At 48.1% G+C, this 60,948-nt stretch overlaps 1 protein-coding gene across 4 annotated transcripts; it reads right to left on the reverse strand.

Moving 5' to 3' along the window:
- Positions 1-25,247: 25,247 nt before the first annotated feature.
- On the reverse strand, positions 25,248-60,042 carry CD101 (CD101 molecule). 4 transcript variants are annotated; one of them, XM_030580793.1, is made up of 9 exons: positions 59,930-60,042; positions 57,505-57,729; positions 55,592-56,005; positions 46,446-46,832; positions 44,002-44,382; positions 41,977-42,393; positions 31,015-31,428; positions 30,049-30,441; positions 25,248-27,956 (listed from the first exon to the last, which is right to left on the reverse strand). In XM_030580793.1, exons 1-9 carry the CDS (start codon positions 59,973-59,975, stop codon positions 27,697-27,699), a joined length of 2,937 nt encoding a protein of 978 aa, XP_030436653.1. In that variant the 5' UTR covers positions 59,976-60,042; the 3' UTR covers positions 25,248-27,696. The 4 variants fall into 4 exon arrangements, with proteins under 4 accessions (XP_030436653.1, XP_030436644.1, XP_030436635.1 ...); XM_030580784.1 differs by having other exon boundaries at positions 57,505-57,882; XM_030580775.1 differs by having other exon boundaries at positions 57,505-57,885.
- Positions 60,043-60,948: the final 906 nt, after the last annotated feature.

Consider the following 60,948-nt stretch of genomic DNA (forward strand, 5'->3'; position numbering starts at 1 on the left):
AATCAGCTCTGTCTTTAAACAGTGGAGAGGGACAGGTCCCCACCCTCTCTCGATGCCCTCAATCAGCACAGGCTAAGTACAGTTCTACTGCCCTTTACTTATACAATAAGAACTACATTTCATTCCCCTCCCCGCCCCACACACACAAGTGGTTTGTAACCGAACCCCAGCCAAAATCTATCACTTGGACAACACAGCTCTGTTTGCTGGATACCTAGGTAGATTAGGTGTGAATGTAAATACAGTCTGGTCCTGAAGCCTTTCCCGCCAGCCCCCAGCTCATAACTAGCTGTCAGGGACAGCTCATTTAGACTTTGCTTACAAATCATCATTTAAAATTATTAGGTTGGCCAACATCACCTAAATGAATGCACTGATGTTGTCATAAAGAAATTAGCTGTATAAGGAAGCAAGGAAGCTAGTCTATGTTCATACTTTTCAAATCTATTATACTTTTTCAGATACACATATTTTGTCATATACTGTATATGCTTTTAAAGGGTATATTAATGTTTCAATTTCAATTCAAATTTCCAAACAGTCACTAAATTTGCATGTAACTAGTTCACAAAACTGGGGGGTTGGGGAGGTGTTGGGAAAATTCAGCAGGGGTGCAGGGAAATCACTGGCTCCAGCCAAACAAAAAAACTCCTGTGTTCAGCAAACAGATGTCCAAATACACCTCAAGGGCTTTTCACAACTAAATTAATCACCCTCCTTGGGCTATAACTCACTAGTCATGGCCCTAGCATGACCTTTCTCTCAGACAGTTCCTTGCTGTTTGACCATTTCCCCTCCAAGTTTTTGCCCTTGGTTGTGGGGGTTTCCACGCCACCCGTCAGTGGTGCGCTATAGTGAAGCCCATTCCTTCCCTCTGCTACAGGCCCAGGGACCTGAAACAGCAAAGCAACTGCCCAGTCCAAACTCTAAGCCACTTTGCTTCCCTTTTCCTCAGGGCCACTTCTTCTGCCATAGAGCCAAGCCCCTGCCAGACTCCTTCCCCAGCACCTAATCAGTAGGGAACAAGGGTGGTCTTGGTATAGACCCCTGGTCACAGCCATTGAGAAAATGGCTTGGCTTTTGTCCTGGATCTCACTTCCCAATAGGCCTTGCTTTCAGCCTACCAAGGGGAAATCAGGCACAGGTGAGAGCTAGGGCCTGAGCTCATCTCAAAGGCCCAGTTCATGCTGTGACACTGACCCTTGTCACATGTGGGCAAAACTCCCTCTGTATGTTGTTATCATCTATCAAAACCCTGTTCAACTGCCACATTTTTAAATCTCCTGTCTCTCCTCATTCCTCATGGATGATCACCAAGATTACAGGTCTGTAGAGAGATGCTGTCTCCTTTAGAACTGTCCTTTGCCTGTCTGATCCATTCTGTGGGAGATCAGAGATGGAAAAGATCTCTCAGGACATCTGGCTCATTGGCTTCATTCAAAAAGAACATTTCATTTTTGTATGGTCCCTTTCCTGCCTCACAAGAGCTTTGCACACCATATGTACATCATCTCTAACACGGAGGGTAGCACCTAGCTGGTGCATGACATAATGTGGGAAAATAAATTTTGACCAAGGACACTGGATATTCTTCCAACAGGGGCTGGGGAACCTCAGGCCATGGCTACACTGTTCTGCAGTCCGCATTATGGGTGTCAAGTATCAGAGAGGTAGCCGTGTTAGTCTGGATCTGTAAAAGCAGCAAAGAGTCCTGTGGCACCTTATAGACTAAGACAAACCCAAGAAAGAAACCAACAGGACTCCACTGGCCATCATACTGTCCCCAGCTAAAACCCCTCCAACGCATCATCAGGGATCTACAACCCATCCCGGACAATGATCCCACACGTTCACAGGCCTTTGGTGGCAGGCCAGTCCTCACCCAGGCAGAAGACAATCTGCCAACCTGAAGCATATTCTCACCAGTAACTGCACACCGCACCATAGTAACTCTAGCTCAGGAACCAATCCATGCAACAAACCTCGATGCCAACTATGCTCTCATATCTACACCAGCGATACCATCACAAGACCTAACCAGATCAGCCACACCATCACCGGTTCATTCACCTGCACATCCACCAATGTAATATACGCTATCATATGCCAGCAATGCCCCTCTGCTATGTACATCGGCCAGACTGGACAGTCCCTACGGAAAGGATAAATGGACACAAATCAGATATTAGGAATGATAATATATAAAAACCTGTAGGAGAACACTTCAACCTCCCTGGCCACACAATAGCAGATCTTAAGGTGGGCATCCTGCAGCAGAAACACTTCAGGACCAGACTTCAAAGAGAAACTGCTGAGCTTCAGTTCATCTGCAAATTTGACACCATCAGCTCAGGATTAAACAAAGACTGTGAATGGCTTGCCAATTACAAAACCAGTTTCTCTTCCCTTGGTTTTCACACTTCAACTGCTAGAAGAGGGCCTCATCCTCCCTGATTGAACTAACCTCGTTATCTCTAGCCTGCTTCTTGCTTGCATATATATACCTGCCCCTGGAAATTTCCACTACATGCATCTGACGAAGTGGGTATTCACTCACGAAAGCTCATGATCCAAAACGTCTGTTAGTCTATAAGGTGCCACAGGACTCTTTGCTACTATGGGTGTGTTAATGACAGAGTGCCCCAAAGTATTGTGCTGTCACTACCTGATGTGGGTGTTGCTGGCACAAAGTAAAAGGTAACTAGTTCAGGTTAGTGTAGACCTCTTTCGTTCAGGACTACATTAATAGGAACTAGTTACCTTGTAGTTCGCACCAGCAACATCCACAGAGGACAGTTGCAACGCAACACTTCGGCACTCTGCACTTGGCACCCCCGTAGTCTGCAGTGCAGTGTAGACACACCCCTAGTATCCACTCAGAGCAGACAAGAACTTGCCCTATAGTATAATAGTCCCCAGTGTTTCAATGCAAATGTAAATGTCTCAACTGATGGGATTTGACATTTCCAGCCACGACAGCTGAAATTCCTGCTGCTCCCACTCACGGGCTCCATTATTAATGTTCTGTGATCATGTATGACTCTCAAGCCCATGTGGCTTTGATGCCCACAAGAATGGCTGCAGAGTACAGTGGTCATTTTTGTTGGAGTTGAGGGTGCTCAGCGACTTCCAGGATTAAAAACATGAAATCCAGGCTCAATATTTCCATAGAGACCTGAGCTTTGGTAGCAGTCCAACAAACTAGAGGTGCTACTTGCTCAATGAGCTCACAAAAGTCTTGGAACTTCCCAGCAAAGTAGACATGCTGAGCTGTTGACCTCACAGAGCCCTGCCCTTTGACATTAGCCCAGCACCTAGATTTGCTCAATATTTGTTATGAGTTGCTGGTGGTAAAGCAGAGGGAGACCCATCCTTTCCTCGGCCCCTCCCTCAGAACTCCCCCTCCACCTGCCTCTATTGGCTGCAGAAGTCAAGGCCCATCACACAGGGCCCATCACACAAGAGCAGCAGGAGATGGTACCAGGCTGGGGAATTTATGGTACTCCATTGTCTTCTCACAGGTCAGTGGAGCTGCACTGGCACCTGATGAGAGAAGAGCCGTCCAAGCTCAGAGGCCCCCTTTCTGCTGTTTGTCTTCTGCAGGAAGATTTGCCCACCTGCTGATTCCCCTCTTCTTCAGAGAGGGAAAGCAGAACTTGCATCTTTCCCTCCCCAGAATGGCCCAATCAGTTCCCTTTTTCCTCTTGGCACACCACTGGGTGAGGAGGGTGTTTGGGAGCACAGAGGATATTCCCTTCCACAGCATCTCATTCTACACAGGCACATGCACTTACTTGTGCTTGGTTGGCTATGGGCCTGACAGTGGATCTGGACTCCTATGAGATACAGGGGACAGATTGGGAGGGAGGGAATGAATGTGCCATGTTGCATTGTCCTGCATGAAGGGATGTCCCATCACCACATGACTTCACTGCCCATAACAGCATCCAGCCATTGGACTTGGCATGAGTCCTGGCCTGTTTCAGCCTACATAAACCACTGCTGACCTACCCAGGGTGCAGGAGTAGACAATAAGTCATCCTTCACCCCAGCACAGCCAGTGCACGGAGGAGGTGGCAGCAAAACAGCCCCATCAGCCAGCATTAGCAAAGGTGTAGTAAACAGCCCCCATATGCAAAAATAGAGGCTTAAGCAACCAGGGAACTCAGAACATTTGGGGGTTAGTTCTGAAAAGTATCCAAAAGTTTAGGGCTGATCCAAATTGTCCCAATCTACAGGTCCTACAACCCTCCAGCAGGTCTGTGTGGTCCATGACTGGGGTTCACCAGGAAGTGATGCGCTGTGCAGCATTTTCTGGAGACAGGGCTGTCCTAAGCACATTTGGAAATAGCCTCCATCTGCTGTTTTGCATCCAGCCTCAAGCCAGAGAGTACTTCAAGGACTCTCCAATCCAAACTCCCTGAAAATTCAAGGGGTGCAGATCTGAAGGTTTTTATTCCCAGGGCCAAATCTCCCCTTAGTGTTTGTACAGGGACAAATCACACTGACAGCCCTCAGCAAATCGTAACAATTGACATGGAGCTGGGAAGGTCTGATCCAGATCTCACTTGCCCCAATGGTGGGGGAGTGTCAAAATCAGGTTTTTGGTGGAGATCCATCTCTAAATACTAACAAAAAAAGACCAGAGTGTCTTATCAGCTTGCTAGCAAGGCACAAAGGAAATGCTACATGGATAAAATATGAATCCCCTTCATTGCCAGAAGTAAATTCAATTCTGGAAATAAATGATGTTTTTAACACTTAACATCTCATACTTGCTTGGTTACAGACTGCTGTTTTCCTCATTTAATAGGATTTTACCGGTGCTACCTACCTCATCAATATTTCACTCCATTTAAGCTGGGATTCCTAGACAATCCATCCCACTTCCACATACGGTAAGTCATTTTATCACAGACAACTCTGCATTTTCCCTCATGCTCTCCAGTGCGAACAACACTTTTAATCTGATCCCATAATATCAATTATCAGAGCAACACTTTACGGCAGAAATAGATGCCGCATTTCAAACAGTTAGCGGGAAACAGAACTAATTACAGAAAAATGGCTAAAAATAAGAGATCTCAGACTGTTAAAAATAGTTTTTCCTTATAGTGACTTAAATTTCTTATGCAAATAATAGGCCCTGTAAATTCAGGACGGAAATCTACCTGGCTAGGAAACCATAAAATGATATCTGAGAATATATAGCCTACATAAAATCTTACACACAATCTCTTGAATCATGCCTACTTAGAGAAAGGACCCTGCCCCCTCAGAATTTCAGAGTACAGGTTGTTTCTTCCAGATGTGGCTAAGGCTCTAAGTGTAGATTACAATGATGGGCACTAATATCTGCCAGATATTTGGGGCCAGATTTTTATCCCCTTATTCATACTGAGTAGCGGACTTGGAAATAACCTTCATCCGCCATTTAGGATCTCATCCAAAATCACAGAGAGCACTTCTGCTCTGTGCCTTCCAATCTGAACACCCTGAAAATTCCAAATCTCATATCTTTTTTCATGTCGAGCTACATGAATAGTGCCCCTGATTTTAGTTCATCCACTTATCAGCATGAGTAAGGGGATGAGAAGCTGGCCTTTGTCGAGTACTGTAATACTCACTGATAGAACTCTAAGGAGTTATTGGGACACTGCAAGTAACAACTTCAGTACACACCAGTAAGCTTCAGATTTACTACAAAAAACCCTTTTCTGATCATACAAGACAACACCACTAAAATAAAGATATAGCACCACCTGTTGGTGGAGTTGCTGCCTACACTGATCATTATAACTCCCACCCCTCTAGTTAAATAAGAATTTAAAACAATAATGAACGTTTTAATATTGTTGCAACTTCTAGGAATCTAGGTAATCTGCCATCCACACAGGTTTCCATTTTGGTCTGCTTACTTGAGTCCTATATTCAATCATGGAGCTATCACTTATAGTTGGATCTAGATTATCAGTATATACAGGTTTCTTGTCCTCCAGGTTAGGCCAATCCAATTCTGTTGAAGACTGCAGTGGGTTGAGGTGCCAATGACACCCCAGCAATTCTTCATCTACAACTGGTATCCCACCATGAGCCAGAGGATTCTGCTCGGCTACCTCCAAATCCTCTTCTGCATCCCTCTGGGATGTCTGTTAAGCATCCTCTGTGGTTGCCCTCCCATTTCTTTCAGTGGATCTGTGCACTTGTTCTCAATGCACCAGAAAGGGAGGAGCTCTTGCTTTTTATATGAGCAAGGATACATTGTTTCTTTTCTAAACTCTTTTGTAAGGTCCCCTCCAAAAAGGAGTAAGTTTGGGATTTTGTTTTTTTTAACCAGGCTGCTTTTTCCAGTTACGTAGCCACATCTTATTTCCTTCCTGGATGGGCACATAATTCTTGTTTTTCCTGGCATCCTATGCCTGGCATACTTGCTTCCAGCTCACTCTTACTCGACCCTTTGGAATGATCTCCCCAGGTCACTGATGTAAGACTCCACTCATTACCCACCTATGTAGGTACAGGAGGCCTAGTTGGGTCTTGCTTCCTGAAGATCAAGTCACAGAGAAGCATGGGTTTGCAGAGTCCAAAAATAATCTCACAGGGAAAGTAATGGAAGGCTGAGTGCCAGCTGGTGTATATGCAAAAATTACAACAAAAAATGTAGTCATAGCTGTGACATTCCCCTCTGGTGTTATCCGAACTGGTGATCTGCTAGGTCACTCCAATCCTTGACTCTGGGAGCCAGCTTTACCTTGCTCTGCTGTGAGAACCCCCTTCCTGGGCTGTTCATGCTCAGCCTCTGGCATGTAAGCTGCTCCCAGCTGCTTGCAGGTGAATGACACTAGCCAATATCTTTGATCCCAGATATAACCCTAGGAACCTCCGTCTTGCAGTGTCCAGTTATGCTGCAAGCTTATATGAGTTCATCGATTTAACAAAGAAATTGATATGTACCAGTCTTTTTCTCCCAAGGGGAGCCTCTGACATGCTTCAGATCAAACACACTGCTTCAGGTAGAATAAACAAACAGATTTATTAACTATAAAGATAGATTTTAAGTGATTATAAATCAAAGCATAACAAGTCAGAGTGATTACCAAAAGAGAAGAAAATATAAACACGCAGTCTAAACTCTCAACTCTATTAGACCGGGCAGCAACTAGATTAAGCAGTTTTTCTCACCCCACTGGATATTGCAGTCCTTAATATACAAGTTTGTTCCTTAAATCTGGGTCAGTCTCCTGTGCTGGAGTCTTGTTTTCTTGTCAGTGTCTTGGTTGCTTGCAGCAGAGGTGGGGACAGGAGAAGGGCCCAGTATGTCTCCACTCTGCCTGTTTTATACTCTCAGTCCATGTGCTTGGGGAGCACAAGTCCAGGCATGTCTAGTGGGCATTGCTGAGTCTCTCTAAGCAAGGCTGAGCAATTCCCCTGGTGGGGCCTCATGTAGGTGAATCATTGCATTGTATCTCCCTGGCTGGACAATGGCTGTTGATGGGTTGTTTGACACCCTGTCCAGGCGTTGGTTACTTTCCTTGCTGTTGCCTCTGGGAAGCTAATATCTGGCTGATTCTCCAACTTACAGCATGCTTTGGTGACCATCATACAACACAATTCTCATAACTTCATATGCATTAATGATATACATATATGGATAGAGAAATCACTTTCAGCAGATCATAACCTTTCCTCTGATTCCTTATAAGGCATGCTTTATATGTGAGATCATAAGAAAAGAAGGAATATGGGGGTTACAGTACAGTACACTCCCCCAAGGGATAGAATGTCACAATAGCACAGTTTTGTTGGTCTTTGCTGACTAAGGGCTTGGCTACGCTTGCACTGCTCCACCAGTGCAGCTCCACCACTATAGCACTGACTTGTCTACGCTACACAGTTTTGTTGACAAAAGTCAGCTTTTGTCAACAGAACAGTGGAGGTGTACACACTACAATGCTCCTCCCACCTGTGCAACTCCCCTGCTACACTGACATAATAGAACCACCTCAACGAGAGACATAAGGCTTATGTCAGCGCAGTTAACTCCTTATATCGGCTGTTGGCTGTCATTCTTGTCAATTTCATGGCTCCAGTGAAGATGGCTCCTGAGCTGGGCTGCTGTCCAGTCTCTGCTCCAGGCTGGGCTCTTGCCCAGGCTCCCGGCTGGGAGCCCTGCCCCCTCTGCCCCTGGTGTCGCCGCTCCCCACTTCCCACCGGGGGCACGGCAGCCAACCGGACTCTGGGCTCAGATCTCACTGCTGAAGGTGAGAAGCCCTGGGTGGCTGTCCTCTGCTGGGAACGTGGAGGCAAGAAAGCCTGGGGGGGGTGGGGACAGTAGAGCTCCCAGTGGGGAGCTGCTTGGAGTTGAGAGCCCTGGTTCTCAGCTCCCCACACTGCCCCTCTTCAGTTGCTGGAAGTACTCCTGGTGAGTGGTGTGGATATCAGCCACCGCAGTAATTAATGTGGTGGCTGTAAGGCCTGGTCTACACTACGCATTTAAACCGATTTTAGCAGCGTTAAACTGATTTAACGCTGCAGCCGTCCACTCAACGAGGCCCTTTATATCGATATAAAGGGCTCTTTAAACCAGTTTCTGTACTCCTCCCCGACGAGAGTAGTGCCGAAATCGGTATTATCATATCGGATTAGGGTTAGTGTGGCCACAAATTGATGGTATTAGCCTCCGGGCGGTATCCCGCAGTGCACCATTGTGACTGCTCTGGACAGCAATCCAAACTCGGATGCACTGGCTAGGTAAACAGGAAAAGCCCCACGAACTTTTGAATTTCATTTCCTGTTTGCCCAGCGTGGAGCTCTGATCAGCATGGGTGGTGATGCAGTTCCAAATCCAAAAAGAGCTCTAACATGGGCCGTACGGGAGATAGTGGATCCGATCAGTGTATGGGGAGACAAATCTGTTCTATCACAGCTCCATTACAGAAGACGAAATGAGAAAGCATTTGAAAAAATCTCCAGGCTATGATAAACAGAGGCCACAGCACAGTGCTGTGTGCCAAGCGTAACGGAATGCCAAAGAATCAAATGGACGCTCATGGAGGGAGGGAGGGGGTACTGAGGACTCCAGCTATCCCACAGTCCCCGCAGTCTCCGAAAAGTATTTGCATTCTTGACTAAGCTCCCAATGCCTGTAGGGTCAAACACATTGTCCAGGGTGTTTCAGGGTATATCTTGTCAATTTACCCTCCCTCCCCCGCCATGGAAGAAAAGGGAAAAAAATCGTTTCTTGACTTTTTTATATGTCACCCTATGTCTGCTGCATGCTGCTGGTAGACGCGGTGCTGCGGCAATGAATAGCAGCATCCTCTCCCCTCCCCTCCCCTCCCCTCCCCGGTGGCAGACGATACCACACAAAAGGACTGATAGCTGTCCTCATCATCCTGTGAGTGCTCCTGGCTGGCCTCAGATGAGGTCGCATGGGGGCGCCTCGGTAAAAATAAGAATGACTCCCGGTCATTCCCAGTAGATAGTACAGAACAGCTGGTAACCATCCTCATCATAGCAATTGGGGGCTGAGCTCCATCAGCCCCCTCCCCTTTCATGTCTAAAGAAAAGATTCTGTACTGCCTGGACTATCATAGCAGCGGGATGCTGGACTCCTCTCCGTCCCACCGTTTAATGTCCTGTCCGGACTATCATAGCAGCTGGAGGCTGCCTCCCCCTCATTTTATCTCACTAAAAACTCAGTGTTTCTTATTCCTGCATTCTTTATTACTTCATCACACAAAGGGGGGGACACTGCCACGGTAGCCCAGGAAGGTTGGGGGAGGAGGGAAGCAACAGGTGGGGTTGTTGCAGGGGCACTCCCTAGAATGGCGTGCAGCTCATCATTTCTGTGGGATCTGACACAGAGCGGCTGTGCTCTCTGGTTCTCTGATACACTGGTTCTCTAGTACACTTGCCCCATATTCTAGGCAAGACTGACTCAATTTTTAGATAAACCATAAAGGAGGGATTGACTCGGGGAGTCATTCCCATTTTTGTCTTTGCGCCCCAGACTGACCTCAGCAAAGGCCAGCCAGGAGCACCCCTGACAGCAGCAGATGGTACAGTACGACTGATAACCGTCATCTCATCGCCAATTTACAATGGCACAGCAGACAGTACAGAACGACTGGTAACCGTCTCTGCTACCTTGCAATGGCAAATGAATGCTGCTGTGTAGCACTGCAGTACCGCCTCTGTCAGCAGCATCCAGTACACATACGGTGACAGTGACAAAAGGCAAAAAGGGCTCCATGGTTGCCATGCTATGGCGTCTGCCAGGCCAATCCAGGGAAAAAGGACGCGAAATGATTGTCTGCCGTTGCTTTCACAGAGGAAGGAATGAGTGACGACATCTACCCAGAATCACCCGCGACACTGTTTTTGCACCATCATGCATTGGGATCTCAACCCAGAATTCCAGTGGGCGGGGGAGACTGCGGGAACTATGGGATAGCTACAGGATAGCTACCCACAGTGCAACGCTTCAGAAATCGACGTTAGCCTCGGTACATGGATGCACACCACCAAATTATTGTGCTTTGTGTGGCCATGTGCACTCAACTTTATACAATCTGTTTTACAAAACCAGTTTATGTAAAATCGGAATAATCCTGTAGTGTAGACATACCCTAAGTCAACCTAACGTAGACATAGCCTGAGTGAAGACTCTACCTATGCCGATGGCTGTATGCTGATGTAAGTTAGGTTGACATAATTTTGTAGCTAGACATGGCCTTGGACTCTAAAGATGGAACCCCGCCCCTTTTAAAAACATAGCTACCAACAACTGACGCTATTTACATCTATTCATTCCAAAAGTGAGAGTCCAGGGAATGGGAGCAAGATGGTGCTGAAGTATTTTGAAGGCAGGAAAACAGGAGTCTAGAGACTGCTGTAGAGCAGGATCTTTTATAAACTTGAGTCCCAGAACACTGAAATCCTAACTAGGCCAACGCTTTACTACTGGTCATGGCTCTGTGGCTCCCACGCCTGGTATGAGACTGCTACAATGGAGATCTGCAGAGGCAATTCGGGGTGAAGGAAAGTTCTAAGTGCTGAGTGACTGTCTGCAGGGTTGGTGAGCAGATGTATCAGTTTATTAAGGTAAGTTGCTCTTATAAACCAAACAGCAAGTTACTAGCAATCTCATTTTAAAAGATGATATAGCTTAAGTGCACTGTTTTACTGTCCTGCAATTTAATACTGGCCACTAGACAATGTCACTGTTTCCGTAAGCGTCATGCATAAAAAAAGATTGTCTATGAGACAAAGGAACTCAGAGGTAGGAAATAGCTGGGATCAAGGGTAGCTGGATCCTGCATACATATAACCTTTTTCTACTCTTAGTATATCAAATGAAAATAAAACTCTGAGTCAGACCTTATTTGCCCTATTCATTCAGCTCTATATAAACCACAACAGAGGGAAAAAAACAGGTCCAACTAGCTGAAACAAAACAATTATATACAGGCACATAGTCATAATAAAAGCAATTAGCATGCAAGATATTAAGAACCTATCCCATCTTAAAAAGTCTGTGGGCCATAAATAGAGATGCACAAAGGATAGATTAAGAGCAAATCTCAACCTCTTCTGCCATCAATTCTCAAGTTAATTATCTGATAATTACCACAGTGTACATTTGCAAAATAAACACCCCGTGTAAATTTAAATCTGCATGTAAATAGAGTAAGAGTTAATTAACGCAATGATCAAATACTCAATGATGTGAGCACTCCAGTGACTCTAGTCCCCATTAAAGGGGAGAGTCTATTAGAACTTTGTGCTCAACTCCCTGATTGAACCACTCAGGCCTGTAGGGTTAGCAGCAAAGCACCAAGTAGCACCACAATGAACAGGGCGGCAAGTTGATCAGTGATCAGAATTCTCAAGCAATTTTAGGCCCGGATTCAGCAAAGCATTTAAAATCAGGCTTGGGTCTATCCCTATTTAGCAAAGCACTTTACACCTAGGCCTGGTCTACACTACGAGTTTATGTTGAATTTAGCAGCGTTAAATCGAATTAACCCTGCACCCGTCCACACAACAAAGCCATTTTTGTCGACATAAAGGGCTCTTAAAATGGATTTCTGTACTCCTCCAGGATGAGGGGATTAGAGCTGAAATCGACATCACTGGGTCAAATTAGGGTTAGCATGGATGCAATTCAACGGTATTGGCCTCCGGGAGCTATCCCACAAAGCACCATTGTGACCATTCTGGACAGCACTCTGAACTCAGATGCACTGGCCAGGTAGACAGGAAAAGCCCGGCGAACTTTTACATTTCATTTCCCATTTGGCCAGTTTAGCAAGCTGATCAGCACAGGTGACCATGCAGAGCTCATCAGCACAGGTGACCATGCAGTCCCAGAATCGAAAAAAAGCTCCAGCATGGACTGTATGGGAGGCACTGGATCTGATCACTTTATAGGGAGATGAATCTGTGCTATCAGAACTCCATTTCAAAAGAAGAAATGTCAAAATATTTGAAAAAAATCTCCAAGGCCATAATGGACAGAGGCCACAACAGGGACTCAACACAGTGCTGCGTGAAACTTAAGGAGCTGAAACAAGCGTACCAGAAAACCAAAGAATCAAATGGATGCTCTGGGAGAGAGCCGCAGACATGCCACTTCTACGCTGAGCTGCACGCAATTCTTTGGGGGCAGGGGGTTGCCACCATTCCCCCACTGCTGTTCGTGGACTCCAATGATGGGGTATTCTTGTCAACATGCCTGATGATTTTGCAGACAGGAAAGATGAGGAGAGCAAATAGCACATCGTTCTCCCCAACAGCCAGGATTTTTTTCTCACTCTGACTGAAATACCCTCCCAACCCTCCCAAGGCAGTATCCCGGACCATGAAGCCATAGAAGGGACTTCTGGTGAGTGTGCCTTTGTAAATATAAAACAGTTTAAAAGCAAGTGTTTTTAATGATTAATTTGCCCCGAGGGCTTGGGATGCATTTGTGACCAGTACAGCTACTGGAAAAGTCTGTTAACATGTCTGGGGATGGAGCGGAAATCCTCCAGGGACATCTCCATAAAGCTCTCTTGGATGTACTCCAAAAGTCTTTGCAGAAGATTTCTGGGGAGAGAAGCCTTATTCTGTCCTCCATGGTAGGACACTTTACCACGCCAGGCCAGTAGCAAGTAATCTGGTATCATCGCATGACAAAGCCTGGCAGCGTATAGTGACGGTGTTTGCTGGCATTCAAGCAACATCCGTTCTTTATCTCGCTGTGTTATCCTCAGGAGAGTGATATCGTTCATGGTAACCTGGTTGAAATACGGGAATTTAATTAAGGGGACATTCATAGGTGGCTGTTCCTAATGGGCTGTTTTCCTGTGGCTGAAAAGAAATCCTCCCCGCAGTTAGCCAAGCAGAGTGTGTGTGTGTGTGGAGGGGGGGCACTGGCACTGAGCTGTTTGCGTTTGGCTGTCAGGGATCTTCCCTGATATCAACCACGCGGTTGGCGGAGGGTTAAAGAGATCATCCCAGAGAAAAGGATGAGGGGAGAGGGCTTCACGCTGAGCTGTTTGTGTTTGGCTAGCAGGGATCTTCCCTGATACCAACCACGCGGTTGGCGGAGGGTTAAAGAGATCATCCCAGAGAAAAGGATGAGGGGAGAGGGCTTCACGCTGAGCTGTTTGTGTTTGGCTAGCAGGGATCTTCCCTGATACCAGCCACGTGGTGCGGTGGAGGCAAGGTTAAAGTGATCATCCCAAAGAAAAGGAAGGGGGGGGTTAGTTTGGTTTCTGCTGCTGCACATTAACACACAAAACCGCAGCCCTAAATGGACAACTCAATGGGCTTTGCTCAGTATGGGAAAGGAGGACGCTGCTGTTATGAAGGTTGCAGAAGCCTAAAGACTATGGCTTATCATGGCTGCCTGCAAGCCAAATTCTGCTGCCCAGCCCCGTGTCTGTGATCTCTAACACTAAAGCTGCAGGTACTCAACATAAGATGCAAAAAATGACCTTGTACCAAAATCACATGTGCTATGTAATGTGGATAGTGGTGTTCACCATGAAAGAGTGTATACCCATTGTTCTATAAAATGTATCTTTTTAAATATTTCTTTCCCTTTTTTCCTCCTGCAGCTGCAAATGTTTCAAGTCTCCCTCCTCCATCCCAAAGGCTATTTCAGATAAGGCGGCGAAAAAAAGCACACACGATGAAATGTTCTTTGAGCTCATGCAGGCATCCTGCAGTGAAAGAGCTCAGCAGAATGTGTGGAGGGAAACAATAGCACGGTACAGGAAAGCGGCCAGTGAACGTGAGGCGAGGTGGTGGCAGGAGCATCAAAGGAGGCAGGATGCAATGCTGGGGCTAGTGTGGGAACAAACGGACATGCTTCGGTTTCTGGTGGAGGTTCAGGAATGTCTGCAGGATTAGAGACTGCTGCTGCAGCCCCTGTTTAACCACCCTCCCTCCTCCCCAAGTTCCATAGCCAGCTCCTCACCCAGACGCCTAAGAACGCAGGGTGGGGGGAGCTCCAGGCACCCAACCACTCCACCCCCGTGGACTGCCCAAGCAACAGAAGGCTGTCATTCAACAAGTTTTGAAGTCGCCTTTTTCTTCCCTCTTCCCCTCCTCCCACACCCAACTTGGGCTGATTGTATATTAAAGCAATTAGTTACCAGGATAAGCCACTTCTTCCTAAATTCATTTTAGATCCAGCAGAGAGAGATTCCATTTGGTTCTCCCTGCTATGGCAGAGCTTTTTTTTTCTGCATCTTCTTTTAAGGTCTTCCGTAGAGAGGGGGAGGGATTCCTAGGTTCTTTGTCTAACTCTGCCACTGACTCATGGGTCTTTGGCAAGTCATGGTGTCTCAATCTCCCCATCTGAAAAATGGGGATAATATTCATCTGCCCCATCAGTGTACTGGGAAACTAAATAGCAGGTTGCAAAGCACCTTGAGATCCTAAAATGGAAGGTACTATAGAAAAGTGAAATATAATTCTCTCAGACCTTAATCTTGCCTAGTGATCTACAAACTATGATTCCTTACTTTCTGCAAATAGGTCTCATATTCAAATGAAACCTTTTAGAAAGGGAGACAGAGGGAGCTGATATACCACTGCCTTACACGGTGTGTAGTTATTTATGCCAGTACAAATCCAGTGCAAAGTAGATGTAAAACGCTACCCTGACCTTGCACAACAGCTCACAGGTCTATTCAAGACATTGCGTACTGCTGTAAAAAGGAACTGTAGCCTGATTCTAGCTCAGAGCCCCTAACAATGCAGAGTGTGATGTAAATACTTAGCTAGGCTGTCTAATACCCTACAATTCTGTCTTCATACAACTTGGACCTTTGCCTAAACAAACAACGCAAAAAGGTTTCACCCACCCATCCTACAACATGTGGCTGAAACTTATCATGCCCTCAGAGCCCTGCATTTTGGTCTCTGTCTGGCTAGACATGCCAAACCCAGTCTGATGCAGCAGCAAAAATGACTCAGTAGCCACTGAATACCCCCTGAAGCCTGGGTAATCTGCTGTAATGCACACAGGCTTCCAGCAACCAGACACAGCTGCTTTCACCTTGTTCACATTTGAGTCCTAAGTCCCTGTTACCCTGCAGAAGTCTAATGAAGTGATTTAATTATAGTAAGACTGCACCACCTGGCCTTTGCTGCCTAGACTTTGACATATGGGATCTCCTAGCATTGCGACAATTTCAATCAAAATAGTATAAATTGAACAGAAGGCACAAGGCTGCTGCTTGGTGAATGCCCTAGTATTGAGGGCAAGGGACAAGGCAGCAGCCAGACTGCCCACTCTCACTGTCGCCGGAGCATTACTCTGCACCTTTCTTACTACGCTTAACAATCTAAGATCCATCCATTGGCAGAAGCTGACTCCACAGCATGTCCTTACTAATATTAGGAAAAGCATCTTGAAGGTTTTGAAAAACCAGTCCTACATCCCAGGTGCCCAATGTCCTTATCAGCTAGAAACAGAAGGCGAAAGCGTTCTTGGTGGGTGAACAACACATCTGGCAGACATGGCATCTCAGTCTCAGGATAGGCAGTGCTGAGTGCTCAGTGCCATAGGGCACTTGTCTTTGGGGAAAGTCCAGGGCAGCCCTAAGTACCAGGACTATGGAGGCAAGGACTTGATTCACGAGGTGGCTGGCATTGCCTGCAATCCCCATGGTTGTTCCCTGAAACAAGAGGGAAATCTTGTTTCTCAGCCGGGACTGAATCCCCAGCCAGTCTCCTGCCAGCTATCCAACTGCACTGCAGGCAGGTTGAAATAGTGCTAAGCAGCATTCATGCTCTGAGCCAGAAAAGCTGCATTGCCTCCCTCTGCTAACATATTGCAGCACAAACTGGTATCTGCATAATCAAGGATAAGGCAACAGGACCGTAAGCTCTGAGATTCGCCTCCGGCACAATGGGATTGACTTGGTGCACAGGAGTGGTGAGGGAGGATGTGTGTGACACAGCCCATGCTGATGCCAATTGGAGCTACCCTGCAGAGTTCCCATCATTTCAGACCTTCAGTCATTCCTCTCTGGATTTCCTGCCTCTCATAACGTTATCTGACTGAAGTGTATATCTCACTTCATTAAGTCCATAAGCCAGTGGCTGGATGGTATCTGACTGACAACCGTTTGCAATTTAAAATGGACATTTGCCTCAGATCAAAGCAGCAGAAGCAGGAACAGCAATTAGAATCTCACAATCTCTGTTGCTCCAGTTTCATTGCCACATAGTGTCTCACTCATTGCCAGAGAAATGAGAAGTCTTACAGTTCAGCCTGGCGCTGCCTTTTATCCCGTGGCCACTACATGTGGCATTCTTGCCATGTTCCACACTGATTGGTCATGGCCCTTCTCTTTCAAATTCGACAGCATGCCTCTTGTTGGCATTACCACCATGTAAGGAGGACACAAAGAGCTGGTGCCCCCGGTATCTTTCCATACCGCTCTTGGTATTCACGGATTCGTTCCCATGAGCTTTTAAAGAAATAATACAACTCTCCCCCGCCTGTCAGTTTTCATGCTCTCTTGACACCTGTGGAAACAGCAGTGCTCACTCTGTCTGCAGAACTGGTACAGAAAAGACAATGCTGGCCCCATTCATCCACAGGACTCAATCCTGACCTGTGAATTCAGGCTACCTGGTCCATTCAGTCTCCCTAGTCCTGCAGAGAGAGTGCTGACAAGAGTTATAGCTTAGCCTCAGATATGGTGCTGGTGTATTTTCTTGTTATAAGAAATCCTGCCCACTAAGAATTGGACAGAACCCCACCAAATTAATTTCACAGTCCACTGAACAGCCATTCGATAATAACTTTTGGTCACTCACTGCCACCCTGGGCCACATCCAAAACTCTGAATACTTGGCATTCTCTTCTGCCCTCCAGACCTGTGTACATTTGTGTTGAGTAAAATGGAAGCAGAGAAGCATTTCTTTCCTTCATAGTTTACAATTGATATGGGATTGCTGTTTTCCATTTGCATAATTCTGAACTGAATTTGGTGTTCATGAAATTGAGAGGCTAACAAAACTCTGGCAAGATCACACACATAGCTCCACACACACATAGCCTCACACACATAGCTCTATCAATGCACCGTTATCCTGAACTGCAACACATGCTGCCAAAAGCTGGGATTGGGCGACACTTGCTGATTGTCTGGTTCTGTTCATTCCCTCTGAAACACCTGGACAGGATACTGGGCTAGATGGACCATTGGTCTGACCCAGTATGGCCGCTCTTATGTTCTTATGCGATCCCAGGCCTTGGCCCTCACTCCAGCTGTACCAGTGCCTCTCAGTAACTCCCACTAATTCAGGCCTGAGAATAATCATCACCCAGCTTTGTCAAATGGACATCAGTCCAACCTCACAGTATTCTCTGCTGTTCGAGTCCTTTTGAATTGTGCAAGCCAAAATACTGGGTTAGCTGGGCAATATTTTCAAATGAAGAGATTAGGGCCTGAGCACTAAACTCACTTCATGTGAGCTGAGGTCTCCAGGAGTGAAAGGAGAATATATAAGGCCCTTTGTGCCAGCAGCCCCTCTCCAAAAGACTTCTCCTTTTGGAGCGTCTCTGTCACAAAACCTGCTCCTGTCAGGTTACAGAAGTAACAAGCACATTGCCAGTTATGAACACACACTTGCATTACTTTCAATGAGGTTGCAAATGGAGATGAATGTTTTGCAATTGTTTGCACTGCTTGCCAGCACTCTCATCATCCCAGGGCTTTTGGGAAGGAGCTGGTTGTATCTGGAAAGGACCTTTCCCTCTGCAGTCATTTATAAATGTGTACATCTCCCTCACAATGTAAATGACAAGGTGTCAAGCAACCATCTAAGTTGTGCAAAGTATAAACAGATGCTCGTTGTCAAACTTCTCATTTGTGGTTTTGAGTTCCCTGTTTGGATTGCAGAAGCTTGTGCTGCCTGGCCTCAGAGTGGCTTTCCTGTTTGCACTTCTAGCTGGGAACCTTTGGGAGACTGACACCTCTGAAGTGGTGGATTTTAGAATGTATTCAGTTAGAGTAGGGGTGGGCAAACTTTTTGACCTGAGGGCTACATCTGGCTTTGGAAATTGCATGGAGGGCCATGAATTCTCACAAAGTTAAGGGATGTTACCGAGGTGTGGCAAGAGGACTCATGGAGTGTGGCGCAGGGGTGGTGCCCTATAAGGATGTTACCAAGGTGGGGGGGAGGGGGACTCATGGGGTGTGGCCCAGGGGGAGGGGTGGCTTTACGGGAGTGGTACTGGGGACTCCTAGGGGTCCTGCTGGTACCAGGCACCACCATGGACAGAGGCACCCTAGCTGGGAGGGATATGGCCCCTTGGCAGTTTCGAGATTCTCGAGGGTGGGGCCGTAGGAGACCTGGAGGGTCCAGGCCATGGTGATGGGCTGATAAGGAATGATGCATGTCTCTCAGAGGAGTGGGGCCTCAGGGATTGGTCGATTAAGTTTGCGGTTCCTAATTGAACTCTATTAGGGGCAGTATCCTGCAATTCTGCTGCCTTGATCATTGGTTCGTTTGGGCGGAGGCTGGCTCTTCGGGGATTGGGTGCGGTGCTGGGTAGGGGCAGGGTTCCAACCCAGAAACAGCACAGTGAAGTCTTGGTAAGTGGTGCTAGTCATGCCTGTGCAGTATGGCTCTGCGTGTGGGAAGATGGTGCTCATCTAGGAAGTGTGAGCCAGGGGCTGGGGAGCACTGGGCAAGCTCCTGACCCCGCTCCTTGGTGGGAGTTTGAGGGCTGGATTAAAAGGTGTGATGGGCCGGATGCACATCCCTGAGTTAGAGGGCATTAGTCTAGAGATGCGGGGAGGCACCATAGGGTGGGGCAGAGTGAGAGCCTTTTCTGGTTTAGCTCCACCACCTTTCCAATGCCGGACATCTTCCCAACCACAACTAGTGGCAATGGCTCCTAACTCTGTTTACTTAAGAATCTGAACACTCCTGATGACAGCTTTAAGTTATCTGCCCAGCTGCTGTGGAACCAATGCCTGGTCGTTCAATAGGCCATGTCCTGATCTCACCAAGGTCAATGAGAGTTTTGCTACTGAGTTCAGTGAGACCAGCTAACGCAATGGCACAGTTTAGGAAAGCAGCAAGCTGGTCTCTGCTATCTAAAAGTTTGAGACTTATTGTGCTAACCCACTCACACTGCTGCTTGCTGATACTCAGGATGGTGCAAGGCAGGACAAAGGTCATTGGAAAACTGTCATTTCCAAGCTGGCATGTAAGGAAAGATCAAATCATGTTCTCACTACCCTGGATGGACATGAATGTCAAACATCAGAAACGCATAACTTCTTTGACTCTGCCAATCTGCTCGCCCTGATCTATTGGGAACACAGGAGACTAGCAGCAGATCAAAATGCACCCATGATTTGGGCACTTCCAAATCCTGCCTCCTGTGAACCTGGAGAGCAACTAGTACCAGCAGCAGGATTTTCTGTTAGACCAATAGGAACCGGTATACTTGCACCAGGGCTGCTTTCAGTGAGGGTCTGGAGAACTATCAGCTGGAAAGGAGCCTAGGTCTCTGGTTAAGAGGGGGTGCTCAGCAGCCTCGGAGGGGAAGATAGGAGAGCTTGCTGTGGAGAGGGAAGGTAAGCACCTGTGGATTAGTATTCTCAGGACTGTAAAAGAAAATCAAATCAAAGGGGTAGGAAACAAAAACGCCCCTTTCCCTCAGTTTTCCAGAGACCAACGCCAATGTGTATTGAAGCATCACAATGCTCCCATCAGGATTCCTTTGCCGTGTACACCTGCCTTTTAGTCATCGCAGAGAGACAGGTTTGCAGGGAGCGACCCAGAGCTCTATGTTACCAGTTTCCACAAATAACTTCTCTCTGCTCAGGAGCACTTCTCAGCCCTCTCTGCTGAGGTGCAACATTATCACCACTTCATTTGTTTGAAGGCATTTCTAGCCAATAGGAATAAAGTGCCTGGGCTGCAGTTAGCCCCCTGTGCACTATGTGAGATTATTTATTGGAAAAAGACACACTGCCAACATCATCATGGACAGCTTGGGAGCCTGAGCACAGCCACAAGGCAGTTATTTGCAGCTCATCTAGCCCTCTTAGGCTCTCACACTTGTGGCTGTGGCCTGTTCATTACTAGATACTTGAGCCCCACAGACATGGTCTCCTGACCTCCGTGTCGTTGATGCTTCATCTGACCAGCAGTGGGAGGTGAGCCAGGAAAGAATTGACAATGGCTATGTGGGTGGTGAGCTAGGAACTCCTGCGTGTTGTCAAAAACTAGGGTACTTTCCTGTCACTGCATCTTCTCCCCTCCTACCCTGTTTGTGTCCACTGGTTACATCTTGTCATACCCTAGATTGTGAGCTTGCAGAGGCTGGGACTGTCCTGTTACTGCATGTGCATACAGTGCCCAGTGCAATGGTGCTCTGATCAGAGGAAAAACAAGAACATCAGCCGGGTTGGTAGGGCAAAGTGACAGAGAGTTGAAATAAGTTCTTTCTAATTCTCCTCCAGCAGCAGGGAGGAAGGGAGCAGCCTTTGCGAGGGGTTGAGGCATTGGTGGCCAAAAGAGTGTTGGAGTCTCAGGAAAGAATCTACTTGCCTTGGTGCTCCAAGGTCTAATAAACAGAAGGACTCACTGAACGACAGACCAGTGGGGGCAGAGGAAACCAAGCCCAGGATGTTGAAAGTCTGAGTAAGACCAAAGCAGACTCCAAACCATGCCCCTGTTTGTGACACTTCAGCTGCAGTTTAAAACATTTCATCACAGGAACGAAAACGAACCCTATTTCAAAATACCCAGAGAGCTGATGGGAAGGAACCAAGAGACCATACTTGGCCTAGGAGCTGAGACAGGCCCAGAGAGACACACTGCAAGGTGGGCAATAGGCAAACCCCTGGGACATTTCTGATAAGTACCTGAAGGTTCAGCAGTGTTGTATCAAGCAGGCAAGGTACTAACAAGCTTCGACAAGACATTATTTACAGTGGAAACCCCTTTACCAAGCTACTACTGCACCCTCTGTAACTCTCACTCTGCCTCCTCAACTCCTCCCCCTCCTTCTTGTTTCCTTTCCGACTCCCAACAGCCAGTGCTCCCAGTTCTAATAATTACAAGCAACATCTGAAAACCACAAGCAGCTTTTCCAACAGCCCTGGGTCTGGCACTATCATGGAAGCATGCTGGTGACATTTTCACTGTTTCCTGAACGTGGCAGCAGTGCTGGTGCTCAGGGTCGGATTAACCTTTTATGGGCCTGGTGCCAAACATATTTGTGGGCCCCCATGGAGGCAATGGAGCATGGCACATGGAGGTCAGTCCCCAGAGTGAAGGGCCAGCCAGAGGCAGTGCGGCCTGGCATGACAGGGGCAGCCCCACTTTTCCCAATGCCAAGGCACTATTTACAAACTGGCAGTTGCCAGACACACAATGGCCTGCCCGGCCCTGTGCTACCAGCATGCCCCTTTCCCTCAGGGGCAGACCCATGCCATACCACATAGCTCCCTCTCCACTTAACACCCCTCAATTCCCTATGTCCAGAGCCCCCCCAGACCTACCCACAAATGCACAGCTCCCTGCACAACACCACCCCGCCCACAGCCCCACCACAACTGCCCAGCACCCCCCACAAAACCCCCACTGCCTAGTGACCCAACACACAGATCTTCCCTGCCCCTTCATGGCCCAGCCCCCTGCCCTAACCTCCAAGAGACCCACTCCCCTACACTCTGCCTCGTGGCCGCACTCACCAGCCTTCTGGGAGGCAACTGTCTGCCGGGGTGAGCCAGCAGCACATCCAGAGCTGGCCCCAGGGCGGGGAATTGCTCCAGCCCCTTGGGAGTGGCGTGATAAACCAGACCAGGTCCTGCCCTGGCCAGGCTCTCTCAAGACACCCTTTCCTGGATGGGCCCAGCCAAGCCCCCACCATTGTCTTCTTGTCCCACCTCTGCCACCTCACTGAGACTGGCCAGGCTTCTGCACCAGTCCCAGGCAGCTCAGCTCCGGGGAGATGGGTGGGGACCCACAGGACATAGGAAGCAGAGACTGCTCAAAGCCAGAGTTGCACTGGGGTCCAGCCAGAGGGCTGAGAGGAGCAGGGTTGGGGCCAAGGGGCAGATAGGAGCCCTCTGCCAGCCAGCAGACAGGTCAAGAGGAGCAAGTGGTGGGCAGGGGGAGACAGCGCAGTCTCGGGTCGCAGTGCAAGCGGAGCAGGCCGGGGCCCCTACTGAACATGGGCCCAGCTCCATGGAGCCACTGGAGCCATTGTAAACCTGTCACTGCCGGTGCTAGCCCATTGGGGCCCTAAGCAGGAACATTTTGCACTCCCCCCCTCAACACAGGAAAGTTCTTATAATAAAAAGTGAATGGGGGGGTGGGGCTTGAGCTGCTGTAGGCCCTAAGCAATTGCTTAAAAATGATGCCTAGTGCCAGCTCTGTATGGCAGGGAAGCAAATACTGATCTATCAGCTCCAGGATGCACTACCTGCCTACCAACTCACCAACATGGCAAATTGCACCCAGCACTGCCCCTGCCAAGTGCGTGACCCTCCCCATCTAACTCCTCAGGTTTACAGTCCACTGCACCCATGGCCCTGTCATAAACAGATAAGTAAGAGTTAATAGAACAAAAGTGCTTCATGTCTCTTTTGCCTGGAAAGGGTTAACAAGAACAGTGAGCCTGGCTGTCACCTGACCAGAGGACCAATCAGGGGACAGGACACTTTCAGCTCTTGAGGGAGGGAAGTTTGTGTGTGTGCTGTTAGTTTTGGTTGTTGTTCACTCTGGGGGCTCAGAGGGACCAGACGTGCAACCAGGTTTCCCTCCAATCTCCCTGATACAGGTTCTTATAGATCCAGAATAGTGAGTACGAGGTAGATAAAGCGAGTTAGGCTTATGCTTGTTTTCTTTATTTGCAAATGTGTATTTGGCTGGAAGGAGTTCAAATTGGTATTTTGCTGAAAAGATATTAATTTGTACTGGTATACTTAGGCTGGGAGGGTGTTCCCAGTGTCTGTAGCTGAAAGACCCTGTACCTATTACATTTTTTTTTTAATTTGCAAAGACAATTTTTACTGTTTTTTCTTTCTTTAATTAAAAGCTTTTCTTGTTTAACAACCTAATTGTTTTTTTATTCTGGTGAGGCCCCAGGGGACTGGGTCTCGATTCACCAGGGAATTGGTGGGGAGAAAGGAGAGAAGGAGGAGAGAAAGGCTAATTTCTCTCTGTGTCAGGATTACTTTCTCTCTTAGGAAGAGTCTGGGAGGGGGAAAGAGAAGGAGGGAGGAAGGTGAATTGTCCTCTCTGTTTTGTGATTCAAGGAGTTTGAAATCACAGTGATCTTCCAGGGTAACCCAGGGAGGGGAAGCCTGGGAGAGGCAACGGTGAGGGAAAGGGTTTACTTTCCTTGTGTTAAGATCCAGAGGGTCTGGGTCTTGGGGGTTCCCGGGCCAGGTTTTGTGGGGACCAGAGTGTACCAGGCCCTGGAATTCCTGGTTAGTGGCAGCGCTACAGGTTCTAAGCTGGTAATTGAGCTTAGAGGAATTCATGCTGATACCCCATCTTTTGGACGCTAAGGTTCAGAGTAGGGAATTGTACCATGACAGCCCCACAGCTTCTTTATAACCCTCCGTGATCATCTGCCCCACCCTGAGAAAGATCCACTGGGATAGCAGCATGTAAAGCTGATCTCCATTGTGGCATTTCTGCTTCTCTCCAAAGGCAGCTTGCCACTAACAACTGTAACAAGGGAACGCAGCTTGCAAATCATTAGCTGAACTTCAGGGTTGACCATTGAAGAACTGGGTCTGTTTGTTTGATCCGAACTGGTTCTCTCCTTCCCACCACCATTTCCATCTCGCTTCCTTGGACATCCAAGCCCCCTTCCTCAGACCCCAGGAAAGAGAGCTTGGAAACAGGGAATCGCTCACTGAAGAAAACCTTCCCTTGATTTCTTCCTTTTCTACCGACAGGCAAGTCTAGAGATACAGGCTCACTTCCCATCTTGCTCTGATGAGCTTATTTCTATGGCAGCTTTGACGAACCTGACTAACAGCTGACTGATTTATTCTAGCCGCACTCTCCATCGCCCTCTAACATCCCCACTGTTATACTGCTTTGTGGTGTCAAAGGGCCATAAAGGCAGTAGATTGGCCCATCGTGTTACATCCCTAGCCCAGGGAATTCCCAAGGCAGGACAGAAAGCATGGAGGGGCAGCAACACTGTTACACTCTCCGATTATTCTTAGTTGCTGCAATGGTCCCTATGGGGCAGGTGCAGCTAAACATAAGTTACACCTGGGGCCAGAACAGAGGATATACAAAGTTGGCTCCTCCCCCATTTCCATTCCTGTGCTAAGTAGGTTTCTGGCAGCCCCCTGTTTCTTTCCTTCTCACAAAGTGCTGGGCAAAAAGGTCACTTTAAAAACAGGAAAACTTGGGAGTTTTTTAGGAGTGATAAGTCAGTTCACTCATGGAAGAAAATCAAATGTGTTAAAATAAAGTCAAAGGTTTGGCTGAAACTCAGCAAAGCCAGGAAATTCAAAACAACAAGGTGCTGTGCTTCTCCAGCCCCACCTAATCAAGACTCTCAGAGCACGCTACAAGCTTTAATTAAGCCTCCCAACCCAGGGATGAAGGAAGTGCTGTAAGGGTCGGCCTGTAGCTAGTCAGGCAACGGTGGGGCAGCAAGAGGAAGGGAATAATCCCCCCCACCCCCGGAATAAACACTGATATACAAGGTGCAATCGGTTTTATTTTAGCAGATTTCAAAACATTTTCAACAAACATCTGGATGACAGCAAAGAAGCCCACCCAGCCTGGCTGTGGAATTCTCCAGGAGGCTACTGTGCCAATGGGATGTTAGGATCTGCTATTTAAACACCAATAAAAATGCAACAAGCTCAGTGGTCACGGGGCCTCTAATGCCCTCACGACCCTCCCATCAGAAACTGGAGACCGGAACCTATTTGTCTATAAAATAGGTATTAGCATGTGTAGCAGCAGGACAAGCTGCCCCCGGTACAATCCCCTGCTAATGTGCCTCACCCACTGGGACCCAATGCCAACCGAAGTTAATGCAAATTGTGATGAGGGGTTTGGAAAGCGGGCACACTTCTCCACTAACGACTGGACTGAAATCTCTCTCACACACACTCAGTTCCTAGCATGAATCAGATGGCAGAGACTTTCAATCAAGACCAAATGGATCTGGATTGGAGCCAGGAACCTAGAGAAAAAAGGCTGCATATTCCATTAGTACCAGCCCCCTGAGCCAACCAATCCTTATTTGGTTTTAATGCTTATTTGAGTGTATGGTTTGAAAAATATAATTGTAAGGCAAATATAACAACTCATTTGTTCATTTTTAATAAGAATTAACACTAACTGCGGGGAATCAGGGCATAGGTGATACTGCAGGAGAAGAGAAATCAGTGATCACATATACACGGATAGTGTTCCAAGACCGTAGTTCTGTGGGTCCGTCTGTCCATTCAGTGTAAAGAGCAGAGACATTCTCTAGATTTAGGTTAGAACCTCTGGGATCTCTCACTTCCTTGTGCTGCTGGGCTCTGAGGCATGCCCAACTGGCTCTGAAAACTGCTGTCCAAAGAACCAGTGTAGCCTGGTGGGAGGAGCCATGTGGTAGCAGAATCACAGTTGAAACACTGCCATACAGCTCTGGGATCTCCCAATTTCCCACTTACATATTAGTTATGTGCGCAGTCCCTGCCCTAAGCAGCTTACAGGCTAGTCTGGACACATACAGTGCATTGCACTGAAAGAACTGGAGATGAATTTTGCCAAAGTCATTGCTGAAAGGTGCTGCATCATCCCAGCCGTCCTGCCAGCCATGGAGAGTTAGATTCAGCTTTCTCCAGAGTCAACCAATAAAAGGATGGAAATAGAAAGTGCCACATCAAAGGGATTACTTGAGTGACACTGAGCTAGCCTGGCAGCTGCTGTTTCTGTGATCCCCAGCTCCATATAACTCCCTTGCTGGGACAATAAAACCTTTTCTTGGAAACCTTTCCAAGGTGCTTGGTGTTTTCCACATGGACATCTTTTCAGTATCAGCCAGCAGTCCCCTAATATAGAGCCTATCAGCTCTGTTCCATGCCATAGCTGGTGCAACTGGGGTTTAAATTAGCAGGTGGAGCAGGGTAGTCAGGTCATGTTTTGCACTATGACTAGCAGAAAGAGTGGTATTCATAGCATGCATTGGACAGACGTGTTCTAGTAAAGTTGAGGGTGGGATGGGCTGGGAAATAGAGGAGCTTTTTACATTTACGTTTTTGGAATGAAGTTAATGCTGGTGAAATACACTAGATGGACAGCATTGGAGAGTGAAGGCCTCTACTTATGTACTACAGAGGCCCAGCAATAGGAGCGACTCCAGATTCTACCCACCACCACCACCGGTCTGCCACTGTGCCTCCCTCCTGCCCTTGAGGGACCACTCTCTGAAAGCGGAGGGGAGTCCAGTCACCAGGACCCACTCAGATACCATTGCCAACAAGAAGGCCAACTGGTGCCAGCTGGAGTTGTGATTATTGACGTGAGAACTCCTTTCCCCTGAGAACTGGCTTAAGATCCACCAACTCATCTCTCATAGACCATTCAAGAAGAAGTTGGTAATGACTTTTGGCCACTAGCCACTGACCACTACACCAGAGCCAGCCAATGTAAGATGAAAGTTGGCTAAGTCACTGGACTAGGACTTGGGAGATGTGGGTTCAGGTCGCAGTTCTACCACAGCCCTCCTGTTGGACCTTGGCCAAGTCCCTTAGGCTGAGATTTTCAAAGTCGCATCTTGAATTTAGATGCCTTATTCCCATTAAAGTTAACAGGAATTAGATGTCCAAATCCCTTTGAAATCTCAGCCTTGATCTCTCAGTCTCAACACTCCATCTGTCAAATGGACATAGTACTTTTCTTTTTCACAGGGCTTTTGTAAGGATAAACTGATTAATATTATCAAGGCCTCGGAAACTACCATTATGGGAGGAGAGCCACAGAGGCACCTATGCAAGTAGAAAGGCAAGAAAGCTCCAGTCCCAATTACCTTAGCCATCCAATCTGTCTCCTATCACTTTCTTACTTTGCCACGTTAAGGTGACTGAAGGAAAATGCACATTTTCAAAGTTCAGAGCATATGATGCTGAACAGCAGCACACGGTCCCTTCCCCACGCATGCCGCCTGAGCATTCAGTCCATCTATTCCTCCTTCAGATTCTTCATCTCTTCCTCCACATTATTATGGTCAGAATAAGTGGGCTCAAGATCTCCAGCCCCTTTAAAATCCACCCACAGCTCTTTTCCTTTCCTTTGATAGATCGATTCCTTGTGGGCTTGCCTGTTCTTGACATATAAGTAGAGGACAGCAGCTGTCAGGCCAAGGAACAGAATCAAGGGGTAGATTAGGATGAAGTGGAGCAGTGATGGAGACGAACAGACCCTGGAAGAAATTGTTGACTCTGCAAGAAACAGAAAACAACTGAACACAGCAGCTAATTGTACTTATACCTCCTGCTGTTCAGTATTCACAGCACTAATGGGAGATTATAGCTAATAGCCCAGTGGTTATGGCACTCACCTGGGATGCACAAGACATGGGAGAACTACATTCATGTCCTTGTTTTTCCTTATTCAGAGCAGGGGCTTGAATGTAGGTCTCCCACATCCCAGATCAACCAGTTGAGTGAGTCTCTCTTTCCCACTCACAATCTTAACAATAAACTTTCAAGTTTGGCAAATCAGCAGTTTCCAACAACCTGCATAACACAGGCCACAGAAATGTCATCTCTGGCCTGCTTTAGCACAGATGATCAGAATGGTCCCTTTGGTATATTCTAAGTATCTTTGTTTCCTTTAGTTTTCCCCTTTATCCTATAAACACCCAGGCATGCTGCTATAGGGTTGTTCATGAGTTTGGGGCTGTATATGTTGTTTTTTTGATCTAGGATTTTTCAGGAAGTGATTAGCCTGGAAGCCCATGAGGTCTAGTGAGTTACGCAGGACCTAGGAGTCAAGCAACCTGATTTCTAGTCTTGGTTCTGACATTGACTTTCCGTATTTCACTGGGAAAGTCACTTCATCACTCTGAGGCTCAATTCTCCCATCTGTAAAATGGGAGGAATTTACCCTACCTCGTAAAATTAAAAGTACTATGTAAGAATTCTTCAGGCCAGGGAGTGTTAGCAGAGGGTCTAGAATTTAAGATATCCTGGCTCATTCCTCTAGATCACACATCCTGTGGGATGCAACCTCACCAGTACACACACATTTTTCAAGTGAGTGTCACTTCCAAGTCTGTGCGCTTCTCTGTGAAAAATATCCAGTCTCTTGTAATTTTGTGGAAATCAAAACACTGAGGATGCAAAACTACTTGGCAAAAATACATAAGCAAATTCCATGGCAATTTTTCAGCAATTACTATTTCACTCAGTGACGGTTAATAAATAATACATACAAAGGAATAGCTAGTGAAATAAACATCCTAGTACAACAGAAAGCTAGCATCCAGTTACAAGGATGACTGAGGATCCTAACCACAGACGGGTGATGCATTTTACAAATCTTCAGCACCTCCCTAAACAAGTTTGAAATCTTTGGTTCTGTTTATTCAGTTTCATTGCTGCAGAATCCCTCTGCGTTTCTGAATTTTATCCAGGCCTTGAACACACCCCAGTTTACCAGGGCCACCCAGAGGAGGGGGCAAATGGGGCAATTTGCCCCAAGCCCTGGGCCCCCACAAGAATATAATATTCTATAGTTTTGCAACTTTTTTTTTTAATGGAAAGGGCCACCAAAATTGCTTTGCCCCAGGCCCCCTGAATCCTCTGGGTGGCCCTGCAGTTTACCCCCCAAAGGAAGGTTGTTCTCATAGTTGGCCCCACTGGAAACAGACAGGACTGGAGGCATCACCAAGAAAGCCTGTTCCCAGGGGATTTCCAGGGGCTTTTTACAATCTCTAGAGATTCAAATGACCACCCAAGAGTTCATCCAAATGGAATGAAAGCCCTGGTTTTTCTGAGTTTTTCCAAAAGACTGAGCCTAATGAGAACCCAGGTTCAAATTCCAAGATTCAAGTTAGGACTGTGAGGGCCTGATTGCACAAGGCATGAAGCGGTCGGTCCCAATCCAGCAAAGCACTTAAGCACAAGAATAGTCCCTTGGAAGTCAGTGGGGTTGTTCACATGCTTCAAGCTCAGCATGTGCTTAAGTGTTTTGCTGGATTGTAGTCAGTGCTCAGCACCTTGCAGGCCAAACCCCGAAATCCCCTCCCTTCCAGAGTCTGCGCTACCCAACTCCTACGTACCAGCCAGCAGTACTCCATGCACTTCTTAGCTTAGCTCCCTTCCCTGCAGCAGGCTATTCCTGCAACAGACAGCACAACTGATACCTAACTTGCAGTCATATCTGCTATTCCAGTTGTGCTCCCCTTTCTCGACCCTGCAGCAACCCTGGCTGCATGGGAATGTTGCAGAGACGCAGCAAATGTTTGCTGAGATGGGGAATGTCATATGCAGGGGAACTGGGAATGTCCCGGGGGGTGGGGAGCGTTACCTGGAGGCAGCGCAGTGAGCCTCGTGTACCCTGACAGGTCTGACGCCCACTGAACCCAAGCGCCACCGCTATCCTGGTGCCACTCCTGCACCTGGCAGCAGTACACCCCAGTGTCGCCTGGCTCCACGCTCCGCAGTGTCAGGCTGAAGTCACCGGAGGATGTGCGGCGAAAGTGCAGCCTCTCTACCATCTCCTCCTCAGCATATTCCACCATGCCACTGGTGTGCACTTTCACCAGGGTTTTCATCCCAGAATGCTCCAAACCATGGAACCAGATGGCAGAGAAGAGAGAGGCTGGTTGGGAGGGGCCCTGCAGGAGGCAGCTCAGGGTCACGTCCTCATTCCCAGTGGCTGTGATGCTGCGGTTTGTTTTTTCAACATGGAGCTTGTTTTCTGGTGTGGGAGGCAAGCAGAAAAGGCCTACATTTAGGGGCCGTGTTCCACAGCTCGAAGACATACACACAGGCTTGTTCGAGGCTGATTTGGGTCTCCATACAGTATGTGTGTGGAGGGGAGAGGCGTCAGTGTGGATGCCTGTTAAAGGGCCCCCATTTCTTTTCAGGGTTGATGGGAAGTCATGTGACCTGCTCCTGTGTGAGGCACTTGGGGCTCCTCCTACCATACATCCTAACCCCCCCCCCCCATAGTGCTCAGCCAGTGCTCCAGCCCCTGCCTCCATAGCCCCACCTGCTCCCTTGGGCAGGTGGACTCCTGCACCACAGGGTTCCTAATAGCTGGCTAAGGGCTCCAGCCTGCAGGACACACCAGGCCAGGGAGAGGACATGATGAAGGTTGGAAGAAGCAATCCCTGCATAATTGATCAAGGAAGGCCTCCCACCGCAGCCGTGTCAAGCATGAGCTCACTGCAGCTGGGGAGCCAGCCTTTGCTTCTTATGGCCATACATGCTATGATCAAGGAAAGCCGAGTTCATGCTTCAGGGATCCGTTCTGGGACAGCATATTTACCTGAAACCTTGAACTCCAGCATGGTCTTTCCTGATTCCTTCTTTCCAAGATTGTACCAGCCACGGTCTGCTGACCACAGCCACTCCTCTACCAGGCAGTAATACCTGCCACGGTCACCATGATTCACAGACAGAATACGCAGCCAGAACAGGTTGCTGGAGACCCTCTCGCTGTGGAATTTAGATTTCTGCATAGCAGAGCTGAACTCTGTCCCGTAGTCCAGGATGTTGCTGTAGTTGGTCCTCACAATTTGCAGTGGGGCTGCATCAGCTGGAGAAGGTGGTAGGAAATACCAAGTAATGGCTAACTGAGAATCCCTCTGGGTCAGTGATATGACATTGCATTCGATTTCTGTGTCTGTGCTACCAGAGATCTCCAGGGATCTATCTTCTGTGTTTACTCTTAGCTTGCTCTCTAAATCAAGAGGGGGAAAAAAAAGAAGTTACTATGGTAGCTACCAGTACTAGAACACCAGCAGGAAAGGGATATATTTCCTGAAATGATAGCTTACGAAGCCAGGAGGAACAAGTCTGAAATTACACATAAAAGGCTCTGTTCAGGTGTTAGAAATCCCACATTCTGAAAGACGCCCAGCCCCAATTCCAATCTCCTTTCTTTTAGAGCCCTTGCAATGTTTAGGTAGTTGTTTAAAAAAAATCTTTGAACTTGCTTTTCCTTTGCAAAGCCCCCATAAGCAACCTTACAATAACAAAGCTGTGTGTCCAACTCAGCCTTCAGAAGCAATCCTACAAGAACAAGCCTGTGTACACACGTTTGAGCACGAGCAATCCTACAGCAAACCAATCTGCACAGACCTACCTATCCGACCACCAGGGCTAAAGGAATGCCCCAGTGAGAGTCACAGGTCAGAGACAGAAGAGCTCCATGGTCACTGTCAAAGGACTTGCCTGACTTGCAGCACCTCCTGCTGGCCAAGTGTGGCTCTGCAGTACCCTGCTTCTGTTCTTTCAGACCAAATCAGTCAGTTACCCAGCCTAGAGGAATTCAAACATTTGTGGGAGCTAGTTTATTAACTCATTCTACAGAGGACAACTTCTTTAGTTGCTTAAGTTCACACCCACTCTGGGCTCATGTAAGTGTCCTGGAGGGCAGTTTTTTCCCGGCCCAGAAGGCCCTTGCCCTTGTCACAGAGCTGGCTTGTACTTCAGATTCTGTCTCTCTCTCCCCTTAAAACAGGAGCTGGAGTTATAATTGAGGCCAGCTGTGGAGCCACAGCCAGCTTCTCCTCCAGCTGGCCCTTCCCCAAGTCAGTCCCTTTATCCGCAGGCTAGGAGAGTTCATCAGGCATTACCTTCTGCCCTTGGCAGAAACTGAACATACCCAGTCCTCTTCCAAGAGCGCGTCCCAGTTCACTGGGAAAGAGCAGAGCCCTGCCTCGCCCACTCCGTAAGGCTCCTGGTCCGAGGCCCTTAAAGAAACAAAAACCTGGGTTTCCCCTAAGCCTTAACTATTGTCCTGGGATCATCTTCCTTCTTCCAACCGCTAGCTCTGTAGAGTGGATGAAGATCTAGGGAAAACAAAGGCCCAGAACTTAAGGGTCATACCACTGAAGAGGTGTTGACTGATCACTACAGTCCTTACTACCCTTAAAGGGACAGTCACCCTGTTACAGTCACCCAGCCATCTCCCTGCCCAGGCAGGATTGTTCCTTTTCAGGCATATTTCCCATACTTTAATCATGCCAATTTTCTCAAGCGATGGGGCTTCCAGTCCTTCCCTTGGGAGACTATTCTGCTATCTCACTGTCTGTAAATTTCCCCAGCTAGTCAATCCCATTACTTCTAGTCAGACCCCTCTGTACCATCCAAACAATTCATCTTCCTTCTTGATGTTTATTCCCTTCACACAGTGGTAGGTGGGCCCTCCAGGTGGCATTGCTGGCATAGGACCGATGCCACGAGCTGATAATGGAAGGGGACAAACAGGGAATGAAGATCCCCACTGGTGCCCGTCATCTTTGGTGGAGCAGTGGGGTGGGGATGAGAAGATAAATTAACACAAAAGCGCAGCTTTGGAAACTGAACAATGAGGGCCTTTCATCTCAGAGAAACTAAAGAGCCAGCATGGGTTTCACTAACACTTCCTGCCTCATCTGTCTGCCTTGGTTAATAACTAGAAATGTGGTAATGTGTTTCTGAATGTCCCTAGTCATTATACCTGGTAATTGTTCAATTAAGTGCTGAATGGCTCTAGTGCCGACAAAAGAAACATCCTAATCCCTTTTCAATTCTGCAACCGTCTCCGGTTGGAATGATACTGAGGTGTATCCTGCTAAAGCAGTCTCTGTTTATGGGGCTTAGTTCTGATTGCATCACCTGTTGCTAAATCAATTGGGAAAGCAATAAAATGCAGTCTCTCGTGTAGTCCTCCCATCCCCCAGGCACACATGCCCCACACACCCACATCCTGCTTTCTAAAGGACTGTTTACTTGAGATAGGGAAAGCAGCAAAGAGTCCTGTGGCACCTTATAGACTAACAGACGTTTTGGAGCATGAGCTTTCGTGGGTGAATACCCACTTCGTCGGATGCATGTAGTGGAAATTTCCTGGGGCAGGTATATATATGCAAGCAAGAAGCAGGCTAGAGATAACGAGGTTAGTTCAATCAGGGAGGATGAGGCCCTGTTCTAGCAGCTGAGGTGTGAAAACCAAGGGAGGAGAAACTGGTTTTGTAATTGGATGCTTTTACAGATCCAGACTAACACAGCTACCCCTCTGATACTTGAGATAAGGAGACTAGCCACAAAGCAGGATCTTTGGGGACTTTTCTCCTTCCCTTATTTCCCTTTTCAGGCTCTCATTCACTCTCTTAGACAGCAGGTGCCGAGGATATAGAGAAACTATCCCATCCCAGAAGCTGTGGGGCTGGACTGGGGAGCTGTTGCCTTATGGCTGGGATCTGATAGTCATTTTGGGGTGGGATAGAGGAGCTGGCAAGGGAGAATCTGTTGTCCATATAGATGGTTCCTGCATCCTGTCCTAGAGCACCCCCCCACCCCGATAGCAAGGATGAAAAAATCAGGAAGGGGGTGGGGAGTAATTGGCACCTATATAAGACAAAGCCCCAAATATCAGGACTGTCCCTATAAAATTGGGACATCTGGTCACCCAACCCCGCCCCCCCATACATTCAACTGGGACAGCTGTACTCTTTGCTGGCTACCATGGCAGAGAAAGCTGAATGGCATTGTCATATTTTGAACATACAGAGGACTGGGGAGGATGGAAATCAGCTCTAGGATCTTTAATCCCAGCTATGATGGTCAGGAGAAGCTCAGGTAGGCAGAAACATCTGTCTGTGAAGATGTAGATTCAACATCCTGCCATCCAGGGAACAGGACAATTTTACAAACACACATGCACGCACTTCAGTGAGAGTCAGGAAGGGGTGCATCAAGGAACTTAATTCATTAGGTAAGAATTATGGCTCTGATCACATGAGGCACTGTGTCTCCTCAGCTCCCACTGATGTTATTGGAAGATGTGGGAGCTTGGCACCTCCCCCTATTCCTCAGAAGCAAGGCCTTTGGCCTCAAGGCCTGCTCCTGCATCCTCCCTTCCTTCCCCACTGCCCTGAAGGCTCCTCTAATATCCCTCTCTACATGTGGTGTCCCCCACAGCCTATATTCTCCCAGAAGTCCCTCACCATTCAGAGCCCCCCACACACATTTCCTCTTTCCTTTGGGGATCCCCTTAGCACCTCTATTCCTTCTCAGAACCTCATGGACATTCCTTGTCGCCAGAGGTCCCCTCACATATGCCAGCAACTCATGTTTCCCCTCCTCCTCCCCTTCCCTCCCAGAGTTCCTCTGAATGTCTGCCAGTGCCCCAAAGAGCCTCCCATTCCCCCCAGCCTCACCGTTGTGTGCCTCCTCCTTCTAAATCTAGGTGCTATAGCCCCTCAATTCTGCAGCCAGAGAGGAATGTCTCCCTTCAGAGCTCATTGTTGCTGCTCCTCGACTCAAATATCCTCCCTAACCCCTTTTGGGGCTTGGGTAGTGCCTCTGCCTCTCTCTCACATCTGCCAGCCAAGTCTCTCTCTCCCTTATCTCTGTCTTCCTTTCCCTATTCAATGCATCTGCATCCCCCTCCTGCGGCACAGGAGCTGATTTTCAGTGGTACTCACACTGCCTGAGTCCTGGCCACCAGTCGGGGTGGCTCTGCATTTTAATTTAATTTTAAATGAAGCTTCTGAAACATTTTAAAAACCTTATTTACTTTATATACAACAATAGTTCAGTTATATATTATAGACTTATAGGAAGAGACCTTCTAAAAACTTTACAATGTATTACTGGCACACAGAACCTTAAATTAGAGTGAATAAATGAAGACTCGACACACCACTTCTGAATGGTTGCTGACCCCTGTATTATTCTATATTTCTTATTCTCCTGTGCCCCCGCTCCCATCTCAAATCCCACTGGAGACATTAGCACATGTCGCTCTGAAATTGAAAACGCAATCCACCGGGATTGGCCTCATAAATGTTTCAGGCAGGTGGAAATGACACATTCCGCAGCCTGGCTCCTTGCAGGCTGCCACGTGACAGTGAGAACAGCAGCGAGGATTTGGGTCCTACTGCAACAAGAGTCATGAAGGAGTGATGGAAAGAAAGAAGACAGCTGCTTTAAATGGGGTGGCAGGATGTTTTGCTGCTCTGTGTTTCCCAGCAGATGACATCTGTGCTTTGAAGGTACTACATGGGCTGTGAACACAGGGACAGTTCTAGGGGCAGGCAAGCAGGGCAGCTGCTCTGGGAGTGCTAGCTTCCAGACCTATCTCTAGCCTTCCCCCCCCCGCCACCCCGACTGGCTGACCATTTTAACTCTGACTTTTTTGGCTCGACTGCTGGCGGGGGTAGGGGTTGGGGAAGGGGGAAGATAGATTGTTGCCAAAACACATTTTCCACCCTATCCAGCAAAATGGCTAGGGCTGCTCCTGTGTGAATGCATGGAATGGCTAGGCAGTGAAGAGGAGCAAATGAATTTCTGTCCCAAGGGTCACCCGCTTTAGTCCTCTGTTCTGCTGCCTTGCACCCCCCCTCTGACTGTTCCACATCAGATCCCACGGGCTAAGCAGAGCTGAGCAAGGGCAGGACTTGGATTTGACTTCATTTCTTTATTTCTCCATCCTTAAAAATGCACCCATCAGAGCCAGCTCTGAGTATTAGCACAAATCTAATGCAACATATATTAGCTCTTCATAACCTAAAACAGATTCAACCCCAGAACCTAACTGCTAAATATACTAAAATGGCACCTGCCTCCAGTCCAGATCCAGAAGTCTTATTCTGTGCCCTAAAGGCCAACACAGACTCTGCCTCCATCTGACTAAAAGTGGAAGGAAATTCCAGGGTTAAGAGAATACCTTGCCAGCAGGCTTTTAAATCTAGACTTGAGTACCAATGGATCTCAGCTCTTATGGCAGAGCAGAGGGAAGGTGTTGCTTCCTGAGGCAGCTAGGACCCAAACCGTAGGGCTTTCAAAATCATGCCGGTGTCAATGGCATGAGAACACCTGGATATCAGAGGAAGTGATGTGATGGCTTAATAGAGGATGCTGTTCAATACTGAGCTAATCCCCTTAATCTCAGAGTAGAGAGCCATTTCTTAGATGAGACAAAGGCAAAGGCCGTGATATCACTTGTGGTCATTAAAGATACTGGGCTTCCTTATTTGAATAAGGCTATGAATTCCAGACTCCTAGCCTAGTTATACAATCGCATTCTGATTCCCTCCATTTCCACCTCCACTTTCAAAGGGTTACACTAATTGTTGTAATTTCTTTTCCTGAAAGGCTGCGGCTTTTGTATCCTGCTGGCCCATGTGTTGTGTCCCCTGCTTTGTCTGATCCACAGAAGATACAGGCCCATTACCATTCTCAGCTTGAGAGGCAGCCTCTTTAGCTCAAACTATAACAACTCATGGTTAGCACCGAAGGTCCCTGGCTCAATCCTCTGTGATGGCCACCATAGCTGTGGTCTCATAAGAGTAGGCTCATCATCTGAGATTCAAACTGTTAGTCTCTAAGGCTACGTCTACACTACAGGATAAATTCGAATTAGCTTAAACCAATTTTATAAAACAGATATTATAAAGTCGATTGTGCGCGTCCACACTAGGCACATTAATTCGGTAGTGTGCGTCCATGGTCCAAGGCTAGCGTCGATTTCTGGAGCGGTGCACTGTGGGTAGCTACTGTAAAATAATGAGGCCAATAACTTCGATTTGCGTCCACACTAACCCTAATCCAATATAGTAATATCGATTTTAGCATTACTCCTCTCGTTTTGTAGGAGTACAGAAATCAATTTAAAGAGCCCTTTAAATCGATATAAAGAGCAGTGTAGTGTGGACGGGTGCAGCGTTAAATCGATTTAAAGTTGTTAAAATCGGTTTAACAGCATAGTGTAGACCAGGCCTAAGATGCCACAAGTACTCCTGTTCTTCCTCTAGATGGCAGCCTTGAGCATGGTAAAACAGCTGCCTGTGACCCACACCAGAGGGGAAGCTATTGCAGTAGTGGCAAATCGACTGTTGCATACAATTTGCAATGCACTCTGAGACCTTTGGAGACAAAGAGCTATAGCAAGGTCAATCATTTTAACTGAAAGAAGGAAAAAGGTGCATCACGCTGTAACACAAATTCACGCTAACCTGCATGGTGGCCTCATGGGTTTCCAGATGAACTCATGAAAACTGGGACCTTCCCCCCCCTCCAAAAAAAAAAAAAAAAAAAAAAAAAAGTCAGGATGGGTTGTTAGTCCTAGCTAGCATTACAGCAACCTGAGGCGGGGAGGGGACCTCACTTTAGTGTGTGTGGCTTTGCAGTCTCCTTCCAGGAAATGTTCCAGAGAAACTGATGTGGGTCAGCAGAGCTCACAGGGGCAGAGCTCACAAGGGGAATGTGCTCACATAGCCTGCTAGTAACAAGGGATGCTTGATTCCCATGAGAGGAATTTTTGTTGCAACTTCTCTAAAGATCATCCCCAAGAGGAAGTAGAGTGCTTGCTAAAGCCCCACCCCTTTTGCTTTAAACTTCTGACTCTCACCACCACACTGCTAAAGTTCAAATACTCTGAAAAGCAGACAGGCCACTTCCTTCTATAGAAAGACATGAAAGCAAAAACAGAACCAATTTTAATTTAATTAACTAAGCAGAATCTCCCATTGACTGTCTCGCTTTGAACCCTATCTGCTGACAATGCACTTTCTGCTTTGACAAGCTGGAGAACAGCTGGAGTATGAAAAAGAACCTACTTGCTCTCTCTCTCTCACACACACACGCTGCAGCACCAGAAGGGCATCTCTCGAGGTTCTGGAAGTACCCATTTGGGCAAGTGCTAGAAAGGAGCTTTATCCTTTACTCCAGTACAGTGTTAAGGTGCATTATGGGTAGATTTAAACTTCTTCTGAAGCAATGGGTGTTGGCCACCTTAGGAAAGTAGGATGCTGAACAGTCAGGGCCTAAGTCAGATATGGAAGTGATCTGTTATCTTATAACTGAGCCTCCTCCTGCAAAGGAAGGATTGTTTTTTAGGGCTTGGCTACACTCGAAACTTCAAAGCGCTGCGGGAGTGCTGCCGCGGCAGCACTTTGAATTGCAAGTGTGGTCGCAGCGCCAGCGCTGGGAGAGAGCTCTCCCAGCGCTGCATGTACTCCACCTCCCTATGGGGATTAGCTTGCAGCGCTGGGAGCCGCACTCCCAGCGCTGCGGCACTGTTTACACTGGCGCTTTGCAGTGCTGTATCTTCCAGCGCTCAGGGGGGTGTTTTTTTCACACCCCTGAGCGAGAAAGTTGTAGCGCTGTAAAGCACCTGTGTAGCCAAGGCCTTAGCCTACATTTTCTAGCTAGTTTTGCCCAGTCTCCTTTTAAAGTGTCCCAAACAAGTCTCCCACCTGACAATATTACTTAGCCTAGTTGTTTTCATTGTCAAAATTTTTCCTGATTTGCAGCCTAATTTTTCTGTTACTCAATTTCATTCCATTATTTCTAAGTTCATTTCCCTTCCCCAAACCCCTGTACCATCCTCTCTGGTACTTTTGTTCACCAGATAGAATCATAAGCCTATGACCTTCTTACCAAAACAGTACATAGCTACTTTTCCAATCAATCCCGCCATCTCCCTGATCATTTTTGTTCTCTCAACTTTAGTATCTTTCCAGTACTGCAGTTTCCAGGAATGAATACAACATCCTGGGGGCATGCGGAGCAAGCCTAGCCTCTTTCAGCTCCATGACCAAGATATGTCTACCTAACTAACCTTCAGCCTCCCACTGGTGTTTTTGGCTGCCATTTTAGATTAAAAATTTAAGTTTGCTGTTCACTATCACCCCTTGTTCCCCTTCAGTGTTACTGCTTCCCAGGATCCTCACGGTCACTGAAAGTCTGTATTCCAGATGCAAACCGGAGTGTCACAATGGCCAATCCTCGGGGAAAGGAAAGCAGCAATGATGGATGGCGTCCCTAGCCTCTGTTTGCCAGAAGCTGGGAATGGGCAACAGGGGATGGATCACTTAATGATTTCCTGTTCTGTTCATTCCTCTGGGGCACCTGGTATTGGCCATTGTTGGAAGCAGAGCCGTCCCTTGGGTATGGCGAATCAGGGCAATCGCCCTAGGGCCTGCACTTTATGGGCCCCTGTGCTTTGGTAAAATCGGTAAAATATTGAGGAGGCAGGTGGGGAGGTGAGGCAGGCAGGCAGGTGAGCAGGCTGAGAAGGCAAACAGGGAGGCAAGCGGCAGGTGGACAGGCAGGAAGGGGATGAGAAGGCAGGCGGATAGCAAGGAGGAGAGCAGCAATTGGGCAGGGGGGAGGGCGAGGAGGTGAGCAGTGGCCACTGGCAGCCCCCCTACCAGAACCTCCCCATCCCTTCAGTGCCTCCTGGACACTGTCAGGCCCTGCTGATCAGCACCTCCCTCTCCCTCTCAGCACCTACCGCCTGCCATGCATCAGATGTTTTGCAGCATCAGGAGGTGATGGGGGGGGGAGGGGAGAGAAGCAAGGGCACAGTGCACTTGGGGGAGGAGGCAGAACTGGGAAGGAAGAGGTGGGGTGAGAAGAAGCAGGGCAAGGGTGGGGCCTTGGGGGAAAGAGTGGAGTGGGGGCAGGGCCTGGGTGGAGCCAGGGTGGGGGGGGAAGCACCCCCTGGCAGATTAGAAACTCAGTGCCTTTGTCCTGGGCCCAGCACCCTCCTAGGAATGACCCTTGTCAGAAGACAAGATACTGGGCTAAATGGACCTTTGGTCTGACCCAGTATGGCTGTTCTTGTGTTCTAAGGAGTGATGGACCTATAGAGAGTCATGGCAGTGGGGCTGAACAGGAGGGGACATACACTACAGCAAGCCCATCACTTATGGCCACAGAAAGCTCAAGGTTTCAGTTTTGAGGACTGCATTCCCTATAAACCAAAGACCAGGTCTACACTAAAAAGTTGGGTTGACCAGATATGTTGCTTAGGGGTGCGAAAAATCCACACTCCTGAGGGACGTAATTAAGCTGACCCTACCCCTTGTGTAGACAACGCTAGGTTGACCAAAGAAGTTTTCCATCGACCTAGCTACTGCCTCTCAGAGAGGTGGAATAACTGTAGCGATAGGAGAATCCCTCCTATCCACAGTAAAACACTACAGTGGTGCAACTGCAACGTTGTAGCTGTGCTGCTGTAGCAGTTTAAGTGTATACACAGCCTTAGGTTAAGTGGAAAAACTGGAAATATTTCATACAAAGAAAGACTGATTTTTCATGAATAGAACTGGTACTGGGAAAGCCCCATGGCAATAGGGACACAGTCCTAGGCTTGTGCTTCAATGGCCTAGTGGCTCAGGCCTGGACAGTCACCATGGATTCTCAAGGGGCCAGATAATTAGCTGCTGTAAATTCCTGTAGCTCTATCCATTTCAATGGAGTTACACTGACCAGCTGAGGATCTGCACAAGGAATTAAATTCATTAACAACATTCTATAGTCCCATATGGGGAATTTCAGTCTGTGACTCCCTACAAGATACTGGGAGACTCTTGAGAGATACAACACAGATTACAGATCCCCATCAAAGTCCTGGTTACTGACAGATAATCAGATATACAAATGTTGTTTAATTCAGGATGTACCATGCCTCAGAGGGATCCTTCCCAGCCACAGGAGTCAGAAGGGTAGAGAGTACCAGAAACAAACCCGCAAACCCACTCAGCTTCTTTTTCACAAGCCATGACTCTTCCCAAGTAGGCTATATTGGCCTCTAGTGTGTATAGGCTCGTAAGAAGATAAGAACGTGTTGTTGATACATTGGACAAGTGGACACTGAAAGACTCAAGGGATTGGTAATAGGGAATGGAGCTTTTTACATCCAAGTCACTGGTTCCTGTCCAACCCAGGGCAGTAGTGACCATATGGTAGCCATTTGGGGGCCTAGTATAGATATGTAGCCTGGAAGGAACCTCAACAGGTCATCTAGTCCAGTCCCCTGCACTGAGGCAGCACTGAGTGTTTTCTAGTGAAATAAGGGGGTATTCATGTCTCAGACACTCCTCCACTGGCCCCATTTTGTAACAGTGTGAGCAGAGAAGCTAAAGACCGAACAGGCCACAGAAAGAACACCTGCTTTGCCCCAGAGGTTAGGGTTAAAGCCCACCGACAAGCCTGGGGGGTGGTGGTGGGAAATCTTCCACAGCCATTCCCCACGTTGTACTCATTCAATGGACAATCAGAGGCCTGCACTCACCAGCCCTAAGTTCACTTTAAAAACCATGCGTAACAGCCACGCTGGATGAGGCAGAATTAATACAAGCAGTGCCTGCTGCTGTGGCCTTGGTGCATGATCCAGCCCGGAGAGGTTCTAACAGTTTTAGGATCATGGAGACAAACTAACTGCTAATTACATTCATGCAAGTCACACAGCAAGAAGCTGCTCCTGAGAAAAGCATTTGCTGCAGCTCACCTGGTGGATTGACCTTTATCTCCACAACGTTAGACTTCACAGAAGCAGCTGCTGCCATAGCTGGGTGTTGTGCTTGCTGGGAGCTTCTCCTCCAGACCTCCACCTCACACCTGTACCTGCCTGCATCCTGCTCTGTGGCACTGTGGATTAGAAGTTGGGAGGAAGATGCAGCTTGTGTGACTCTGGTCTTCCTCTGAAAGTGAGGTTGAGCAGCCCCCCACTCGATGGTACCACTGGGCATGATTTTGATCAGCTTTTGATAGCCACTAGTCCCTAAGATGGGCTGGAATTGCCAAGTTACTGATATTGGCACTGAGGTGATGAGATAGGGGACAGAGACCTGGCAGAACAGTTCAAAATCCTGAGTAAATTTGACATTTGCTGTTCGGCTTATCAGCATGGCTCTCAAATCCAAACCTGTTAAGAAGGAAGCACATCATTGGTACTGGGTTTGTAAGGTTATAACAGAGATTGTACAATCAAATCATTCTCCGAGCTTTTATCCCTTCACATGCAGCACTATCCTCCCCTGCCGGGAGCAGTTCCCACACTAATTGGGTGATTTGAGGGTTAGCTGTTTATTTTACAAGTGAACTTTAGGCTCATAATATCAGGGAAATAATAGCACGCTCCTGATCATTATGCAGGAAGCGTTGACCCAGTTTCCCTGCCACTCCACAGCTCTAATAACATACCTTACTCCTTCCTTACCCCTCAATGCTATTTCAATCTGGGCTGCTCCGCTCTGTCAGTGTGCCTCCATCATGACACAGAGCCCCCAGGCTATTCTGGATCATACAAACATTGCCAATACAATTCAGTCCTGATTAAAGTCATCCATCCCCTGCTCTCCCATTCCTGTGCCCCTCAGTTCTGTGAATGCATCTCGCTTCTGACGTGTACCCTATTATTCCACTCCTGATTCCATGCTCAGCTCTGGCATTGTGCCTAAATCCTGAGCTGCAGCATCTCCTGCTATTCCAGACTCAGGCCTGAGCTGCACTTTTATACTGGCATAGCTGTGTGGATCAGGATGTGAAAAACCATACCCCTTAGTGACAGAACTACACGAACAAACCCCCAGAGTAGACACAGCTACTTCAACAGAGGAAGGCTCCTGTCAGCACAACTACCATAATAGGGAGATGGTATTCCTGCACCAGTAGAAAAACTCTGTCAGCATACACTGCGTCTACACTAGGAGGTTCTGCCAGCACAGGCTCTGCAATGTAGACAAAGCCTTAGGTCCCCAATACAGCTCTGCCAACACCAGACCTCAATCCTGCCCTGCAGCACAGTCTGGAATTCCACCACAGCTCTACTAATGGAAGGGTCTGTTTTTGGTTAACGACTGGTGCTTCATTTTGCCAAGCACGCTTGGTCCCACTGATCAGCTGCAATATTTATTTACGTATTTATTTCACTTTTTAAAATACAGTGGCCCATCCAGTGCTACAAGCACCTTTCCCATAAACTAAAAGTCACAACGTGGACAGAAAGAAAGGTGCCTAAATATATCCACTTCAACCCACACCCTCCTCAACAGCCAAATGGGAAAAAAGAAAAGGGGCTTGCCTAGAAGAGTTAACCAAGCTAGGCTCTGGTGGGTAAAGTGTTCCAAAATCAAGGACCCCTCTCTGAGAATTCTTGTAGTACAACTCAGCAAGACCTTTTGTTCAGTTTCATTTCCATAAACAATTGTGGCAATAGATTAATCACTTCATGTTTCAAGAAGCTGAGGATCCAAAAGGATTCCTGCTAAGTAGTAACTGGTATTTACACAGTGCCTGGCATTCAGGGATCTCGGAGCACTTTACCAGTTTTCATTGATAACTTCTCAAAACAGACTGCATGGCAGTCAGGTTGTATTCCCCCCATTTTACAGGTGGGGAAACTGAGGCACACAGCTGTTAAACGATTTCTCTAAGGTCACATAGTAAGTCAATGGCAGAGCTTGGAGCAGAACCCAGATCTCTTCCTTCTCAGACCCAAGCATAATGTAAGGAAGGGATTCCATCAACTTACTGAGAGGGCTAATGGCTACTGATGTTTCCTGTGCCTGTTTCCAGCTCCTGTCCATGGACCACTCTGTCACTTCACATTTGTAACACCCTCCATCATTGGTAGCTGAAGTGTTGTAGATCGCCAGGGTGAATGTGGTAGAATTAATCTTCTCTAGTCGGAGGTCCCTATTAGCGCTGCGTTCCTGGTAGGAGGGGCCCAGCCTCAGCATGCCATCCCGTTCCATCCCAACTATGTGTTCCAGCTGATCTCCGCTCTTTTGCAGATGCCACCAATTCACAGACAGCGGGCGTGTTGCTCCACTCACCTCACAGTGAAGGATCAAGGTGTCTCCTTCCACTATCTGCCTTTCGCTGCTGAGCACAGACACTTGCATTTGGCTTTCTGTGAAAAACAACAACAGCAATTACCTTTCCACGCTAGTCAGGCATATTCTTCTGTTACACAACGTGACAAGGTAAATCTCAACATAAAAGGTAGGGGGAATTGTCCTGAAATTTGGAGCCATCTTTTCAGTACCCTGAAGTGCATTTCTTTCTGCCAGTGGCCTTCCTGGAGCCATCGCATTAGGGAATGTTTCAATGAACACACTCAACTGGCAGACTCTGACTTTCACTCTGCCTGCTGCATTGAGACAGGAGAATTCCAGGCTCCAGTGTGGACACATCTCTTGTCACCTCTTCAGAGCTGAGCCAGATGCATTTAACTTTCATTTTAAAAGGTTTTTTTTTTAAAGTCACAAGAAGAGTTATGACAAATATATTAAAGAAAACAAATTATTCTCTTTAGATTCTTGTACTGTGCCCGTCACCCTGGCATTTGAGCACCTATGGTATTAAATAGAGTATATGAGCTGTCATGGCTACAAGAGACCTGCAGTAAAACACGTACTCCACACGCCAGTTTTTACCTACATGTCACAGTGTGTGTAGCACCCTCTGAGGAAAGAGCAATTGCCTCTGTTTAAAGAGCATGGGTGAACTGGAACAGAAAGTGGGGTGTCCTCTGGAGAGGGAGTTGAGGTAATAGGGAAGGACAAGTCGCGCCGAGCCATGATGAGGGAAAATTGTCAATATTTACAGAGACACCAAAGGATGAGAAGGAGTAAAGGTACATCCCAAGCATGACTGGATGGTCAAAGCAAAAGTCGGTCAGTCAGATACCTATTTTCACCTAGCACAGTTGCAAAATTCACACAGCATCATTGCATGAACAAAGCCAAGTCAATACAGAAACAGCAAGTACTCATCCAGCTTGGATATTTTTCTAGAGTAGACTCCTGACTTATATGTGCATGGTCTTCATTATTATTTGTGTTCCAGTGGTACTAGAAGCCTCAACTAAGACAGGGGCTTCATTGTGCTAGGCACTGTGTGTACGTACACACGCACATGCACACACAGCATAAGAGACAGCCCCTGCCCCAAAGAGCTTCCAATCTAAACAGGCAGACACAGGATGGAAAGAGTAGTATTTATTGTCCCCATTTCACAGAGAGATTAAAGTCACTGTGGCAGGGCTGGGAATTGAATCCAGATCTCCTGAGCCCCAATCCAATGTTGTAACCATCCCTGACAGTTTATTCACAGGTACATCATGGTGATGGTTGTCTGCCTTTGCAATGTTGGGTAGAACAGCATGCTATGGTAGGAGAAGTCATTGGGAGTGTCAGTAAAGCTCTTTTAGCCATCCTGGCCTTAAAACAAATAATACTGCAGTTTTCTACAATAATAGCCCCAAACACAGCAGTATTAATACTGGAAGCTGTCAGACTTTGGACCATTACCACATAGGCTATTGTAGCCAAAAGCTTAAAGTGGTCTGAAAAAAGTATGTGTGTGGGGTGGGGGGAATGGAGTAGCTCATAATCTGGGAGCAGCATCTTTGGTAAGACAGTGCTTAAAGTACATCTCTCAACAACCAAGCTTGACTTGAACTTTTTTAGGGGGGTGGGGGAATCTGCCCCTCCCTCCCCCTGCATCTCCCCACATTTTAAGCACTGATTGCACCATGCATAAGCATAGGCAATAAAAAAGGCAATAAGTAGAGAGCCCTGATGAAATTGAGAATGATCCTATCAAACGTAGGATCCCAGTCACTAGGTGTGCACAGGCACTGCCTCAGACGAGGGGGTGGAAACTGCAAGAGGGATTGTAGGTGAGAGGCAAAAGACTCTTATGCCTACTGGAGAGAGGATGCAGTTCATCAGGACACACTGTGGGGTGACTCGGTGAATTATGGTGCACACTTCCCTTGCTGCAGTAGAAGTGTTGTGTGCGCCTTCGTGAATTCTTTGGTTTGTACCACTGTACCAACCACTGCATCCCTCCTGTCCCTTTTGGGGGAAGCTTCCTTGTGCCAAGGCAGGAGGCCAAATAGCAACGGAATCCAGACCAGGGACCTTTTTCAGATTTCATTTAGAAGAAAGGGCATTTAATTTCACTGACCTATTGGCTTCATGTTGACATCAATGCCTGATGACATCTTGGACTGGATGATGGAAAAACCTGCAGAAGCCTTCTCCATCTCTGAAACCTCACAGCTGTATGTTCCTTTGTCTTTCAGCCCCACCTGGTATACTTTGAGGATACACATCTCATTGCTTTTCTTCACCACTTGGAGCTGTCCCGAGGCAGCTCTCTCTTCATACTCCTTCTTCAAGGCCAGTACCCCATGTGGGTCAATCCTAGCTATTTCTACTCCTTTGAAGAGCCAAACCACTTGGAACCATCGGTTCTGGGTATTCTGGGCTTTCACAGAGCAATTTACCTGCAAGGGCTTCCCTTCTGCAAGGGAACTTTCAACAGCAGCAATATTAGCTTGGAAATCTCTGTCTGTGGAAAAACAAAAGCAAGGTAAGTGTATGTCAAGAAGCCCTGGTTCAATTATCCCTTCCTATTACTAGCTTCATTAGAGTCAGGAGGGACCTCTATCAAATGGGTCCTTTAGTTTATTTCCTCTAGATAAGATTCTCCCTTCTTGGAGGAAGAAGTATTTTTAGGTCTAATACAACATAGACTAACTTCCACCCTTGCTGAGGCATCAGCCAGGCATTCGCAGATTTGAAACAAAGCCCAAAAGGTGATTCAGAACAAGATTTTAATAGAAACTGGTCACTGCAGAGTGAGCCGGAAATATGGTCCCCTACCAAACTCGCATGCATGGAACTCACGAAAACAATGAGAATTCTGCGCAAAAATCAAATGCAGAAAATCTCTGTCTGTACACAGGTGGCATTTTTACATGACCATTGCGTTGACTATTTAGATCAATACTACACAGACAATGCCTAGCTCCAAGGGAAATACCATACACGATTCTCCAAACGTAAAAATACAGTAACTCCTGAGATTTACAGCTGCTTTAAATATTTATTGCAAATAAGTTATGCTATGGTTTTAAATGTTTGGCTCATAAACAGTTCAAGAAGAAACATCCTGATTCCTGCACATATGCTTGGTATTCCCAAATATTGGCTGAATTGTTTATAGGAATAATCAGGGCCAGCTTTAAGCCTATTCCATCAATTCCCCCGAATCAGGTCCCACGCCTAAAAGGGCCTCACGCCCAGTGAGAATCCCTTCCCTGGCTAGAGGCGCTTTTTAATTTTTACTCATCTGGTGGCTCTTTGAGTCTTCAGCGGCGCTTCAGCAGCTGTTCCTTCACTCTCTCCGGGTCTTCAATGGCACTTCAGCGGCCGGTTCTTCGTTTACTCTGCGTTTCCGGCAACACTTCAGCAGTGGGTCCTTCAGTGCTGCTGAAGACCTAGAGTGACTGAAGGACCCACCGCCAAAGTGTCGCCAAAGACTCAAAGCACTGCACGGTGAATACAAGCCCCATGTGTTATGCTACATGTGTTTTTTTTTTCCTTTACGTCATCCCTGCCAGGGCCCCGTCGAAATTGTTTGAATTGGGCCTGTCAATAACCTAGTCCCAGATTTGGACCTTAGCGTCCAAAATATGGGAGTTAGCATGAAAACCTCCAAGCTTAGTTACCAGGTTGGACCCGGTAAAGCTGCCACCACCCAAAAAATTAGAGTGTTTTGGGGCACTCTGGTCCCCCCAAAAACCTTCCCTGGGGACCCCAAGACCCAAATCCCTTGAGTCTCACAACAAAGGGAAATAAACCTTTTCCCTTCCCCCCTCCAGGTGTTCCTGGAGAGATACACAGAAGCAAACTCCGTGAGTCTAAACAGAGGGACTCCACCCTCCCCGTTCCCAGTCCTGGAAAACAAAATTACTTCCCTCTTCACCCAGAGGGAATGCAAAGTCAGGCTAGTAAATCTAACACACACAAATTTCCCCCTGACTTCTTCCTCCCACCAATTCCCTGGTGAGTACAGACTCAATTTCCTGGAGTTCCCCACTAAAGAAAAACTCCAACAGGTCTTAAAAAGAAAGCTTTATATAAAAAGAAAGAAAAATACATAAAAATGGTCTCTCTGTATTAAGGTGACACATACAGGGTCATTTGCTTAAAAGAATATTGAATAAACAGCCTTATTCAAAAATAATACAATTCAAAGCACTCCAGCAACTATAGACATGTAAATACAAAAAAAAACATATAAATCACTATCTGATCTTTTGTACTCCCAACTTGGAAACAGAAGATTAGAAAGCAGGAAATAGAAATCCCCTCATAGCCGAGAGAGAGTTAGACCAAAGACCAAGAACAAAGGACTCCCACACAAACTTCCCTCCACCCAGAGTTGAAAAAATCCTGTTTCCTGATTGGTCCTCTGGTCAGGTGCTTCAGATACTTCTTTCCAGGTGAAAGAGACGTTAACCCTTAGCTATCTGTTTATGACAGGGCCCCACACTTCCTAAAGCCGGCCCAACCCTTAGGAACTCTAACTCTAGGGCGGGAAGCCCTATCCATAGGAACCCTAAACCTAGCTCCAAGTACTCTACCCATAGGAACCCTAACCCTAGGGCGGGAAGCGCTACTCATACAAACCATAACCCTAGCTCCAAGTGCCCTACCCAGAGGAACCCTAACTCTAGGGCAGGATGCTGTACCCACAGGAACACTAACCCTGGCTCCACGTGCCCTACCCATAGGAACCCAAACCATACGGCGGGGCACACTACCCATAGGAACCCTAACACTAGCTCCAAGTGCCCTGCCCTTAGGAACCCTAACCCTAGGGCAGAAAGCCCTACCCTTAGGAATCCTAAGCCTAGGGCAGAATGTGCTACCAATACGAACCCTAACCCTAGCTCCAAGTGCCCTACCCATAGGAACCCTAAACCTAGGGCGGGACGCCGTACCCACAGGAACCCTAACTGTAGCTCCAAGTGCCTTGCCCTTAGGAACCCTAACCCAAGGGTAGGGCTTCCTCCCCTAAGGAACCCTAACCATAGCTCCAAGTGTCTTACTCATAGGAACCCTAACTCTAGCTCCAAGTGCCCTATGCAGATGAACCGTAACCCTAGGGTGCCCTACCCATAGGAATCCTAAGCCTAGCTCCAAGTGCCCTACTCATAGGAACCCTAACTCTAGCTCCAAGTGCCCTACCCTTAGGAACCATAACTGTAGGGTGAGAAACGCTACCCATATGAACCCTCACCCTAGCTCCAAGTGCCCTGTCCATAGGAACCCTAACCCCAGCTCCAAGTGCCCTATCCTTAAGAACTCTAACCCTTAGGGTGAGAAGCCCTACCCATATTAACCCAAATTCTAGCTCCAGGTGCCCTACCAATAGGAACCCTAACCCTAGGCCAGGAAGCCCTACTCATAGGACTCCTAACAGTAGCTCTAAGTGCCCTACCCTTACAAATCCTAACCCCAGCTCTAAGAGACCTACACTAAGGAACCCTAACCTAGGGCGGGAAGCCCTACCTATAGCAACCCTAACCCTAGCTCCCAGTGCCCTATCCTTAAGAACCCTAACCCTTAGAGCAAGAAGCCCTACCCATATTAACCCGAACCCTAGCTCCAAGTGCCTTACCCATAGAAACACTAACCCTAGAGTGGGATGCCCTACCCATAGGAACCTTAACCCTAGCTCCAAGTGCCCTACCATTAGGAACCCTAACCCTATGGCAGGAAACTCTACCCATAGGAACACTAACTCTAGCTCTAAGAGCCCTACCCATAGGAAGCCTAACCCTAGGGCACGGTGCCCTACCCATAAGAACAGTAACCCCAGCTCCAAGAGCCCTACCCTTAGGAACCTCAACCCTAGCTCCAAGTGCCCTACCCTTAGGAACCCTAACCTTAGCTCCAAGCGCCATACTCATAGGAACCCTAACCCTAGCTCCAAGTGCCCTGCCCATAGGAACCCTAACCCTAGGGCAGGGTACCCAACCCATAGGAAACCTAACCCTAGCTCCAGGTGCCCTCCCCATAGGAACCCTAACCGTAACTACATGTGCCCTACCCTTATGAACCCTAACCATAGCTCCAAGTGCCCTACTCTCTCACTAGGGCGGCACGCCCTTCCCGTAGGAATCTTAACCCTAGTTCAAAGTGCCCTACTCTTAGGAATCATAACTGTAGGGCGAGGCGCCCATCCCATAGGAACCCTAACGTTAGTCCAAGTGCCCTACCCATAGCAACACTAACCCTAGGGCAGGAAGCCCAACCCATAGGAACTCTAAACCTAGCTCCAAGTGCCCTACCCATAGGAACCGTAACCCTGTGGCGGGGCACCATACCTGTTTGAAACCTAACCGTAGGACGTGAAGTTCTACCCATAGGAACCCTAACCTTAGCTCTAAGTGCCCTGACCGTCGGATCTCTAACCCTGGGGTAGGGTTCCCTACCCATAGGAACCCTAACCCTAGGGCGAGGCACCCTACCCATAGGAACTCTAACCGTATATCTAAGTTCCCTGCTCTTAGGAAACCTAACCCTAACGCGAGAAGCCCTACCTATAGTAACCCTAACCCTAGCTCCAAAAGCCCTACCCATAGGAATCCTAACCTTGGGCCAGGAAGCCATACCCATAGGAATTCTAACCCTAACTCTAAGTGTCCTACCCTTAAAAACCCTAACCCTTAGGGCGGGAAGCCCTACCCATAGTAAAACAATCCCAAGTTCTAAGTGTCATACCCATAGGAACCCTCACTCTAGCTGCAAGTGCCCTAACCATAGGAACCCTAACCCTAGGGAGAGTTCCCCTACCCATCAGAACCTTAACCCTAGCTCCAAGTGCCCTACCCTTAGGTACCCTAACCTTAGAGTGGGAAGCTGTACCTATAGGAACCCTAACCCTAGCTCCATGTGCCCTACCCTTAGGAACCCTAATCCTAGGTCCAAGTTTCCTACCCTTAGGAACCCTAATCCTAGATCCAAGTTCCCTACCCTTAGGAACCCTAAACATTGGGCGGGGCGCCCTTCCCGTAGGAATCATAACCCTAGGGCATGACGCCCTACCCATATAAACCCTCCCCCTAGCTCCAAGTGCCCTACCCGTAGAAACCCTAACACTAGGGCGGGAAGCCCTACCCATAGGAACCCTAAACATACCATGGGGCGCCCTTCCTGTAGAAACTTCAACCCTAGCTCCAAGTGCCCTAACCATAGGAACCTTAACTCTAGGGTGGGGTGCCTTACCCATGGGAACCCAAAGCCCAGCTCCAAGTGGCCTACCCTTAGGAACCCTAAACATATGGCAGGGGGCCCTTTCCCATAGGAACCCCAAGCCTAACTCCAAATGTTCTATGAATAGGAACCCTAAACCGAGGGCGGGAAGCCCTACCCATAGGAAACCTAACCCTAGGAGAGGGTGCCCTACCTACATGAACTCTCACCCTAGCTCCATGTGCCCTACCCATAGGAACCCTAACCATAGGGTGAGGTTTCCTACCCATAAGAACCCTAACTCTAGCTCCAAGCTCCCTCCCCTTAGGAGCTCTAACCCTAGCTCTAAGTGCCCTACCATTAGAACCCTAACCCTTGCTCCAAGGCCCTATTCATAGGAAACCTAACCCTAGTGCGGGGCACCTTTCCCATAGGAACCATCACCCTAGCTCCAAGTCCCCTACCCGTAGGTACCCTTTCCCTAGATCCAAATGCCCTACCCTTAGGAACCCTAACCCTAGGGCAGGAAGCCCTACCCATAGGAACCCTAACCCTAGCTCAATGTGCCCTACCCTTAGGAACCTCAACCCTAGCTCCAAGTGCCCTACCCTTAGGAACCCTAACCCTAGCTCCAAGTGCCCTGCCCATAGGAACCCTAACCCTAGGGCAGGGTACCCAACCCATAGGAAACCTAACCCTAGCTCCAGGTGCCCTCCCCATAGGAACCCTAACCGTAACTACATGTGCCCTACCCTTATGAACCCTAACCATAGCTCCAAGTGCCCTACTCTCTCACTAGGGCGGCACGCCCTTCCCGTAGGAATCTTAACCCTAGTTCAAAGTGCCCTACTCTTAGGAATCATAACTGTAGGGCGAGGCACCCATCCCATAGGAACCCTAACGTTAGTCCAAGTGCCCTACCCATAGCAACACTAACCCTAGGGCAGGAAGCCCAACCCATAGGAACTCTAAACCTAGCTCCAAGTGCCCTACCCATAGGAACCGTAACCCTGTGGCGGGGCACCATACCTGTTTGAAACCTAACCGTAGGACGTGAAGTTCTACCCATAGGAACCCTAACCTTAGCTCTAAGTGCCCTGACCGTCGGATCTCTAACCCTGGGGTAGGGTTCCCTACCCATAGGAACCCTAACCCTAGGGCGAGGCACCCTACCCATAGGAACTCTAACCGTATATCTAAGTTCCCTGCTCTTAGGAAACCTAACCCTAACGCGAGAAGCCCTACCTATAGTAACCCTAACCCTAGCTCCAAAAGCCCTACCCATAGGAATCCTAACCTTGGGCCAGGAAGCCATACCCATAGGAATTCTAACCCTAACTCTAAGTGTCCTACCCTTAAAAACCCTAACCCTTAGGGCGGGAAGCCCTACCCATAGTAAAACAATCCCAAGTTCTAAGTGTCATACCCATAGGAACCCTCACTCTAGCTGCAAGTGCCCTAACCATAGGAACCCTAACCCTAGGGAGAGTTCCCCTACCCATCAGAACCTTAACCCTAGCTCCAAGTGCCCTACCCTTAGGTACCCTAACCTTAGAGTGGGAAGCTGTACCTATAGGAACCCTAACCCTAGCTCCATGTGCCCTACCCTTAGGAACCCTAATCCTAGGTCCAAGTTTCCTACCCTTAGGAACCCTAATCCTAGATCCAAGTTCCCTACCCTTAGGAACCCTAAACATTGGGCGGGGCGCCCTTCCCGTAGGAATCATAACCCTAGGGCATGACGCCCTACCCATATAAACCCTCCCCCTAGCTCCAAGTGCCCTACCCGTAGAAACCCTAACACTAGGGCGGGAAGCCCTACCCATAGGAACCCTAAACATACCATGGGGCGCCCTTCCTGTAGAAACTTCAACCCTAGCTCCAAGTGCCCTAACCATAGGAACCTTAACTCTAGGGTGGGGTGCCTTACCCATGGGAACCCAAAGCCCAGCTCCAAGTGGCCTACCCTTAGGAACCCTAAACATATGGCAGGGGGCCCTTTCCCATAGGAACCCCAAGCCTAACTCCAAATGTTCTATGAATAGGAACCCTAAACCGAGGGCGGGAAGCCCTACCCATAGGAAACCTAACCCTAGGAGAGGGTGCCCTACCTACATGAACTCTCACCCTAGCTCCATGTGCCCTACCCATAGGAACCCTAACCATAGGGTGAGGTTTCCTACCCATAAGAACCCTAACTCTAGCTCCAAGCTCCCTCCCCTTAGGAGCTCTAACCCTAGCTCTAAGTGCCCTACCATTAGAACCCTAACCCTTGCTCCAAGGCCCTATTCATAGGAAACCTAACCCTAGTGCGGGGCACCTTTCCCATAGGAACCATCACCCTAGCTCCAAGTCCCCTACCCGTAGGTACCCTTTCCCTAGATCCAAATGCCCTACCCTTAGGAACCCTAACCCTAGGGCAGGAAGCCCTACCCATAGGAACCCTAACCCTAGCTCAATGTGCCCTACCCTTAGGAACTCTAACCCTAGGGTGGGAAGCCCTACCCATAGGAATCCTAGCCCTAACTCCAAGTAATGGGTCCTGGTAATGGGTCCACACCTCCATTAGAAATTTTTTAGGTGTTTGCAAATGAAAAAAAAGGTAGAAAAAACACTGATTTAGCAATTTGTTTCTTTGGTTTCCTGTTCTGTATCAGGGTCTTTACCAGATACCAGCTTCCGTTACCACACACACTAAAACTGGGTATTTCCTGCCCACCCAGGCCATTAACTTTTTCCCAAACCATGGTCATTTCTCACTTCAACACCCTCTATTCCTCACTCTCAACACCATCAACACCCTCCTTTCCTCTGGCTGCCTTACATCTCAAATCAGCCCCCCTTTTCCAAAATATTTCTGTGATAACCTTCCTTGTGCATGGTTCCCACCTCATCACTTCCATAGTCAGACTTCTTCACTGCATTCCCCAGCAAGCTCCAGCTCTTTGTCCTCACCTTCAAGGGCCTGTATCCTCCATTAAGCTCCTTTTCCTCTCACTGCTTTAGCTTCCCCACCCCACCCCAGGCCTAACCTTCTGCCTTTGCTCCCTTCCCACGTTCCTCCATGCTACCTCTGTGCTTGCCATAATCCTCTTTGTCTTGGGGAACAATGCCTCAATGCTGTACCCACTGCAGTCAATGGGAGCATTGCCTTCACTTGTATCTGGGAAGGTGTTGGTGTTGCCAACTCTCACAATTTTATGAAAAAAGTCTCACACTATTGGGTGTTTTTAGTGGAATCAGGTGATTATATGAGAATCTCAGCTTTCAATTTAAAAAAGAAAAGTATTTCTAGCCCTCATGGTTGCAGAGAAAAGTTTGGCCTCTCTGCTCACACTGTCACAAAACGGGGCCAGTGGAAGAGCATCGGAGACATGAACACCTCCTTATTTCACTAGAAAATATTTAGTGCTGCCTCAGAGGAGGAGACTGGACTAGATGACCTATTGAAGTTCCTTCCAGGCTACATATCTATATGGGGCCCCCGAATGGCTACCATATGGTCACTACTGCCCTGGGTTGGACAGGAACCAGTGACTTGGATGTAAAAAGCTCCATTCCCTACTACCAATCCCTTGAAAGTTTGAAAACTTGAACTCTAAAGGCTCAGATGCCCAAAGGCAAATAACCCAAAGTTTGTTTTAAAAGGTCATGATTTTTCAGCTGATCTTAAAATTTGTCAGGGATTAACTCATGATGTGCGATTTGGGGTAGGCAATATTGAGTCATCCCTCCCCCTCACTCAAGCACTTCTGATCAGCAAACGTAATATTTTTGTACATCCGGAGCCATTCTGTCTCCTGCCTAGAGCATCGGTCAATCAAATGTGACAGGACCTAGAACTTCAGAATTTTCATTCAGGTTAATGCTGTTGTGTAAAGTGACATTTTGCGCAGAGGCTTAATGACTGGGTGGGTGAAGAGGCTTTAGACACACACAACAGGCCTGACTCATTTAGAAAGGGTAAGCACATGAGTTAGGATCCCTCTGCAGCCCCTCAGATGGGAGTTGTGGTATTTTATAATGATAGTGCATCTCACCGATGAGCTATGGGCATCTTACCTTGGCTTCTGACAGTCAGCAATGTCTTTTCTGTTTGTTTCCGAGTTATATCTTTCCAAGACCCACCAGGATCCTGAATCCACTCAACCGCCTCACAATACACTTGGCCTTGGTCAGAGGGCTGCACTTTGCCAATAGACAGCTTGTATGTGGTGTCCCCAACCTTGTCCAGCCGGACATCTGATAAAAACCTCTGCATGTAGGAGGAGCCAGGAGTCAAGACGAAATCCTTGGACAGGGAAAGGATCACTGTGGCCTGAGGATCTTCTGCTCCCTGAAGATGGTACCAGGCAACAGAAAGGTGGGTGTGTTGAGCTGTGGATTTTGACACCTCACAGGTGAGCTCTAGTGGATCTCCTTCCACTAGGGTGAGGGCCTGAGGTGTCATGGTGGCGGAGAGAGTGTCGGGGATCACTAAACACAAAAAAAACCACAGCCATGCTGGTCACAAGAGGAACAACTCTCTGTCTAGACATAGCTACCCTGCTTATCAGCCACACCCTCTCCTCCTGGTGCAGGAATTTCCACTCTGTGGCATTAGCAGCTTTCTCTACTGATTGCTACCGACACAGCAAAGGAGACAAGCTCTGCCCACCCAGGTGCTGAGCCCCTTTGTGTAACGCTCTCTTCAGTCAACCTGGGCCAGTGTTAACTGACTCCAAAGAGAATCAGGTGTAGGCGAAAGAGTATGGTCTGGTACACCACAGGGATAAAGGGAAAACATGGGGGGGGGTACCCCAGAGGCCCCACCAAAGTTACCACAGAGCATCTCTCTCCAGGGAATGCTGCACCATCATTTACATAGGAAAGTGCAGAATAAGACATTTTCCTTTGCATCTCCCATCCAGTCATGCTTCTACCTCCTAACTCTCCCCCTTCCCAAAGATGTCCCTTAGGATGGTCACCCTTTCCAGAATGTCAATGGGTATCCCACATGTGTCAGAGTGACCCTGTGTCCTATAGGCCTGGCCTAAAGGATGCTAAGCATCAGTTTTGAGGGCCTTTGTACCCATGGAGATATTTTGATGTGATCTGCTAGAGCTCTATCATGACTAGGGGTTCAAGAAATGAGGCGTGGAGAACACAGCTCCCCTTCCTCAATGAAGAGCAGAATGGCAGCTTCCCTTTCTTTCTCCTTTTCTGGCTTGGGGGAGGGGGACTGGGACTCAGCTCCTCCTCCCTAGTGGAAGCGAAGGTTCACCAGGAAAGGAACATGAAGTGGGAGCCACTGGAGGGCTTTGTGACTGGCTGAGGCCCTCCCAGCCTTCCCATCACTTGGTGGAGCAGCAACAAAAGCCCCAGATGAGGAAGAAGAGAAGGCCCAGCTAAAGGCCCTATTCACCTCCTCTCCCACTACCACACCATCTGCCCCTTCCCTCCAAGAGAGAAGACACCTATCCCCACCATCTCTCTCTCTACAGAGGGAGCAGCCATCTGATGTCCCTGTGCTTTTTAGACACTGCACTTCACTGGCCTCTCCCTTCACTAAATGGGATGCTGACATCAGGGGCAGCGCTATGTATTTTGCTGCCCCAAGCACAGCAGTCAGGCAGCTTTCAGCGGCATGCCTGCGGGAGGTCCCACGGTCCCGAGCCTTTGACGTAGCTGCCACCAAATTGCCACCGAAACCACAAGACCGGCAGACCTCCTGCAGGCAGGCTGCCTTTGCCCTCACAGCAACCGGCAGGCAGCCTCAGGCACGCATTTGGTGTGCTGGTGCCTGGAGCCACCCCTGGCTGACATACAGGGTTTCACTGCCAACATGGGACCACCACAGCTGGACAGCATCAACAGCAAAAGAAAAGCCAAACCTGAACCGTCCTATCTGGCCACCCTCACCCAGTGCCTCAGAGCAGCTGATGGAAGCTGGCTGAATGGCAAGCGTGAGGCTAGCAACCTTCTCTAGCTCTTACCTGAGAGGTTCATCTTGGCACTGTAACTCCCAAAGTACCTCTCGTCAGTTGTGGGTGTGTGGCACTCGTATTCACCAGCGTCCTGGTCCTGGAGCTTCGTGATGTGCAGCAGGGCAGAGTCCCCCTGTACCCTCTCTACGTAGATCTCCCCACTCCGCACACGCTGGGTGTAGATGGCGTAAGGGAAGGAGGAATCCATGGTGCTGATCATCTGCAGTTCCCGCTCTGGGGCAGATGGCAAGTAAATGGACCACTGGAAATTCTGTTGTGAGGACCCCTGGTAGCCACTGACATTGCACCAGATGGTGATGTGATAACCTCTAGCCCGGTAAAGACGTCCTTTCTGAACCGACACTATTCTCTGGCCAACGCAGAGGCCTGCTTATAAATAATGAAACAGCAGTAAAGTTATGTGGCAATGCAAGTTCTTCTAGAGGCACATCCGAAAAGGGGGGATTTGGATTTTAAAAATACATGGAATTTGAGTTGCAGAAGTGGGATGCTTGCAGTTACAGGCTTACTTCACTTGTGCATTTACCTGATTTGCTCTCACAATTGTGGTATCAGCACAACTGTCATTTACATGTGCTGATACCCAGGTGGCACATATAGCTGCAGTAACTGCATGTTCAAACCAAGAGCCTCGCATTTTAAGGATCAGCGTCCTTTTAATAATTTTTCTGCCCTCCTTGGTGCTGCTTAGACCTCTGTTTGGAGGGGAAGAGCAGAGCAACAGGGTGTTGAGATGGATGCCCCACAGTTCTAACGAGGTATGAAGAGGTTAAGAGAACTGGGCATGATTAGCCTGTAGATAACACAGCTGGGGTGAGTGGATATCAGAATTGACTATCAGTATGATAAGGGATGTTAGAAAGAGGGCAGAGAAAACTGATCTCACTAGCCAGCATGGACAGTTGATGGGCTGCAAGTGCAGTGGGGGATAAGGCTGGTTTGCCATTAGAAAAACAGCTATAGGAACATGTCAGCTGATGCGATGTGCCAAAGGAAGCCTCATCAGAGCAGGCAGATAAGGACATCCTTGCAGAGGTGAATAGCCTGCAAGGGCAGTTCACCTCTCAGCTGCACGGCCCATCCCCCTTCTGTCTGCATGTGGCCTGGTGTGGGAAAGGGAAGCAACAGGGTTGTCTACTCAGCAGGTAGTTTTTCTCCCCTCATTACAAGTGGAGTTCTCAGAGCAAGTTGTTTTACTCTATGTTTTATTTGAGAGTCCCAAAAAGGGATTGTCTATACAGGGACATTGACAAGAATGGCCATTCCAGAGTAGCTCCCTGTGTGGACGCTATGCTAGAAGAAGAGTGCCTTCTTCTGGTTGGACTTTGGAAGTAGATTACACTAACCCAGAGAAAGGCGTATGTATTTTGGAACACAGTGTCCACCTGGGGAGTTACATCAGTGTAACTACAGCCCTTATAGCCACACCTTGCGCTACACTGGAATAGCTTCCCTTGATAGCCCTTAGTCTCCTGAGTAAAGTACAAACAGCAACATAAGCAAAATGACCAATAACAGCAGGTGCAGCTCCCTAGGGAGGCTGTGGGCCAAATTAAGTTGGGATGGAATTTTTGGTGCAACATGCAGGTCCAGTGTAAGCGCGTGATAAATGAGGGTATGCAGCAAGGTCACATACCATGTGACTGTCAGACATTCAGGGGTTGTACAAAATGAGTCAAATCCGGCCCCACTGAAACAGACAGGAGTTTTGCCATTTATTTTGGAGAGATCATCATATTAATCAAGGCCAACCAGGAACAAGGCCCCAATGAGCAAGGCACTGCACAGAGGGTAGTAGGGGGTCCTGCCCTGGAGCACTTCCGAGCCAAATAGCCAAGACAGGGCAGGGGAAGGGCTGTCACACACAAGCAGCGTGAATGATGGGATGGCAGCAAATGTCACATTAGTGCCACAAGTTTTTGTTTTTTCTTTTTTCAGTCAGGAGAGGACCAGGCAAATGGACAGAAAAGGGAAGGGAGCAGGAACTTTGAAGGGGGAGATCAGGAGTAGCTCAGCGAGGGGAGCATAGCAAGAGGAAGCAACTAAGGAGAGTGACAGAAAGCAGCCCCACCTGTCCATGCTCACGTACCTCCACAGTGCTGTCAGCACCCCTATGGCCATGCTAAGCCCCTGAGAGGGGGAATCTGTCCATTACTGAGCCCTAGCGCACCCCATTGCCAGCTGTAGTGGCCAGTGCGACAGAGAACCCCAGACACACCCAGAACCCCAGGGGCCAAGCCCCCTCCCTGAGAGGAGCCAAAGGAGTGGGTGAGTTTGACAAAAATCAGCGAAGGGGGCTGGATGGCTTGCACTTCTAAGCCCTCCCTTTGGCCTTTACTTACCCCCCTTCTACTACTCACCCACCCACAACTGCTGAACGGAGAAGAAAACCAACAAGCTCCATGACACTCACCGAGGATGAAGAGAAGCAAAGCGGCTGAGCGCTCGATGGACCCCATTACAAACAGGGGCAGACAGGTCCTTCCCCTGCAGGTGGCAGGAAGTTCTCCTCAGACAACTGCAGCCACCAAGCCCTGCAAGAGCCACCGGATGGAAGGCGGCCGGCTCACGATGTGGTTTCCCTTTTTTCAAAGGGTGGGGGGGCAGGGGCAGAAAGAGGCTGGCAAAGTGACTTATTTCAGAGCTGCAAAGGCAGGGTCCCAGTGCACAGCCACAAAACCAAGATGTTGCGTGCCAGACACCCCCACTACCTCGCCCTGCTTTGGTTGCATCTCACCCAGTGCTGAGGTGCAGCCTGCTTAGACTGTATGCCTCTCAGTGCAAGGACTGTGGTTTCTCTGCTGTCCCTACAGCACCTAGTGTGCTCTACAACGGATGATAGAGATCACCCCCCTCCTTTGTCACTGTGGCCGCCATTAAAATGCCTACCCTACAGCCTCATGTGCCCAACACTGGGGTTCACACCACTGTGTTTGATTTTGTTATTAAATAAAAACAAAACCTAAAAAGAGACCCCAAATCAACCAACCAAAACAGACCCCCCCCCCCCCACACACACACACCCCAGCAGAGGGAGAAGAACCAGTGATTCCATAGACCACTTCGGGATTTGGATACTGCCCCTCTATTGTGCACGGAAGGTGCTGAGGAGCAATACAAAACTCTTACTTAGATCCACTGGGATTCACATGACCACGTGTGGCCAAGAGCTTGGCATCACATCTTACACAACAGGCAGCATGGCACCTCCATTACAGTGTTGAGGCACGGACTCCACGCTGGCTCCATTTGATTGAGTCACCAACACCACTCTTGGCAACCTCATTTTCCTCGTGGGAGAAAGGAATCTCTCATATCCAGATGCTGAGTAGGCCCAACCTGTGCGGTTTATTAGCACTCACAGGATTGCAGCCCCCTTAGTGGGACAGCTGAAGGTCTGCTGATGTGCTAATCTCCACCATCAGCCCTACT

This window comes from Gopherus evgoodei, chromosome 1 (assembly GCF_007399415.2).
Source record: "Gopherus evgoodei ecotype Sinaloan lineage chromosome 1, rGopEvg1_v1.p, whole genome shotgun sequence".
Lineage (NCBI taxonomy): Eukaryota > Metazoa > Chordata > Testudines > Testudinidae > Gopherus > Gopherus evgoodei.

What these genes read in the sequence shown, in the direction of transcription:
- CD101 (XM_030580775.1), bottom strand. Translation starts at nt 59,975, where the DNA reads ATGGGGTCCATCGAGCGCTCAGCCGCTTTGCTTCTCTTCATCCTCG. An exon ending in GCTGACTGTCAGAAGCCAAG is followed by an intron (nt 46,833 to 55,591) that starts GTAAGATGCCCA and finishes GTTTTTCCACAG; the next exon opens with ACAGAGATTTCCAAGCTAAT. An exon ending in GCTCACTGCGCTGCCTCCAG is followed by an intron (nt 27,957 to 30,048) that starts GTAACGCTCCCC and finishes TGTTTCTTGCAG; the next exon opens with AGTCAACAATTTCTTCCAGG.